Genomic DNA, 72,089 nt, shown 5'->3' with positions numbered 1-72,089 from the left:
TTGGAGAATGAACAGAAGCATTCTTTTGTATGTACTCAGAAGAGGGTCCAGGGCGGAGGGTTTTGAAGTAGGTTCCTCATTTTCTCCTCTCTTAGAGAGGCATAAACAACAGTAGGAAAACATACTTGCTTTCTTGCCAAAGAAACAAGAAAACTGAAGCCAGAGACATGTAGCTGCTGAGTGGAGCAGGGGAATGCCAGAAAGGAAAGAGTCAAAGAAGGGATTAAAAAATCCTGTCTACCCACATATCTGACTGATCCCTAGAGCATGAATGTTTTGAACAGACTCAGCAGTTCATCTAACAACAACAACAACAACAACATCAGCTTGAAAAGGGACTAGAACTTCTATCCCTAAATCAGAATTTCATTTTAAGCCTAGCCAAAATAATTCTCTGCTAAAGTAAAAGAAGCAACATACATTGGGAAAAAAATAACAGTGTTTAGAATCTCCACAATTTAACGTTCATAATATCCAGAATAAAATTAAAATTACTGGACACACACACACACACACACACACACACACACACCCCAATCCAAAACAAATGAACAAAAAAAAAACACAACAAGAAAGAGGAACACAGTTGCTAGAGGAAAGAAAATAAAATGAGTTCAACTCTGAGGTGAACCATACTTTGGAATCAGCAGAGAAGAATTTTTAAGCACTTATTAGAAGTATCCTTAATGAGATAAAACTAAAATATGCTCACAATGAATTGTAAGACATGAAATCTCAGCATAAAAATAAAAATGTTTAAAAAGACCAAACAGAAATTATAGAACTGAAAATTGCAAAGGCACAATAAATCTCACCCATTTGTCATGAAGATTAAATGCATATTTGGTAATTCATCCAGCATAGTGCCTATTATAAATTTTTTGTGCTTTTCCTCTTCCCACAAACATTCAGTCACGATTATATTATGACTGTCATCATTCCAGGTCCAACTCAGCCTTTAGGGTAAATTCTAATTGATGCACAAGCTCCTAGCTAGTGAGGATAGGATTATGATGATGATGATGATGATGATTATAGTGGCTTAAACAATATAAACGTATTGTCTTACAGTTCTGTAGGTCAGAAATTTGATGCTGGGCTGCAATCAAGATGCGAGCAGGGTTGCATATACGGTTCTAGAGATGATGGAGGTGGAAGGGATCTATTTTCTTGCCTTTCCCAGCTTGCAGAGACCAGCTGCCTTCCTTGGCTCATGACTTACTTCCATTATCTATAAAGCTACCAGTAATGAATCCAGTCTTGTTCATGCTGCTGTCTTATTCTCTGTAGCTTGAAAAGGTTCTCTCCTTTTAAAGACTCATTTGATCAGATTGGGCTTAGTTGGATGATCTGGATAATCTTTTTATCTCAATGTCATTTAACCTTAATCATATCTGAAGTCTTTTTTTTTTTTTTTTTTTTGTTCCTTACAGGAACAAATCACAGGTTCTGGGTATTGGAATATGAACATCTTTGGAGGGGATGTTATTATTTTTCCTCCATTTTTTCTTCTTAAAGTCTTAATGATGGATAGTGGTCTTCTATATCCTTTAACTTTCCTTAATGTTATCCTTCTCTTTGTTCCCTTTTCTTCTTGTTTCCTGTCATTTTTAAAATAAAACTTTTTATTTTAGAACAGTTTTGATTTATACCCCAAATTGTGAAGATGGTATAGGAATTCTCATATACTCTGCATCCAGTTTCTCTTATCATTAACATCTTACATTAGTATGGTACATTTGTTATAATTAATGAAGTAGCAATACATGATCACTAATTAAAGTCCATATTTTATTAGATTTTTTTGTTTTTTATCTAATATCCTGTTTGTTTCAGGATCCCAGCTAAGATACTAAATTACATTTAGTCATTATGTCTCTTTAAGCTTTTCTTGGCCATGACAGTTTATCGCTTTCCTTGTTTCTGATGACCTTGAGAGTTTTGATTACTAGGTAGATACTTTGTAGGATACCCCTTAACTGGAATGTACCAGCTGTCTTTCTTGTGATTAAATGGGGGTTATGGGTTTTTGGGAGGAAGCCCACAGGAGTAAAGTGCCATTCTCATATTGTATCAACAGTATATGCTATCAACATGACTTATCACTGATGTTAACCTTACTCACCTGGATTAGGTGGCTTTTGTCAGGTCTCCCTACTGTAGAGTTACTTTTCTTCCCTTGTTTTGTAATGTACTTTTGGAAGGAAGTCCTCTAGTGCAGCCCACACTTAAAGAGTGAAGAGTGTTGATACTCCACCTTCTTGAGCAGGGTATATCCACAAAAAGTACTTGCAGTTCTTCTGTATGAAAGATTGGTCCTTTCTGCTTTATTTATTCACTCAATTATTCATATCAATATTTCTATTAACACATACACATTTTGTGTTATAATTTAATACTACCTTATTTTGTTGCCCAACTTTTTGCCCTTTTGGCCATTGGGAGCTCTTTCAGTTGGTGCTTGGCTCCACCATTTTGGAGTTTTCCATTTGCTTTTTTAGAGCATTTGCTTACTTGCTGGCACTATATGATGCAACAGATCCATCTTGTATACTTCTTGTCCTAGCTTTCAAAGCATCCATTTCTCTACGAAGCCCTGGTTCCTTTTATCAGAGAATGATATGAGGAACCAAGATTGGCACGAAGTGTGCTTGTTATCATTTGTTGTGTTGTTGTTTCTTCTCGTCCCGTTATCTGAAAGGACAAGGAAATATATGATGAATGCTAAGCACGTGTATGTACAGACATCCATAAATCTTTTTATAAATAACCATCTGTGTTTATCGTAATCAACCATGAGTTCATCCTGATCTCTCCAACTCTATTTAGTCACCAAATGGATCATTCTATCGTACTCTCTTTTCTCCTTTGTAACCTCACACTCCAACAGTTAGTAAACTGACTCCACTGGCACCCTCATTTTTGACTATCCAGTGTCTTTAATTGATTGCATTTCCTCTGTAAACCACCCTTCTTTCATTCCCAGTTCATATGGTGTTGTGGAATTGATGCTACTTGTTGGAATAATGGTTGTGGTTATTTACCTGGACCTGGCTAATTAGCACAAGCATTTTCATTGGCTATGAGTACTGGTTCTGTGAGAGACAGATAGCCCAGATTCTCCTCAATTCCAGGACTTCTGTTGGCATAGTGAAGTTCTCAAAGAAAGAGAAATTTTCTTTCTGCTGACCTCAGAGCTGTAATAATGCAAGTCTAATTTTCCAGGGGAATGTCCTGAGGGGAAAATCTACCTGTGAAAAATGTAACACAGAAAAGGTGGACTAAAAGATCTGTAGAGATATCTTCCTGATGATCACATCTGAGCACCTGGATGCAGTCACACCTCTCCATGAATGTTTCAGTTGTGAACCAGTGACTTCCTTACTTAACCTGTTTGGTTTGGATTTATGCCATTTGAAACCAGAATCTCTATGTCCTTTACCCACCTAGGCTTAACTAGATTTTATTAAATTTATGATTCTAAGGCACTGGAATGCAACACACACATTAGAATAATATTCTTTAATCCCACAGATTTCACTAAAACCCAAAGTTTATCCATAATCTCTTTAGAGTCATACCCTAACTGCAGCATTTCTTTTTTTTGTTTTTAATTTTTTATTGCATTTTAGGTTTTGGGGTACATGAGCAGAACATGCAAGAGAGTTGCGTAGGTACACACATGGCAGTGTGTTTTGCTTCCTTTCTCCCCTTCACCCACATTTGGCATTTCTCCCCAGGCTACCCCTCCCCACCTCCCCCTCCCACTGGCCCTCCCCTTTTCCCCCAATAGACCCCAGTGTTTAGTACTCCCCTCCCTGTGTCTATGTGTTCTCATTTTTCATCACCCGCCTATGAGTGAGAATATGCGGTGTTTCATTTTCTGTTCTTGTGTCAGTTTGCTGAGGATGATGTTCTCCAGATTCATCTTTTGTGTGAAAACTAGAAATTTTAGGCTGACAATTGGGAAAATTTTAATTTGAACCACTGAAAAATAAAATGCCACATCTGTCTTTAATAATAAGTTGAAACAGAATGAGAGTCATTGAACTTTTGCTTCCCTCTTTATGCATGCTTTTTTACCATTTGTTTGAAAATATATAAGCTCTAAAATGAATAGAACCTTAATTGAAAGAGGTTATCAGCTGTCTCAGTTGCTTAAGGTATTAAGGGAGGTTTCATAATTTCAGTCTGGATTTGAATATTTCTGGCAATTTTTAAAAAACTGATTCAAATAAATTAATAGAATACCCCCCAATATCATAAACTTGTTAAAATAGTTTCTCATCTGTTTGTTTTTCAAAGGTTTATTAAATGTCTACTAATGTATATGATAGATTACTGATTATATTCAGTACAAGGTTTGAACCATCTTTCAAATGAGGATGCTGAACTAAATATTTTGCAAATTATAGTCTTTATTTATCAAGAGGGCTGTGACCTTCACCCTCTTTACCCCAGTGCACTTATATTTATTTATTTAATAATGATTACATTTTTTGAGACAGAGTCTCACTCTGTTGCCCAGGCTGGAGTGCAGTGGCATGATCTCGGCTCATTGCAACCTCCCCCTCCTGGGTTCAAATGATTCTCATGCCACAGCCTCCCATGTAGCTAAGATTACAGGTGTGTGCTACCATGTCTGGTTATTTTAGTTTTTTTTTTTTTTTTTTTTTTTTTTTTTTTTTTTAGTAAAGACGAGGAGATGAGGTTTTTACCATGTTGGCCAGGCTGGTCCTGAACTCCTGGTCTCAAGGGATCTGCCCGCCCCGGCCTTCCAAAATGCTGAGATTACAGGCATGAATCACTGCGTCCAGTCACTTATCTTTAAATTAGAACAGAGCGCTAAATGATCTCCATGTCTTGAAAAGTCATAAAGCCTTTTTTTTTTTTAGTGAAATGCCACTTTTTCCTAGATTATCTGTGTACCTTGACTAATGTGGCCTTAATAGGATTAAATTTTTATATACTTATGTCTTTGATTCCTGATTGCAAATACTTGCTTGAGTATGGGCAAAAGTTAGTACTAGGTTCTTCAGTATAAATGCAAAACTGTCTTGCTAACTTTTGCTGATCTACCTACATCACTTCCTTCTCATACTCTTTTTTAACTTGATGTTGTTAAATTCTATGCTTGCAAAAGAATGACTGTCTTGAGTTCTTAGTATTGTTTATATCTCTGTTTAGCTGCAAGTTAACATTGAAACATTTGTTTTTGGGTTTTGTTTTAAAAAAAAAAAAAACCTTTAGGGCAATTACAGCTTCTATTATATTGCCCTTGTACCATGTGAGAAATTTTTACCATCATTAAAAAAATTTGTTTGCCTGCTTTTAAAAATGTTTGAGCTAGTTCTCAACTAGAAGCAATGTTTGAAGTAATTCTCCAACTTCAGGACGCTTACCATAGGTGAGCATCAGTTATTTAGCTCTTTACCCAACAGTTTGGAAACTTTGTGTTAGGGGGATGCCCTTATTCACGTTCCTGATGTTTCCCTTCTGGGGGTGAGATATCCATTCTTGTAAGGCCCCTGGCCTCCCTTCACTCCCTGACTCTCTCCAGGCCCTACAACTCACCTAATCACTGTGAGTTGGGAAGTAGAAGCAATCACGTATTGCTCTTCCCTTTCCTCTGCTCTTTCTCCCAGGTGAACTTCTTCACGAGGCATGCGCCCTTTATTATCTCAACCACACCATATGCTAGTAGTGAAGTTCCTGCTCTTTAATGAGCACAATCTTGCCTTAACTATGCCTGTAAATGTTGGCACAGTTTGTAAGCCTTAGATGGCTATTTTATCCTCCAAACTATTTAACACTGTTTTTCAATCTCACCAAGAGTGACCTTTTAACTTGTTAGGTCTTTTAAGGAAAATACTCAACTTTTTCTGACACTCTAATAAAGCAAATGTGTATTTTTTAACTTACGACACTAGGTAATCCCTAGAATAACAACAATGAAAATAACCAACATTTTTTACCCACTGAATTGCAGTAAAGTTTAGTGAAACCATATTTTCTAACTTCTTTTAGATCATTCATTCTCTGTTCAAAGACATGTCTGAGAATTCACAGGGGCAACGGTTGTGTTAGGGTGCGCTATCTCCTGCCATGAGGACCTCCTGTAGCTCTGCTCACCCTTTTAATCTAAGGGATAGGAGTTGGTGATACTGACTGGACATGAGTTGAGACATGTGAGACAAGAGTAGAAAAAAGCCATTTTGTGAGCAGAGTCAGCTGGACCCTGCAAAGAAGGTGGTAGGGAAGCTTGGCAATGATGAAAGACGAAGCAGAAAGAATGGGCACTGTTAGACGAACTCATGAGTCATGAGTGCCTGAAGTTGTTTAGACTTGATAGAAAAAGAAATGTAACATACATTTGTTGCTTATATATTGCATCTTTGGTGCTACAGACTTTTGTTTTTGTTTTTACTTTGTTTTGTTTTGAGACAAAGCATTCTCTTTTGCCCAGGCTGGAGTGCAATGGCAAGATCTCACCTCATTGGAACCTCTACTTCCCAGTTCAAGCGATTCTCCTGCCCCAGCCTCGGAAGTAGCTGGGATTACAGGTGCCCACCACCACACCCAGCCAATTTTTTTGTATTTTTAGTAGGGAGATGGGTTTTCACCATATTGGCCAGGCTGATCTCAAACTCCTGGCCTCAAATGATCTACCCACCTCAACCTCCCAAAGTGCAGGAATTACAGGCATGAGCTACTGCAACCAGCAGGTGCTATAGACTTTGCTATATTATTTAAGGTGAAGGGGCTCACTCTCAAACTATGGCTTTTACCCTTAGCAACTAAATTAAAATTAAAACATAGAGTTGACACTGGTTTTTTTCCCCTCTTTTAAAATCCTATTGTCTTTTCAGTGTCAGTTTTTTTTTTTCTTTTTAAATCCTATTATCTTTGCAGTGTCATTATATAAGGTACTTTGGGCCCAGAATAGAATCACATGTATAAAATGGTCAAATGACTCAAGCTGATATCACAGCATTTTCAAATCTAGCAGTGAACCTTAGAAAGGGTAATTATGTATTTCTATAATAATCGCTTTCTTTTAAAACAGAGATTGAAAAAGGAGAGTAGAAAATGTGAAAACACTAGAAAAGCAAGTCCAGGCATGGTGTAAAGTGTGGAAAAAATGCATGATTATTATGCCTACCCTGTGCTGCTGCAGCTTTCCTGCTGGCATTGCCTAAAAATTTTTGGCAAAGAGAAAATTGTTGAATCTCAGGGAAGCTCTTACCCTCAGGTGTAACGGATATGCCAAGGCTCAGAATACCAAACCCATTGCCCATTCATGATGAAACTCTCCTGCTTATCCCTTGATGGATGAACAGTACTGTGACTGATGATTCTTTGCCTTTTCCCACTTCTCCATTCTAATAGGACAAAACTGATTAGACTCAGGGAGAGTAACTGACCCACAGGCAGTCCGTCTAAGACTGGCCAGGATGGTGTTATCTGTGTGGTCTGTTTTAAAACAGCAGTTTCCAATCTTTTGGCACCAGGGACTGGTTTCGTGGAAGACAGTTTTTCCATGGACTGGGGCAGGGAGGTGGTTTTGGGTTGATTCAAGCACATTACATTTATTGTGTACTTTATTTCTATTATTATCACATTGTAATATATAATGAAATAATTATACAATGAACCATAATGTTGAATCAGTGGGAACCGTAAGCTTGTTTTCTTGCAACTAGACAGTCCCATCTTGGGGTGATGAGAAACTGTGACAGATTATCAGATATTAGATTCACTAGAGCCCTCACATGCACACTTCACAATAGGGTTCACATGTCTATGAAAATCTAATGCTGCTGCTGATCTGCCAGGAGGTGCAGTTGAGGTGATAATGCTAGCAATAGGGAGTGGCTGTAAATAGAGATGAAGCTTCACCATAAATACAGATGGCTGGTTTACTGCCTACCTCCTGCTGTTACCCCAGTCCCTAACAGGTTACTATTGGAAGCGGTCCATGGCCCAGGGTCTGGGGACCCCTGCTTTAAGGGAAAAAAAGACCCAATCTTGTCCTCGATTTCGGAAATGTGATCTAAGTTTTAGCACTGTTGTTCGAGGTTGAAAAGTAGATGCAGAGTTGTGACCGTGAGAGATAGGTGCTGTAAATACTAAAAAGAAGCACGTTGACAAAGACACAATGGAGATGCAAAAAGAAGAGAAAGGCACCCACCTTAACACCTTGAGAAAGACATCGTGAGAGAGAGAAGACTGAGGGGTCCAGTCCCCAGAGTCACCTCAGTCTCTGATGATGTTCTAGTAATGTGCCCATTCCTGTCTATGGATCAGATCTTTTTTCAGTAAATCCTCTTTTCTTTAATGTTAGTTGGGTAGATCTTCATTCCTGAAATCCAAACCACCAAGTTATTTTCAATGCAAAATGAAATAATATATGCTTATTGTCATATGTTCCCTCAGACTTCTCCAGTTCTGTTTTAGTGGCAAAACCCAGGCTTCCTTGTGTGTATGAATGAGTGAGGACACATTTTTATTTGACATTTTCCCAAGTATTTTAAAATGGGAGTATCTTAGCTATCTCAGCCTCTAGGGAAGGTTTTGTTGGAATGTTCTGTTAGGTAACATTAGAGCAAGACATATATTTTCTCTGTAAAACCCAGAGTTATAAGAGCATGATTATTTAAGTTTTTAACATAATTGAATTTAATCTAAATCCCAACAATGCCTAGTGACATCTGCTCAATTCTATAAACTCATTCACTTTCGAATTTTCTCAGTTTCAGGCTCCCCATCCTAGGTAGTATTTATGGCTTAGAAGGGCACTGAGCTACTGCTGCTGAATGTATTCTCTGCCATGAAATATATCCTGTCTAGACTTTTGCCATTGATATTTATTCTCACGTCCATTAAGATCTCCCTGGATCTGTTTTAGTCTTTTTATGAATTAAATAGGCTAGTGCTTTTCAAAAATCTGAGGTGAAGAATGAGCTTCCTCTTCCTGACTTTTTCTTAATCGATCCTAGTGTGCAACTCAGCACATGAATGTGAAACCACAAATTGGTCTATACTTTATTCCAAAAGAGAATCCATCGATTATGCATTTGGATATTGTGACAAAGCCAATTGTTATAAAAGTTTCTAAATGGTTCCTCTCGGTTTCATATTTATTTTATAACTAAGACTTAAAAAAATTTTTTTTTGAGACAGAGTCTTGCTCCGTCTGCCAGGCTGTAGTGCAGTGGTGCCATCTTGCCTCTTTGTAACCTCTACCTCCTGGGTTCAAGCGATTGTCCTGCCTCAGCCTCCTGAGTAGCTGGGACTACAGGAACACACCACCACACCTGGCTAATTTTTGCAATTTTTAGTAGAGACGGGGTTTCACCATGTTGGTCAGGCTGGTCTCAAACTCTTGACCTTGTGATCCTCCTGCTTTGGCCTCCCAAAGTGCTGGGATTATAGGCATGAGCCACTGCGCATGGCCTAACTGAGTCTTAACAACCAGTTTGTATGCTACTATTCCGCTGTGGCTCATGCTCTGAGTTCAGAGATAGGTCACTCTTTTCTGTGGTTCACTGTTAGAACATGGAGACACCTTTTAGGCATTAGCTCACTCAGCTACCTTGTGTACCTTTCCTGAGGGCAAGGAAAATTTTGGAATATTCTCATATATCATTCCTGTGCTTGTGACCTCCATAGACTTCATCAGGAAGGAAGACACATGTCCCTTCCCGCTCTGCTCTTGGAGATCGAATGGCTCCTTGGGGCTTATCATGGTTATTACTCATCTGGTTTGAGTCCTGGAGTGGGAGAGGATACCAGGCCCTTCTCAAGAACTCATTGGCGCCTAAGATTTCTTCATCTTTTCTTTTCTTAAGTTCCCTCCTATCCCACATTAGGCAACATTTATCTAGTATTAGGAGCAAATGTAGAGTATAAACTGGCTCTCATTCTCTTTTATTTTTAATCTTTAATTAAAAAATATACTTTATTCTCTTCTTGTTGGCTTAGTTTTGAGAGATTAAAAGATGAACAAAAAATTACTGTATTTCATTTTACTCTCCAAAGTTTCTCTTTTACAAAGTATTTTCCCTAATTTCAATTCAAATGTTTATTTTTTAAGTCCCAGAGTCAAAACTTTCCTTTTGTTTTTCTGCATTCAACTATATTGGCCCTTGGCCAAAGCAGTGGGGTCACTTGAATCGGAAATGGTGAGAAACTTCAGATAATTTCACAGAAATAAGTCTACTATATGAGTACCTTCAAAAATTTTACTCACTTTTGAGAAACAATTCAGGTTTCTTTTTGTGCATGAATTTTACTCATTTTTTTTACTCAAAAATGAGTAAAATTTTTGAGGAGGCATATATGCTTACTCATAGTTTTGTAGCAATCTGCTCACAACAGTATTTCCCATTTCTCACTTTTCAAATATTCAGAATTTTCAGGATGGTGTGGCATCTGTGGAAGAACCAATCTCAGATCTCTCTCTAAATTACCTGCTGCATGGAGCATCGCTGATAGTTCCAGTTGCCACATTTTTGGAGTTACAACAGAGATGGAATGGATATGCAAAGAGAAACAAAATCAGAGATAGGCATCCACTTTTGAAACCTTGAGAAAGAAACCATTAAAGGCACAGGGGACTGAGGGAGTATCCAGTCTCCTGAGGCTGCTCTCAGCTAATGACTAATGTGAAGGTACTAGCTCCAGAAATTCCTGCAGTAGCAGGATTCTTCAAATGATCAACTTCGGCTTGGAGATTCCCCATTAAACTGCCTGAGACTATCTTAGAACTGTGCTACACTTTTAGACCCTGCCTACCCAAACTTCCTTTCCTCTCTCCCTCTCAGGGGTGACTCTTGCATTGATGTCTGAATATTCCCCTGTCTACTTCTGATGTCTCTTCCTGTATCCTCCACATATGTTTCCCTAAACAATCTTGTTATCTATAATCCTGTCTTCATGTACATTTCTTAGAGGACACAAACTGACACAGGTTGGTAGACTGAAGCCACTGATTTAAACCATAGAAGCCTGGTCTTCAAATAAACAGTCATGGAAAAGGTCATGATATTAACTAAGATGTAGGCTATGCTTTCCTGATTAAAGTCTTAAAGTGAGTTTCTCAGAGCTGGGTGAGTTCTGAGAGGGTCCTATGGGGCTTCTAGGCGCTGTAGTAGAAGAATTGGAAATTATGGTACCCACTATAGTTAGCGCAGGTAAAACTGCAGATGAAGAAATTGTAAAGAAAACTCATGGACACTTTCTTATCCTTGTTAGACTATAACAAGGATACACAGTTAAGCAGTGAGTCTTGATTACTCTAATATGCCTATTATTGGCAATCAAGCAGTGGTGGTCCTTGGACAGAAACGTATTCCTTGGAGTGAGCCTGAAATACTGCTTCCCCTTTCACATAATGGGCAGGGGAAGGGTTTTGTGAAATGCAACCCACATTATTGATATAAGCGAGTTTGCTTTTGCACTTCCAGGACCTTTTGGAAATGTTAGAAAATAATTGGGATAGTTGCTAATCTGTACACAAAGGTATATTATCTTGTGCATAATGTCATCCCATTCTTGAGGTGATAGAAAGTGATTCTATGAGACATAGGTCACTAACTTGATTTGATTGGGCTTAAGTTTCATTATTGGTAGAATGTATATTTCTCCCTGTGGTGAATTACTGAAGCTACGCATCTAATCCTCCCCCATTTTTTTGAATATCAGAGTTTGTTATACCCAGGCAGAATGACTTCAAGAGGCAAAGCCAATTATTCTGGCCACTTAATGCTGAGGGCAGGGACTCTACTGCCAGGATAATCACTAGCTGGAAGTAGAAATATCTCAAATTGTTCTTTTATGCCAACAAACAAACAGTTTTGCAGAGCTGGGGATATGAAAATGCAGCTCTGAAACAAGGAAAGCAGGCTTATCTAAAGCAATAATGAGAAAGGTTAAGATTGTAGACATGGGCTCTTAGAAAAGGGTTTATTCCAATAGAAGGTGTAGACAATAACAGCTCGACTCAGGAGTATGAAGTAGCACCTGTGAGAACTGAACGTGTCCAACACAATTTGTTTTCTTCTCTTCACTTCTCACTCTCTCTTTTTCTTTCAGAAAGAACTAATCAGACAGACCATAGTTGGATTACTGTCTCTACCGTTTGTGACTGATTGTGAACTTGGACACATGACGTAATCTGTATGCCTCAGTCCCTTCTCCTTAGTGCAGGTAATAAAATTAGCATGAGGAATGCTTAAGGAAAGGTCGCTTTTGGGACACTGTGAATGTGGTATGCTGTAATTTGTGTCCGTGGGGGCTGAGTTTTTAAAAATAAGCTTTCTTTTGGTACACTGTGGTTGGCGTTGTTCAAGCAGGGGGCTGGTGTCAGTCTACTGGGCAACTCTGGGGAATTGGTCCTTTGCAATTCCCTTAGTCAGGGGAAATTGGTTTTATATTAGGAGGGTATCTGACAATTTTGTTGCTTTGCTGGAATATTAATGAAGCCTTAAAGAGTTCATAACTTTCTAGATATCTAAAATGGTAGAATAAAGAGACTTAAAGATTTGAGCTTTTTAACTGCAGCATCCCTTCCCTTTTCAAGACCTGCCTCTTACGACCCAGGCACTTCTGTTTTAATCTTTTCATGCCAGTGTTCTCAATTTTTCCCCATGCCTGCAGGACTTCATGCAATATAGAACACTGGCCTCTATATTGTAAGAAACATGTAAAATGATGGGGTCTAAGGCACAAAACTAGTTACCTTAATTCTAATCTCTCACTTTTTCCTATGAGTTTGTTTCCTTTTGACCGTCTGTTTCTTGTCTCTTGGAAGAAGGTTAAAAACAAACCACTTTACCATTTTTTTCTGAACGGACTGTGTGATCAGATCATTGTGTGAATGGTTTACACGTTATTTTGTGTCATTCCACAACATTTCCAACATAGGAGAGACTATTAGCTGATGAGGAATCTGAAGTCTGACCAAAGGTCTTACCACTTATAAATGGAGGTGTCTAATTTACAGTCAGGCCTATTGACTTAAACTTTGGTGATCTTTCCAGAGCATCATGTGTGGATTGTCAATTTGCCGCTGACACTTGGTCTTCCAGGCTTGTTTCTGTCAATTTCTATACAGACCTTCTATTGTGATCTTCATTCTCATTGTCTGTGCATACTACAATTGGATTGCATACCACATTTTGTCCTCTAATATCTGTCTACCCTTGAAGACTGGCTTTAGTTTCCTGCTAAAGTTCGTCACACTGCCATCAAAATCTGCTGTGCACTGGCAGCCTTCCATCCTGCAGCTGCCCACGTTGTGAGGCATACTGCATTTGCAAATTGTGCAGCATTTGGAAACATTTTCCCTCAGATCCAACTTTGAATGTCTTTTTGGCAACATACCTGTCTATATAATTTTAATTATTGTGAACTTTTAAAAGCTACCTCAAGCTAATCATACATCACAGTTTTGAAATTAGAATTAATGTCAAGTTTAAATAAAAGCAAAAGAGACTAAAACACATTTAAAAAATTAAATTTAACTTTCTAATAGAACATGGGTCAGTTGCCATACACATTTTTGTTACAGGGAATTTTTTTTGGTATTTTTGACCATATAGATTTATATGAACTTTATGCTTTAGTCTTGCAAAATGGTCAGAAGCAGGAATACAGAGAGGTAGGAGGAGAATAGATGGCACTGAAAAACTGGGCTTTATCCTTGAAAATATTGAAGCTATAAACATTTCTTGGAAGCTGCCTGGAAATCTGAACAGGAAAGACTTATGTTGCATTTTAAAAGTTCTATTCCTTTCCTAAAGTCAACTGTTAATTTTCAAATACATATAGAAAGCAGATTATCCTGTGACACTTTACACTGAAGAAAAACAAAATATTTTCAAAGATGCCAGTAATTTAAAATAAGATATTAAATAAAATTTAAACAATATTAAAATTTAGAAAAAATATGTTTTAAACAGAAAAGGGCAGAAGAGGTCCACTTATAAAGCCAACTATTGATTTAAAATTATTAGAACTAAGTATTTGTTGCTTTACAGATTGCAACTGGAGATTAAAGAGATTTTTTTCTAATGGAAATACTTTTTCAACTTTGAGAGATTGCAACAGTTGCTTTGTGGCTATGAACTGTCAAACAGACCCCGTAAATGGAATTCAGTTAGTTCAGAGGAAGTTCAAAAGAATCTCTAGAAATCACAAAGACCAAGAGAATAATATAGATTTGTCTTTTTATACAATTGACAGAAAGCAACAAGAATGGTGCTCACATGTTAGCGTTTTGACGTGCATCCAGCTATTATTTAGGCTCACTGCACTTCTTCAATACTGCCGAACTTCCAAATGTCATCACCTCTGGCAGAGTGGCAGTTGCTTCTTATTGAAAACTTTCTCAGCATGGATGCAATACATTGTTGGTCCAGAATGATATTGGCTGTCAAAGCTGCATCACTGGCTTGCTTTTTTTTTTTTTTTATGCTGGAAATAAAGTGGTTACTTCTGAGACAAGTTTTCAAAACTCAATTTTCTACCAGTTCCGTTGCAATCTCAAGATGTTATAATGAAGAAATTAAAAGTGCTTAATCACTGAATATTGAGAAATTATTGGTTTGCTTCCTCTTCTACCTAGATCATCTAAAACATGCATTCAGACTACAGATTTTCAGAGAAGCATAGCTCATGAAAATCACTGCAACTTGGGAAAAATGGATGTGATCATCTAAATTAGTCAAAATAACTAAAATGAAAACTCAAATGCATTAATGATTTTTATCTTCACATGAATGAGAAAAGTTTTTTTAAGCCCATGTTGATAGAAAATTGTATTTTTAGTAGAGATGGGGTTTCACCATGTTGACCAGGCTTGTCTCAAACTTCTAACCTCAGGCAATCCACCCGCCTCAGCCCCTCAAAGTGCTGGGATTACAGGTATAAGCACCACATCCGGTTGATGACCAGAAATTTATAAAAACATCGGGTAGGCCAAAGGAGATGAAGAATGTAAAGTTAGAGACTTTTCTAAATGTTCAGTATTTTCTTCCTGAATTAATGCTCAAAGTATCCATTACCTAAGTCTTCAATTATAATGCATCTACATTTAAGTACACAGCAAAGAGCTCACTTGGCTCAAACTGGACATCTCTGCTGTCAAACTATGACTTCCTTGATTTGTATGGTAGGCCTAAACCCTGCTTCTCAACCAAGAGAGTGTGCTACTCTAGGGGACTTTTGGCCAAAATAGCTAGAGTCACTTTTAGATATCACAAATGAGGTAGGAGGGGATGAGCTTGTGGCATCTAGTGGGTAGAAAAGGTGCTGCTAAATATCCTACAATACACCAGATCGCGCTCAACAATGAATTATCCAGTTTGGAGAGGGATAGCCTGGGGAGAAATGCCAAATGTGGGTGAGGGGCAGGAAGGCAACAAAACACACTGCCATGTGCGTACCTATGCAACTATTTTGCACGTTCTGCACATGTACCCCAAAACCTAAAATACAATAAAAAAGAAAAAAAAAGAAATGTAAATTGTGCTGAGGCTGAGAAACCCTGCCCCAGACCCAATCTTAATAGGGAAACAAATAAGGATGGTATAAAATTAAAAAAAAAAAAATTACAGAGGACGTTTTTCAAGAATGGGATGAAACTACCACTAGAGTAGAAACTGTAAAGTCCATTGAGAAGACAGCCTCCATTAATACCACATAAATGCATATGTATTTACTCTGTAGTTTAATTCACAGTGCTTTAGCACATATCAGTGCTTCTGCAGCAATGTTAGAAGTAGCTCAGACCTCCAGTTTTCAAGTAAAAGGTTAATTTCTTGCTTGGAAAATAACATATTACATTCTGTGTGAGTGTTGTATTGTTCTATGTGAAGCATAAGAATGTGAGTAAAATGGAAATTCCCATCTCTCTATCTGTCAGTTGATTTTGGCTTGGTCTGATAGCAGAATTTTTGTATTCTTGATATGTTCAGGAGCCAAAAAAAGGATATATATGATTTAGACACTATTTGAATGAAGGTAGTACTATTGGCATCACTCTAAAAACTTGCAGAAGAAAACTTGTTTAGACCTTGGGGAAAAAAAAAAAGCTCAATAAAATGAATTTCAACAAGAAACATATTATTTGCATGATTTAATAAATAATTTTTATCCTGAAACTGTTTCTGTTTCCTTAACATTTATTTATTTCTTGAGGATATGAGAGGCCACATTTCTAGCTAATATTGCCAAGAATTTACCATGGAGGGAAGGATTATTGACATTCTTCATGTGGTGGGAAAAAGTATACAATTGTAGTTGTCTTCCTTGAATTATTAAAAAAAAAAAATGTCTCTGAACTAAAAGTCTGTTGGCAGCAGAATTGTTCTTCTTTGGCCTTTGTGTAATGTGATCAGCCTATTTTTTTTGTATTGAAAATTTGTTAAGTCCTCTGTTAGCATTTTAATATTCACCTGCATTTTTTGCTGAAACCCTTAAGGATTAAATATTATGTGCAAAATTATTTTATTTTAGAGGTAAGCAGTCTGATTAAGAGGTGACTAACTTATTTGACAGTATTATTGGCTCAGTTTAGCATTTGTGTACTATCATTAAAATAACAAATGATCTATATAGTGTTCGGAATATTTAGAACATGTTCTAGGAGTCCACTCTTCTTCAGTGTACCTGTTGGTCTTACCTACTTTGGATGATTGATCTGTGACTTTTGGCACAGTAATAACTGTTTACCCTGATCTTTTTGTTCTTTGCCTAGTTGTATCATTGATGCTGTGCTTCTTTCTGAGGACCATCAACTATGTTTCAGTTCATCCCCCATATCTAATGGAAGACCTTCAACATGAAAGATGGCACCCCTGTAATATGGCAGGGAGACCTCTGAGCTTTTGAGATAATGATGAGCTTCTATGAAATGGCACAATGATAGAAGCAAATTCTCTTTCTAGAGATACCCTTCATCTCTGTATGAGGTTTACATATCTATTTCTTTTAACATACTATGATTCAAATAAAAAATATTTATTTTTAAATAAATTGAGGCTCAGGGAGTGCGTCTTTGCATCTGAGACTGAATGTTTAACTTGTATTTGATGGAAGTAAGAAAGCCCATTTGAACAGTATGAGAGTGTGCATGGAACATGAAAGGAATTAAGTGTCTTTAATTTACATTTTGGTGGCCCCTTCAGGTCAATATTCAGGATCCCAAACCTAAGCTCAAAATACAAATCATCAAGATTTCCAACATGAACCTTTTCCTTTATTTTTTTTTCCTGCAAAGAAAGAGTAGTGGGAAATGTTTACCCTACTGAGTACTGGATTTCTGAGAATGGATTCCCCTTTTAAAATAATTTTTCACTTTAGTTGTGATGTCCAATATGACAGACCCTAGTCATAAGTGGATATTTAAATTTAAATTAATTCCAATTAAATACAGTTAAAAAGTTACTTTTTAAAATGCTCTAGTGACATTTCAAGGTTTCAACAGCCATATTTAACTAGTGGCTATTATATGGAACAGGATGATAATAGGACATTTCTCTCGTTGCAGACATTTCTATTGGACAGTGTTGTTGATTTAGAATAAGCCATTGTAGGAAAAAGTCACTGAAATGTAGACAATAAGAAAATCTCTTTTTTCATTATTTGTGTGCTTTTCTAAAGATGTTTAGTAAAATCCTATCAAATATGCTGTTACATATTTTTGTGAGGAAGAAGTCAGTGTGATGGTTAACTTTATATGTCAACCTGACTGGCCAGGGAGTACGTAGATGCTTGGCTAAACATGATCCTGGATGTGTCTGTGAGGCTGTTTCTGATGAGACTAAAGTGTAAAGCAATAGACTGTGTAAAGCAGATTGCCCTCCCTAATGTGGGAGGGTCTCATCCAGTCAAGTGCAGGCCTGAATAGGAGAAAAGTGCTGAGTAAGAGAGAAATCCTTCTGCCTGACTGATTGAGCTAGCACATTGGTATCTTCTGGTCTTCAGACAGACTGAAACATTAACTATTCTTGGCTTTAAAACTTGCTGGCTTTGGGACTAGAACTTACACCATTGGCTCTCCTGGATCTCCAACCAGCCAACTGCAGATCTTGGAACTTCCAACCCTCTGTAATCATGTGAACCACCTCCTTATAATAAATCAATCTCTCTCCCTCCCTCTTCTCTGTGTGTCTGTGTGTATATATGTGTGCGGCCTTTGTGTGTGTGTGTATACATACATCTATATCTACTATATCTATATCCAAAAATACACATTATATTGGTTCCATCATTCTAAAGAAACCTAATACACCAAGAAAGGAAGGGAAATAAAGTTTTTGGTAAATAGCTGAAAGACAAAGTTAGTCCCTTGGATTTTCTTTCTTTCATGTCTATCAAGTTCCAGATGGAAAATGATCCAATAAAAGAGACATGTACTCATTTGTGAGGCAAGCAAAGGTGAACTGGGCAAAAAAAAAAAAAAAAAAAAAAAACCTGGAAACAACCACATAGAGTAAATATATGCAAGGGAGGAAAATATGAGAGTCATAAAATAAATTGCAAAATACTTGGAAAAAATCTGGATTCTCAATAGCAAGATAAAATTATGAGACTGAAGATTATTATCCGTGTTGAAGCTTAGGTATTTAAAAATATGACTGATTATTCTTCAGATGTCCACCTGGTGGCTTAGGATTTTAGGAATCCCATTACACTGCTTAGAATACAAATGGATGTACCTGGGCCCTTGTAAGCCATGGTTTCTGTGCTCTTAGTGCTGAACAATAGTTCAATGATGGAAGATTTGAAGCTCCCATGGAGCTAGTACCTTATTTTATACTGCAATTTAGCAGCATACAGAAGACCCTTGAATCATCACCATGTGCAAACAAATAAGCAAACACTCATTCTTTTTCATGATTGAAGAAATAAACAAGAGTGGTATTAATTATCTGGCTAAAATAAATTATAATGAATGCAAACTCATTACTGTTGAAATCGATGCATGCATAGCAGAAGGTACATTTACTGAAGTCAACATAGTTAATTACATTTGGAGTAATAAAGAGAGTAGGCATGAAGTCCAACGTCTCTTGAGCCTAAACATTAATTTTGATCTAATTTTCTTTGCCTCAATGTTGAGAAAATGAAAAGGCAAACAAAATTAAGAGACCAATGTTAACTTTATTAGCTTTGTTAACAGGGGATTGTAAGCTGTTTGTGCCATGTGTATTCCACATTGTGATCCAAGAAAGGTCACTTGATTTTAATGCCAATAATATTATTATATGTATAAAGGTAGCCATATGGCCCTTCTCATTCTACGAGTATACAAGTGACATATATAATGCTTCAAGAGCCACAATGAAAAAAAACAAAGGATACACAGAATTCTGACACTGGGGAAGGAGAGTCTCTATGACACTTTAGTTTTTGTTCAAAGCTTTTTTTCTTTCTTTAATCTGTTTCTTTCCTAACAATGTAGAGATTTTTTATAATTTAATAATGTTTCAGTTTTACATATTTTCTGTTAGCATGGGGTTTTGTGATCTTGCTTAAACTTTCAGGTGACTTTCTGTGTTTTCCCAAATAAAATGTGAAAACTCCTATTCAGACTTCTTCATAGCACTTATCAGAAAGTTGGGCAAAAAGGTGTATTGCTGGGTAAATAATTGTTAGATGAGTAAATGAAGAATGAAACCCCGGGTATTTATTAAAACAGATAACAGCGTAGAAGGCATTCTGTTCAGATAAATGGCCTGATAATTATTCTCATTAAACTGCTTGGCTGTTAGAGATAGAGGTTCTAATTTAGAAGAGAGAATTTTGATTTAGAAGGACCTGCCTACCACTTATAGGTTATAGTGCTGTAGATGTCTTTGATTCTCTGTGTCTGATAAGCATTTCCCATACAGCCTCATCCTTAGATACATGTGTTTATCTTCAGAGAGAAAGTCATTTCTGTTGTCTTTCTTCAGAAGAAATATTCAGCTTTTAAAAACTGCGTTGTTTACACTAGATTTCTCATAGAGTAATAATTGGACTATGGACAGTGAGATATTAGTAATTATTTCAGCATGCCATTCAATTTTAACATTTCCAGTTGGTGAAATAGAAGTTTTAAAAATTGAATGACATAGTGAAATGCTGCAAAGTTGGCAAGTTCCTGGGTAGTGTTCTAGCAAAGACCTGAAGATACCTGAATGGAGCCCTGGTAATATCTGTTCTGAGTGAACAACTGGAGACAATTTTTCCCCTGGTCTCCAACTCCTGAAAACTTTTGGCAACGTCTATAGAAATTTCTGAAACCATGTGAGTAAGCTGATGCCCCATCAATCTTGAGCATTTGAATAAACATTTCCTAAAAACAAGGACTTTATCCTACATAGCCACACGATAATCAAAATTACAATGTTAAAATCAATACATTACCGCTCTAATTCTCAGACCGCATGCAAGTTTTGACAACTGACCAGTACCATCCTTTATGTCGAAAGGGTTCAACATCACGTTGTGGTTGTCATGTGTTTTTAGTCTCCTTCAGTTTAAGACAGCTCCCTGTCTTAAATCCAGCTTTCTGGATTACATAATTTTGCCCACTTTACTCTTTAGAATGACTCTCCCTCTGGGTTTTTTAATTTTGCCTTTTGGTTATACTTCAGTTGTGCATCTTTGGCACAAATGTCACAGAAATGATGCTATGTGCACTTTCTTGGAATCTTTTCAGGTAGGGCATAATTTTGATTTGTATCATCACTTGATATAAAGGTGATGTTTCCACAGTGAAGTTACTCACTGTAACATTTTTTGGGGAAGTATAAAACTGTGAACAGCCCATTATCTGTCAAACTTTCAGGTTATTCATTTAAATACATATGGACTTTTTGTTTCTTATTTTCTTAAATAACTTAGAATCAATTATTTATCATCCTGTATTTTGATAACCAACTTGTCCTTGACTGGCCAGTGGGAGCCCAGTACAGCTGCCTTTTGTATTCTATCAATATGTTCTTACTCTTCTTTGATTAATTTCTTGCTTTTTGACATAAGATATTCCAGGGTCATCTTGTATGTTTCCCAGTCCCAGCCCTGGAATCAGGAATTTCTCCAAGAAGTCCCGATTCCTTCTAGTGTAGAATAATACTTAGAAGTCGCGATCTGGAAGCCAGATATGTTCATTACTAAGGGGATGTTTCTTCTGCTCTCTGGCCCTCTCAGCTGAGGAGTTAGGTGGTTAGGGGGTTAGAGAGTTAGGTAGTTAGGGAAACAGGGACTTGGGAGATTAGGGAGCTCTCTCTCCACAAATTCACACCAACATCTCCAATTCCTTTCTTACATCACAGGGTTCATTAGAGTTTTCTCATTTTCCACATTCATAACACCATTCTCCAACATTAAGAAACATGGCTCCCATTATCTCTAATCTATTTACCTGATAGTCTATCTCTGTGAATGTAACCCATCTCCACTCTCTACAAGGAAGTTGCCGTCTCCCTGCAGAGACCTGCCTCCTTGTGTTGGCTGTCCCTGTGCTCTTTTCATCACATGCCCTATCCAGGTCTACCCAGGTAGACACACTCTTTGTATTGCTTAGACCACCCCTTCATTTGGATTTCTCCCTCACCTAATTGAGTCAGGTGGTCCTGCATGGATACCTTACCTATCCTAGTTTGATACTTCACAACAGATTTTTCCCTTGCCAAGGGCCTTTGTCTCCTTACACATTCTCTGAACTTTGAGTTCAAAACTGAGATGATTATATATTGGCATTCAGTGCCACTTTTTATGGCAGTCTTGCTCTTGCTCTTCTTCCAGCCTGGTGAACTCATTTTCTAAAAGTGACAGCAACTAGTAATTGCAGAAGCCACTGCAGGCAGGACTATGCCAGCTCTATCCCATTGGGATCTTAGAACTCTTCATGGGAATAGGCTCCATTGTCTTCAGGTTGTCAATCTTAAATACTTCTTGTAATAACATCTCTTGAGACACCAGAAAATACATCAACTATAGAAAGTTATAGAGCTATGCTTCTTCTATGATAATCAAGATTATGCAGCGAATGAAATTATTCATCACTTCCATTCACCTCCTGCCCACTCTTCGCGTGATCACCTTCCTAGAACAGATGACTGTCTTCTCAGCTGTTCATGCTTTGGGGTCTTTGCTTCGGAATTTTTACTGCAAACTTGAAAATTTCTCTCATTGCTGCAGAATTTTGCATAGAATATGCATAGAAATTTGTGCAAACTTATTTAAGTTCTTGTCATACTTTAACAATGAGCTTAGTTTTTCACGTGAATTTTCACCTTCACAGAATCTCTACTGATGCTCCGTCTTTTAACCATAGGTTTTGACTTGAGCTCTAGATAAGCAGGCTGGCTGGTATGAGAGTCTTAGAACAGACTACTACCTTTGCCTCCTGCTGCCCTGTAAAGCTGTGCAGCTTAGCTGGGTGCGGGGCTGGACTTGGGTTTTATGACAAAGGGAAGGATTATGCCAACTGAATTTTAAAAAGCGTCTGGGTCCAGTTTTTCCTTTTCTCAATGTTGTTTTTAATTAGATATATTATGTGGACTCCAGTGTGGGAGTCCCTTGAGAGAGGAGGAGAAGTTGGATGTCATTCTCTGCTTTGGTACTCTTCCACAGAGTTTTTCTCTTGAATTTCCTTTTGGTCAATCTTGCTGTGATACTTGTCTGTGTTAAATATAACAGAAGTACTTTTAGACAGGAAAGGAGGTGTCAAAAGCTATAACTTCAGCAATTAAGGATTGATGGCTATTCATAATATATATGTATATTTCTTCTATTTATTTAAATAAATGTTTTTTGATATATGCTAAGAAATGAGAAAAACACAGGACAATTATCTTAGCCTTTAAATTTCTAACAAAAGCAATTACTAAAAACAATCTCTAGATTCACTGGATAATTCCTGTGTAAATATATTTGTTAGAGTCAAGTGAAAGTCACACAAAAAATATGTATTTTTTTCTGGTGGATTTTTTGTGGGTTTTTTTGTAGCGCAACCCTTTTTTCACATGGATGTTCTTGTTGATTTAAATCTCAGAACTCAGAGTGACAGAGGGAGTGTCAAAATGACCCTGTAACAAAATATGAGACACCTGAAGATAGGGGGCCCACGCCCTCTATATGAGCCTGGCTGAGGCCTCCAGCAGCCCAACCTGAAAATCTAAATTGCTGAAAACACTTAAAAGACACAAATGTGTTACTAAGGAGAGGGACTGCAGTTACCTGTTTTACTAGCAGGTATTGCAGTAGCTGAGTTTGCCTGCTTCCGAGTGGCGAACTAGAAATTGGTGATAGGGGTGGGGATGAGTGTGCTGGTGGAGGGGGGCAGAGCAGAACATTTGTCCCACAGGGTGATAACTCGCTTAGGTGAAGGTAACTTTGCCAGGTGCTTGAGCGGGGCCTCTGAGTAGCATAAAGTCATGGGGCACCTGTGGAGAAAGGAGGAGAAGGGAATAGATTGGGGTATAGAACCAAAGATATAACAGCCTTGACTAAAGATCACTTGGACGTGGCCACCAAAGAAAATGTGATATTCTTTCCAAGAGCCAAAGATGTTAGGAGTTTCCAGTTAGCATGGCATAGACCTTGGAGTTATATTGGCTACAAAAGGATCTTACAATATTTATTATCACTCCCCTGCTGCTCAATTTTGTTATTTTTCTATGATGATATAGCTATAGTTTAATTACTTGCTATGTACCAGATGCCATACAAACAGATGATATTGATGATCTCATTTTATTTGGCTTAACGTTTCTATGAGGTAGGTGTTATTATCCACACATCCTCATTTTGTAAATGTAGAATCTGATCTTAGCAGTTGAAATAAAGTAATTAGCTCCAATTGACATGGCAGAGCCTGGATTTGACCCAGGTTGTGATTTCAAGGCTCTATTTTATTTCATAGAGAAAGTACCCAAGAGGGCATTAAGTTCTGCATGCAGGGAGAGAAATAATTTTTAATCATTTTAAAGAATGTACCTTGCTTGACTGACTCTGCCCAGTTCTTTTATTAATGTGTGGTGCTTCCAGAAGAGGAGAACCAGACAAAAATTAGGGTTATATCATAAAAACCATTTTCAATGAACATAGACACACAAATCTGCAGTCCTGTCTTGTTGACCAAATAGTAAAAATGCTCATTGGCCTTAAGCAAATGCAAAATTCAGACTGCTAAGGTCATTCTTCATACTTCTTTAGAAATTTCCTTTGTTAATTGGAAGGGTGATTCTAAAAATGTTTATAAGATATGTATAAATTTTCACAAATCACTGTTGGGAAGGCATCCAAAAAATAAAATACTTTTTGTTTGAACATGCTCTAAAATCCAAGGAAGCCTGTTAGTTTGTGCTTTGAATTTTCCCCATGAGGATTCCAAAGTGGGTGATTATACTATTTAGAAAAGCTCAGATTTTTAAGGGAAATAACAATGAAATGTCCCTTCAGAAAGAAAAAAGTTACCATTAAATGCCATGGGGAAAACAAATTGCTATGACAAAAAGAGAGATATCCTTTAGCACATGGAAGTAAAAGAGACTTCCCTCAAGATTTTTACTTTAAAATTTGTTTTGTGGTTATGTGGCAGAAATATTTTTAGTGCAATGTTTCATTTTCTTCCCAGTATTTTTTGTTGCTATTGGGTCTGATTCTCCACCCCTGAAAGCATTAACCTGTTTTATGTTGACTACGGAACAGAGTTCCTGTTCACATCATGGTCAAAAAGCTTTCAAGAGAAGTTTTGCAGCCTTTCTACAGGAGAAAACTGTTATTTTAGGCCAGAATCCATTCCCTTGAGTGTAATAAACACCATCATAATCACCCCTTGTCAACAAGAGACACTTCATTATATGAAATAAAAATAAAATCTACACTAGAGGTGAAGAAAGTTTGAGATATAAGTATGTTCAACCCAAATGCCCATTGATGATAGACTGGATTGGGAAAATGTGGCACATATACACCATGGAATATTATGCAGCAATCAGAAATGGTGAGTTCGTGTCGTTTGTAGGGACATGGATGAATCTGGAGAACATCATTCTCAGCAAACAGACACAGAACAGAAAATGAAACACCGCATATTCTCACTCATAGGCGGGTGATGAAAAATGAGAACACATGGACACAGGGAGGGGAGTACCAAACACTGGGGTCTATTGGGGGGAAAAGGAGAGGGCCAGTGGTGGCGGGGAGCTAGGGAGGGATAGCCTGGGGAGAAATGCCAAATGTGGGTGAAGGGGAGAAAGGAAGCAAAACACACTGCCATGTGTGTACCTATGCAACTGTCTTGCATGTTCTGCACATGTACCCCAAAACCTAAAATGCAATAAAAAATTAAAAAAAAATAAGTATGTTCATGTGTATGTGTCTATAGAAAGCCATAAAAGAGTCCCCAGTGAAACAGAACTTTTTTTGACATCAAAAAAGATATATTCCACATATAATTTAGAAAAAATAAATGTATTATCACAGATTCAAATTTGACTTTTCTAATTTTTTGTGGCAAAGGATTATGGGAATAGTTTTAGGTTAAGTTCTGGGAATTGTTCATTCAGTAAACCCTGGCTTTCAGGTGTAACCCTCCTAAGTCAAATTAATTTCATAATTCTGGCCTTTAGATGATTAATAACACATTTGATATTCTTTTGTGATATTTGTGAGTCACATATTATTGGCTGCAGTTTCATTGGCTCAGTGCTGCTTTGCCAAATGCAGGTTTCCAGAAGCTAATTCTCCAGACTCCATTTTCCAAATGGCATACTTGCAATCTGACCAATTTCTGATCTGAGTGGAAGTACATGTGGCTGAGCCCAGGCATGACTTTCACTGCTGCTGCTATAGCTTACATCAGGGGTGTTCAAACTTTTGGTTTTCCTGGGCCACATTGGAAGAAGAATTATCTTGGACCACACATAAAATACACTAATACTAACTATAGCTAATGAGCTTAAACTAATGACAAAAAACTCATGTTGTTTTAAGAAAGATTTACCAGTTTGTGTTGGGCGGCATTCAAAGCCATCCCAGGCCACATGCGGTCTGCTGGCTGTAGGTTGCACAAACTTGATTTATACCCACGCAAGAATCATGTTGAAATTAGATCCCTGATTTAATTTGTTTTTGATCTAAATGTTAATGGTGGAGGTGGGGCCTAATGGAAGGTATTTGGGTCTTGAGAGTAGACAACTCGAGAATGCTTGGAACCACCCTGCTGGTATTAAATGATGTCTGGCTCTATTAGTTCCCATGAGGTCTAGTGGTTAAAAAGAGCCTGGCAACTTCCTCTCTCTCCCTGTGTGATCTCTGCATACTCCAGCTACCCTTTGGCTTTTGCCATTAATGGAAGCAGTGAGGCTTTCATCAGATGCTTGAACTTCCAGCCAGCAGAATCATGAGTCAAATAAACCTCTGTTCTTTATAAATCACCCAGCCTTAGGTATTATAGCAATGCTAACTGTTCTAAGACATTTGCTGTCATAGCTGCTTTGTTCATAAGCCTACCAGACAATGGCAGAGGGGTCCGAGGAAGGAAATGAACTGATGTCTGCAGAAAGTGGTCATCCAATCCACCTCGTTATTGAAATATGCCTCTGCCAAGAGAATTCTTTGGTGAGCATCATGTGACATACAAATACCTCCACATTCTGTGCCTGTGAATACAGATTTGTCCACATATATCTTACCCAAATCTTCTTTTCAATTTTTGTTTTATTTTTTAAATGTTGTGGGTACATAGGAGGTATATATGTTTAAGTTGTGCACGTGATGTTTTGATACAGGAATGCAATATGGCATGAGCACATTATAGAGAATGGGCATACATTCTCTCAAGCATTTCTCTAATGTGTTGCAAACAATCCAATTATGCTCTTTAAGTTATCTTAAAATGTGCAATTATTATTGACTATAGTTACCCTGATTTGCTATCAAATAGTAGGTCTTATTTATTCTTTCTAACTAATTTTTTCTACCCATTAACCATCCCTACCTCCCCCAGAAGCTCCCCATTATCCTTCCCAGTCTCTGGCAACCATCCTTCCACTCTCTCTGTTTCATGAGTTCAATGTTTTGATTTTCAGATCCCACAAATAAATGAGAACATGCAATGTTTGTCTTCCTGTGTATGGCTTATTTCAGTTAAGATAATTATCTCCAGTTCCATTCACGTCCTTGCAAATGACAGGATGTCATTCTTTTGTATGGCTGAATAATTGTGTATATGTACCACATTTTCTTTACCCATTCATCCACTGATGGACACTTAGGTTGCTTCCAAATCTCAGCTGTTGTAAATAGTGCTGCAACAAACATAGGAGTGCAGATATCTCTTAAACATATTATTTCTTTTATTTAGGGTATTCACCAAGCCATGGAATCGCTGGATCATATGGTAGCTAAATTTTTAATTTACTGAGGAAACTCCAAACTGTTCTAAACTGTTCTCTGTAGTGGTTATACTAATTTACATTCCCTCCAACAGTGTACAAGGATTCCCCTTTCTCAACATCCTCACCAACATTTGTCTTTTGGATATATGCCATGTACCTGGGGTGAGATGATATCTTATTGTAGTTTTGATTTGCATTTCTCTGATGATTAGTGATGTTGAACACCTTTTAATATACCTGCTTTTAATTTGTATGTTTTCTTTTGAGAAATGTATTCAGATCTTTTGCCCATTTTTGATTGGATTATTAGTTTTCTTTCTATGCAGTTGTTTGCATTACTTGTGTCTTCTAGCTATTAATCTCCTGCCATATGGGTAGTTTGCAAATATTTTCTCCCATTCTGTGGGTTATCTCTTTACTTTGTAGATTGTATCCTTTGCTATGTAGAAGCTTTTTAACTTGATGTTATCCCATTCGTTCATTTTTGCTTTGGTTGCCTGTGCTTGTGGGGTATTACTCAAGAATTTTTTGCCCAAACCATTGTCCTGAAGATTTTCCACAATGTTTTTTTTTTTGTTTGTTTGTTTGTTTGTTTGTTTTTGTAGTGGCTTCATAGTTTGAGGACTTATATTTAAGTCTTTAATCCATTTTCATTTTATTTTTGTGTATGGTGAGACGGGTTGAGTTTTATTCTTCTGCATATGCATTTCCAGTTTTCCCAGCTCCATTTACTGAAGAGACTGTCCTTTCCCCATTGTATGTTCTTGTCACCTTTGTCAAAAACAGGTTTACTGTAGTTGTGTGGAATTGTTTCTGGTTTCTCTATTCTGTTCCATTGATCTATGTGTCTGTTTTTATGCCAGCACCATACTGCTTTGGTGACTATCACTTTGTAGTATAAAGTCAGGTAATGTAATTCTTCCAGTTTTGTTTCCTTTGCTTAGGATAGCTTTGGCTATTATGAATCTTTTGTGGTTCCAGATAAATTTCAGGTTATTTTTTTCTATTTCGATGAAGAATGTTATTGGTATTTTGATAGGCATTGCATTGAATCTGTAAATTGCTTTGGGTAGTATGAACATTTTAACAATATTGAGTCTTCCAGTTCATAAACGTGAAATATCATAACATTTGTTGGTATCCTCTTCAATTTCTTTTATTGGTGTTTTATAGTTTTTATTATAGAGATTTTTCACTCTGGTAAGTTAATTCTTGCATATTTAATTTTATGTGTGCATTGTAAATGGGATTACTTTTTAATTGCCTTTTCAGATTGTTCACTTTTGGCATATAGAAACTCTACTGGTTTTTGTATGTTGATTTTGTACCCTGCAACTTTACAGAACTTATTTATCAGTTTTAATAGTTTTCTTGTGCAGTCTTTAGGTTTTTAAAAACAGATGACTATATTATTTGCAAACAAAGATAATTTGACTTATTTTTTCCAATTTGGATGCTTTTTATATCTTTTTCTTATCCAATTGCTTTAGCTAAGCCCTCTAGTACTAAGTTGAATAACAGTGATGACAGTGGGTATCCTTGTCATGTTCCAAATATTAGAGGAGAGGCTTTTATTTTTTCCCCGATTCAGTATAATACTAGCCATGGGTGTGTTTTATATGGCTTTTATGTTTCTTGTATATTCAGTATTTTTGAGGGTTTTTTTTAATCATGAAGAGGTGCTGAATTTTATCACATGCTTTTCCAACAATAATTGAAATGATAATATGGTTTTTTATTCTTCATTCTGTTATATGATGCATCACATTGATTGATTTGTGTATACTGAAACATCCTTGTACCCCAGGCATAAATCCTACTTGGTCATGATGAATGATCTTTCTAATGTATTGTTGAATTTGATTTTCTAATATTTTGTTGAGGAATTTTGTATCTGTATTCATCACAGATATTGACCTGCTGTTTTCTTTTTCTGTTGTGTATTTGTCTGGTTTTGGTATCAGGGTAATACTACCTCATAGAATGAGTTTGAAAGTATTCCCTCCTCCCTATTTTTTGGCATAGTTTGAGTAGAATTAGTATTAGTTCTTCTTTAAATGTTTGGTAGAATTCAGCAGTGAAGCCATCAGATTTTGGGCTTTTCTTTAGTGGGAGACTTTTTATTATGCTTTGATTTGTTTCTTGTAATCTGCTCAGGTTGTGGATTTCTTCTTGGTTCAATCTTGGTAAGTTGTATGTCTCTAGAAATTTATTTATTTCTTCTAGATTTTAAAAAGTTATTAGCATATAATTGCTTATAGTAACCACTAATAATCCTTTGAATTTCTTCAGTATCAGTTGAAATGTCTCTTTTCCCATTTCTAATTTAATTAAATTCAATCTTCTCTCTTTTTGTTCTAAGTTAGTTTGGCTAAAGTTTTGTCAGTTTTGTTTAACATCTCAAAAAACTAATATTTTGTTTCATTGATCTTTTGTATTGTTTTATTTCAGTTTTCATTTATTTATGCTTTGATTTTTATTAGTTTCTTTCTTCTGCTATTTCTTTTCTTCTTCTTTTCTTTTTCTTGTGTGTTTTTTTCATTGATTCAGCCAGTCTGTGTATTTTGATTGGATAATTTGTTTCATTTACATTTAATGTTATTATTGATAAAGATTTATCTCTGCCATCTTGTTATTTGTTTTCTGGTCTTCTCTTTCTTTGTTCTTTTCTTACTGTCGTCTTCTAGTGGAAATAATTTCCTCTGGTGATATAATTTAGTTTCTTGCTTTTTATTTTTTGGGTGTCCATTGTACTTTTTGTTCATTTGTTCAAGGCTACACTGAGGATTGCAAATATTATCTCATAATCCATTATTCTAACCTGCTAAAATCTTAACCCTGTTGGCATAAACAGCTAAACAAGCAAAAAGAAAACTAATAAAAAACTTGACACCTTAACTTTATCACCCTACCTACATTTTAACTTTTTGTTGTTTTTGTTTATATTTTATTGTACTATGTCTTGAAAGTTATTATAGTTATCATTTTTGATTGGTTCATTGTGTAGTCTTTCTATTTAGGATAAGAATAATTTACACACCACAATTACAGTATAATAGTCTGTGCTTTTCTGTGTGCTATTATCAATGAGCTTTGTACTTTTGAGTGATTATTTATTACTCATTAATGTCCTTTTCTTTCTGTTTGAAGCACTCCCTTTAGCATTTCTTGTAGGACAGGCCCAGTGTTGAAATCCCTCCGCATTTGATGTCTAGGAAAGTCAAATTATTTCTCCTTCATGTCTGAAGGATATTTTCACTGGATATACTATTCTAGGATAAATGTTTATTTTCTTCAGTACTTTAAATATGTCATGCCACTATCTCCTGGACTGCAAGGTTTCCACTGAAAAGACTGCTGCCAGACATATTGGAGCTCTATTGAATGTTATTTGTTTCTTTTGTCTTGCTGCTTTTAGGATCTTTTTCTTTATCCTTGACCTTTGGGAGTTTGCTTATCCAATGCCTAGAGGTAGTCTTCTGTGGGCTAAATCTGCTAGGTGTTCTATAACTTTCTTGTGCATTGATATTGATCCTTCTCTAGGTTTGGGAAGTGCTGTGTTATTACTTCTTTGAAAAAACTTTCTGCTTTTATCTCTTTCTCTACCTCCTCTTTAAGGCCACTAGCTCTTAGATTTGTCTTTTTGAGGCTACTTTCTAGATCCTATAGGTGTGCTTCTTTCTTTTGTCTCCTCTGACTGTATTTTCAAGTAGGCTGTCTTCAAACTCAGTAATCCTTTCTTCTGCTTGATCAATTCTGCTAATAAAGAACTCTGAATTATTCTTCAATATGCCAATTGTATTTTTAGCTCCAGAATTTCTGCTTAATTCTTGTTAATTATTTTAATCTACTCATTAAATTTATTTGATAGAATTCTGAATTCCATATCAGCATTATCTTGAATTTTTTTAAATTTCCTCAACACAGCAGCTATTTTGAATTCCCTGTCTGAAGGTCACATATCTCTGTTTCTCCAGGATTGGTCCCTGGTGACCTGTGTGCCCTATTAAGTTTTTTTTTTTTTTTTTTTTTTTTTTACAGGGGTTGGGGGAAGAGTCTCATTCTGTTGCCCAAGCTGGAATGCAGTGGTACAATCTAAGCTCACTGAAATCTCCACCTTCCAGGTTCAGGTGATTTTCCTGCCTCAGTCTTCAGAGTAGCTGGGACTACAGGCACAAGCCACCACATCTGGCTAATTTTTTGTATTTTTTTATTACACTTTAAGTTCTGGGGTACATGTACAGATCATGCAGGGTTGCTAAAGAGGTATACACATGCCTTGGTGGTTTGCTGCCTCCATACTCCCATCATCTACATTAGGTATTTATCCCAATGTTATTCCTCCCCAATCTCCCCATGCCCCACTATCTCTCCCTAGCTCCCAACCCCCCAAAACCCCAGTTTGTGGTGTTCCCCTCCCTGTGTCCATGTTTTCTCATTATTCAACACCCACTTATGAGTGAGAGCATGTGGTTTTTGATTTTCTGTTCGTGTGTAAGTTTGCTGAGAATGATGGTTTCCAGCTTCATCCATGTACCTGCAAAGAACAGGAACTCATCCTTTTTTATGGCTGCGTAGTATTCCATGGTGTATATGTGCCACATTTTCTTTATCCAGTCTGTCACTCTTGGGCATTTGGGTTGGTTCCAGGTCTTTGCTATTGTAGACAGTGCTGCAATGAACATACATGTGCATGTGCCTTTATAATAAAATGATTTATAATCCTTTGGGTATATATCCAGGAATGGGATTGCTGGGTCAAATGATATTTCTATTTCTAGATCCTTGAGGAATCGCCACACTATCTTTCACAATGGTTGAACTAATCTATACTCCCACAATAGTGTAAAAGTGTTCCTATTTCTCCACATCCTCTCCAGCATCTGTTGTCTCCAGATTTTTTAATGACCGCCATTCTAATTGGCATGAGATGGGAGTAGACATTGGGTTTCACCATGTTAACCAGGATGGTCTCAGTCTCCTGACTTTGTGATTCACCTGCCTCAGCCTTGCAAAGTACTGGGATTACAGGCTTGAGCCACCACACTCAGCCTACATGGTTCATTTTTGTGAGGTCATGTTTTCCTGGATGGTGCCGATGCTAGTAGATGTTCTTCAGTGTTTGGGCATTGGAGTGTTAGATATTTACTATAGTCTTCATTGTCTAGTCTTATTTGTACCTGTCCTTCTTGGGATAGCTTTCTAGATATTTGAAAGAACTTGGGTGTTGTGATCTAAGCTGTATTTGCTCTACAAGGCACCTCCATTTCAGTAACCCTGTGGTTCTTGCAGACTCATAGAGGAACCATCTTGATGTTCTTGGACAAAATCCAGAAAAAAATCTCTGGATTACTAGGCAGAGGCTCTTGTTCTCTTCTCTTACTTTCTCTCAAACAAGCAGAGTCTCTCTCTGTGTTCTGAGTCACCTGAAGCTGGGGATGAAGTGACACAAGGCCCTCTGGCCACTGCCACTGTGACTGTTCTGGGTCAGAGTTGAAGCCAGCACAGCACTGGTCTCACTCAAGATCTGCTGTAACCACATCTGGCTACTATCTATGTTTGTTCAAGGCCCTGAGTTTCTGCAGTCAGCAGGTGGCAAAATCAGCCAGACCTGTGTCCTTCTCTTCAGGGTGGTGAGGTCCCTCAGGCCCCAGGTGAGTCAGGAGTTACCATCTGGGAGTTAGGGACTAGAATAAAAAAACCTTAGAAATCTGTCTGGTGTTCTATTATATTACAGCTGAGCTGGCACTCAAACTGTAAGAGACAGTCCTTTCCACTCTTCCTTCCAATTCCTAAGGCAGAGGAGTCTCACCTTGAAGCCACTGCCATGTCAGGTCAGGAGATATATGGCCAGACTACTGCCAATGTTCCCTTAAGGCATAGGGCTCTTAAGTCAGCTTGTGATGAATGCAGTCTGGCCTGGGCCTCACCTTTCAGGGCTTCTCGCTGGCCCAGGAATGGTCCAGAAATTTTCTCCTAGGGTCAAGTCCTGGGATCAGGGATTCTAATAGCCACCTTGGTGCTCTGCTTGCTTCTGGGCACAGTGGTCCCTAAGATGCATGACAAGGTCCTCTTTACTTTCCCCTGATCTTTGACAAACCTGTCAAAAACAAGCATTGGGAAAGGATTCCCTATTTAATAAATGGTGTTGGGAAAACTGGCCAGCCATATGCAGAAAGCTGAAACTGGATCCCTTCTTTACACCTTACACAAAAATGAACTCCTTCTCCAGATGGATTAAAGATTTAAACATAAAACATAATACCATGAAAATCCTAGAAGAAAACCTAGGCAATACTATTAAGGACATAGGCACGGGCAAGGACTTCATGATTAAAACACCAAAAGCAATAGCAACAAAAGCCAAAATAGACAAATGGGATCTAATTTAACTTAAGGGCTTATGCACAGCAAAAGAAATGATCATTTGACAAACCAGCAACCAACAGAATGGGAAAAAATTTTTGCAACCTACCCATCTGAAAAAGGACTAATATTGAGGATCTACAAAGAACTTAAACAAATTTACAAGGAAAAACGATACAACCCCATCAAAAAGTGAGCAAAGGATATGAACAGACCCTTCTCAAAAGAAGACCTTTATGCAGCCAACAAACATATGAAAAAAAGCTCATCATCAGTGGTCATTAGAGAAATGCAAATCAAAACCACATTGAGATACCATCTCACACCAGTTAAAATGGTGATCATTAAAAAATCTGGAAACAACAGATGGGAGAAGATATGGAAAAACAGGAACACTTTTACACTGTTGGTTGGAGTGTAAATTAGTTCAACCATTGTGGAAAACAGTGTGGCGATTCCTCAAGGATCTAGACATAAAAATATCACTGGACCCAGCAATCCCATTAATGGGTGTATACCCAAAGGATTATAAAACATCCTATTAAAAAGACACATGCATATGTGTGTTTATTGTGGCACTGTTTACAATAGCAAAGACCTGGAACCAAGCCAAATGCCCAAGAGTGATAGACTGGATAAAGAAAATGTGGCACATATACACCATGGAATACTATGCAGCCATAGAAAAGGATGAGTTCATGTCCTTTGCAGGGACATGGATGAAGCTGGAAACCATCATTCTCAGCAAACTGACACAAGAACAGAAAACCAGACACCACATGTTCTCACTTATAAGTGGGTGTTGAAAACATGGACACAGGGAGGGGAACATCACACAATGGGGCCTGTTGGGGGGTGGGAAGGCTAGGGAGGGATAGCAGGGGGTGGGGGATTGGAGAGGGATAACATTAGGAGAAATATTTAAGGTAGATTACGGGGGGATGGATGTGGCAAACCACCATGGCACGTGTATACCTCTTTAACAAACCTGCATGATCTGCACATGTACCCCAGAACATAAAGTTTAATAAAAAAGAAAGAAAGAAAAAGAAGGATTGTTACCTGCAAAATAAATGGCATGACTTTGCTTTAATTCCTTAGGGTCTGTGCTGTGATTTACTTAAGAGCCTGCTAAAGGCTGCATACACACTAGTACTTATTTTTTAGCAGTTGTCTTTAAAACCAATAGCACTTTAACCCTTTTCCCATTTGGCACAAGAATACTCACTTGTGCTTGTGGCTGTAGTGTTTACCTTGAGATAACTTTGCCATGAAATATCTGGCTTTTATTTTTATTTTTGCATCACTCCTATACAACTTGGTAAACAAAAGACATCATTCTATGTATAACACTCTGGTTTTAGTAATGATATTTCCATTTAGAAAATGTAGTAATTCTTTTTTTTAATAAGGCAAAAGTTATTGACAACTGTACCATATTGTATACTGGAATGATTTCTTTTTTATTATTATACTTTAAGTTGTGGGATACATGTGAAGAACATGCTGGTTTATTACATAGGTATACAACTGCCATGGTGGTCTGTTCCACCCATCAACCCTTCATATACATTAGGTATTGCTTCTAATGTTATTCCTCCCCAACCCCCTACCTCCTGACAGGGTCTGGTGTGTGATGTTTCACTCCCTGTGTCCTTGTGTTCTCAATGTTCAACACCCACTTATGAGTAAGAACTTGCAATGTTCGCTCTTCTGTTCCTGTATTAGTTTGCTGAGAATGTTGGTTTCCAGTTTCATCTGTCCTTGCAAAGGATATGATTTCATTCCTTTTTTTGGCTGCATAATATTTCATGGTGTATATGTGCCACATTTTCTTTATCCAGTCTATCCTTGATGGGCATTTGGGTTGGTTCCAAGTCTTTGCTATTGTGAATGGTGATGCAATAAGCACACATGTGCATGCATCTTTATAATAGAATGATTTATATTCCTTTGGAATATACCCAGTAATGGGATTGCTAGGACAAATGGCATTTCTGGTTCTTCTTGACCACTGGAAATACCAAATTATAGAAGACACAGCATTTCTGTGCATGGTGTTAACATCATTGAATAGTTGTTGGCCATAGATTCATTTGGTGAATCTATTTTGATAGAATTGTCAAAATAGACAATTCTGATGATTCAGATGATTCTCACGTTAGAAATAACTCCAACAACAGTTTTTATATTTCATTTTCACATTGAAAATCAGTCAGATTTGCTTCAGCCTCAGAGTGTGTTTATGTAAAATTAAATGAGCGCTGGCAGCAAGTTGCAGTTTTTGTTTGTTTGGTTTTTTGTTTGTTTGTTTGTTTTTTTCTAAACGGGATTAAGTATCATTGAATTTGTTGGATCATACAACCGAGTGATAGAAAAGCTTTTATGGCAGCGTGGACCTGTTGCAGACCTTTCTCTTTCTGGGTCCCATTCACCACTAGGAACTTTCAGATCCCTCGGTAAATAGCTTGTAGTAGCTTAGATGAGATATCTGTAACCTCTAAAATCCAAATAGGCCCATTGAATATTATGCCACTTTCTTAGTGTTAGAAGAGGGCAGATGCAGCAACTTGTTATTCAACCTAGAAGGATTTCACTGAGGTGGCAGACTCCTGAGATTTTGGAGATTTGTTTCCCACCTTCTGGCATGCAAGTGTCTTAATAATGTGTGTAGAGTGATCACACTCTCCCACTTATCACGTCTGGTTAGCATAATTTCATCAGTGTGATGGGCCAGCATAATTCCATTGGAATGGAGAGGCAATCAAAGTCCCTACAGGGTAGATTATGACATAATGCTGAGAGTTGAGATAGCCTTGAGATAGAATAGTAAAAGTGTATTGTTGGTCATGCCAGCTGAAAACTAATTACTTCTGCTGTTCTTTATTAATAGGTAGAGAAAAAATACCATTCGCCAAATCAATAGCTGTATAACAGGTACCTGAGAATGTACCGAAATGCTCCAGTAATGAAACCACATTCGGAACAGCAGCTGCAATTGCTCGATAATGTTTATGATAATCTACTATCATTGTCTAAGACCCATCTGTCTTCTGCACAGGCCAAGTAAGTGATATGGAATCTTCGTGTAGTGAACTAACATTAGTCAATTCAGCCTCTTCTATCTTTATATTTCTTTCACTGTGATTCCACACTCTTAAGATGTATTACCATACAAATTCCTCAGGCTTTTATCAGCACAAATTGGCGAAATGGTGCAAGTCGTTTGATATGTATTACACTTCTATATGAGTCATGCTTTGGATTTAATTCTTTGGAACCTGCTGAGATGTGATTCTAGTTATAGGTCTAGATGTCAAGAGATGTGATGGGAATAGATTATAAAGAGGATCAGTAGTCTTGAGAAAGACAGCTACCTCAGGGGAGGCTATTACTTCTTCAGACAAAATAATTTTTATTTTTTGCAATAAATGTAACCCTTACATCCTTGCCTAAGATAGGAAAGACTATCTTAGGAGAGATTATCTTAGGCAGGGATGTAAGGGCTACTTTTTCTTGCATAAAAGGCTTAGAACTAAACTTTCAAGGTTCAAACCATGCAATACATTGTGATTTGCCCATTTGTTCCCATCTCAATTATTAATGTCCCATTTCTTTCCAGTTAATGCCCTAACTTTAATAAATAGACTACATGACATCAAACATTTGATTTTTGTTGGAATTGAGCCATGCAAAAACTACACATTGGGTTCAGTTTTTAGAATGCTTGGCCCTAGGCTAAGATTTCTATAGGGGTTATCTGGTACAATATAGGCTACTGGATATAGGATGTTAGGGCAGACTTAGATGCTTTTAGGTCTTTTACAGGTTCTAGGAGCTAAAAGCCCTGAGCTCATTTTCTTTCCTCATGTTATTTAGCTCATTTTGAATCAGCTAATCAACTCCATGTTTCTTCTTATTTTCAACATGTTCTATGGCAGTAAATAATTGGTCATATAGAGTTTACCCTTCTATAAGCATTTGACTACAGGTATCTGAAGGCTAGAATTTTAGCAAATATTTTGCTTTTGCATACCACGGACTGCTGGTGTCCTCTTCCACATTGGAAAAAGTGTCATTAACACTTTAAATACAACCATATTTGAGAACCAATTCCAGAAAGCCCAGAAAAAAAATGAACCAATTGAAATAACTCATCTTTAGCAGTCTGATTTTCTGGAACCACCACTCCTGGCACCAAATTTTGTGTTGGTCAGGGTTATGTCAATGAAACAGTATCAAAGAAACAGATGCTCTCTCTCTCTCTCTCTCTCTCTCTCTCTCTCTCTCTCTCTCTCTCTCTCTCTCTCTCTCTCTCATATATATATACCTACCTATCTACCTACCTATCTGGTATAGATGTAGATATATCTTCCCATACATATTTGGCTTTACATAATTGTAGGGCTAGGAGCTAGTTAAGCAGTTTCCATACAACTTTGCTTTTTGTCTGATACTAGAATTTAAAATTTGCATGCCAGACAACAAGAAAATGTCAGAAAGAGGAAATGTCTGTAGAGCAGAGCAAAGTGAAAATAAGCTAGAACCCAGAAGAAGCTGGAGCTCAAGAGAATAATCTGGAAGCCTTATCAATTCTTGCTGTCTTCAGCTAATGATGTGGGTGTTCTGCAGAAGAAGCTCGCATCTTTGAACATGGGGCTTAATACACACCTGGGCCATCAGTTAGAGAAGCTTAAGGAGAATCCAGGTGAAAATACAAGCAGTTACAGGGCTGACTGCTGTCCTATGCCAATGAAGGGAGCCCTTCATAGATAAGCAAAGTGTTTAATGAAAAAAACACCCACTCTAACTTTCTGTGATGGTTAAATTCATGTACCAACTTGAATGGGCTAAGCAATGCTCAGATAGCTAGAAAAAAATCTTTCTGGGTGTTTCTGTAAAGAAGTTTGCATTTTAATTAATAGACCAAACAAAGAAGATTCACACTCACCAGTGCCAGTGGGCATCATCAAATCCATTGAGGACCTGCCTGAATAGAACAAAAAGACAAAGGAAGGCCAAATTCATTCTCTCCACTTGAGCCAGTACATTCATCTTCTCCTATCCTTGGACATCAATGGTCCTGGTTCTTGGACCTTCAGACTTACACCAGCAATCACCACAACCAACCTTGTTCAGTCAGGACTCCTAACTCCTCCTCCACAGGTTCTTAGGTCTTTGGACCTGAACTAAATTACACCACTGGATTTTCCAATTCTCCAGCTTTCAGATGGCAGACTGTGGGAGTTTGGGGCCTTCATAATTGCATGAGCCAATTCCCATAATAAATTGCCTCATATGTCTTTGTATGGACATATATAATCATGCACCATTTAACAATGTGTTGGACATTGATGAACTTCATATATGACAGTGGACTCCTAAGATTATAATATTACATTTACATGTACCTTTGTTATGTTTACATATGTTTAGCTGCATAGAAACTTACTATTGTGTTACAATTGCCTATAATACTCAGTACAGAAACATGTGGTACATGTTTTTAGCCTAGGAGCAATAGGCTATACCATATAACCTAGTTGTGTCGTAGGCTATCCGATCTAGGTTTGTGTAAGTACAACCTATGATATTGGCACAATGATGAAAATCACCTAACAACGAATGTCTCAGAATGTGTCCTTGTTGTAAAGTGTGATTGTACAGACAGCTTCTCAGAAGAACTATAACTTGCAAATGAAGAAATAATATGGCTGCTGCCGCCTTACTTCTGTCTTCCAGAGGTCAGGCAAATATGTGTTCCATGTTTCACCTTAACTGGAAACACAGGGAATATATTCTGAGTAACATAGTTTGGCCTGGCCAAGTTAACACTTTATAAAGTCACCACAGAGTCATAAGGAAAAACACTCATGTGATCATCTCAATACATATCAAAGAAGTGTTTGACAAAATTCAACATTCATGCATGATAAAAACCTTCAGTAAACTACGAACAAGGGAAATGGCCTTTACCTGATACAGGGCATTCTAAAGAACAAGACAAGGATATGTACTGTCACCACTCCTATTCAAGCCCATACTGGAGATACTAGGTAATATAATCAAGAAAAAAATATGAATAGCATACATACAGATTATCAAAGAAAAAAACAGTTTGTATTCACAGGAGACATGACTTTATGTGTCTGCATAGAATATTATAAGTTGATATGGAATGATTCTCGACCTGTATACGTAGGCATTAACATTGTATTAGGGTCTGTGAGGCTCCCTCTTAGGTGAAGGATTATCTTTTATCTGCTAGATTATGAAGAAGTGAAGAGGAGCCTCTGGGAATAGAATTGAGCACTCCAGGTCGCAGGGAGTTAGCCAGTTTTGGAATAATCAAACAACAGTAATAATCAACCTGGTATGAACCAGCTGCCCACAGCCTTGAGTCTATGATAGCTGTGCTTCTGGCGATTCATTTATGCTTTCTTCCTTCCATGTTCACAGAACCAAACTAGTACACAGATAATTAAATAGGTGACCAAAGTTTGTCAAACAAGTAGAAGATAAATGAAAGTTTCTGACCTTAGCTGTGAGATAAGACCTACATGGAAGAATCCAGTGGAGTATCCATGTCAGAAGGGTCATGCAATACGAGCTTTATTGTTTGTTTGTTTATTTACTTAGTTATATACTGTAATACAGACTGCATCTCCCTGTATTGCTCAGGCTAATCTTGAACTCCTAGTATCAAGTGGTCCTCCTGCCTTGGCCTCCCAAGGTACTGGTATTGCAGGTGTGAGCTGTTGTGCCTGGCCTAATATGAGATTTACATGAAAATGTGAAGAGAAGCTAAACAATGAGGTACTTGGATTTAGTAAGTTTGGTTGTGGGCAGCTTGAAAAAGTGTTTTCGAGCTGGGCCTTGAAATAACAATGCTTTAATGAGGAAAGAGATGTGTTCAAAATCATATATATCAAGGAATCACTGACAACAGTGTTAAATGAAATAGAGTGGAATAAGGCCAGTGTTAAAGCAATGGCTTGCAACAAATTAGGATGGAAATGGTTCTAACAGTAGAAAACTGTGCCAGGATCTGGAATTTACCTAGTCCCGATTCTGGGAAGGGTACACTAGAGCACTTTCTCTATTCAACCTCTGTAGGCACGTACAGTTTATAATCTCTTTCACCTGGTAACCCCAGGTGTAGTTTTGAAGCATCTCTAGAGGTGGAAAAGTGCTAGAGATGTCAGCACAACCTTGGAAAAACCACGAAAGAGGAGCAACAACTCAGCTCCCTTGTGTTTCCATATGAGAATTCTGGCCTTTCTTTGGGGCTGTTGTTCTGTCCTCTTACAATTGCCTGTAGTATTCAATACAGTAACATGCTGTTAAGAATATGTGATCAAGAATATATAATATTATCTAATTCAGTAAACTATGATATATAATATAAAATTATATATTCTTGATCTAATATGTGATATGAGATCAAAGAAATATTCTTTGATATCTAAGATATCAACTGATATATGGCAGGTCCTCAAATGAGGTTGTTTCATTAAACATTCCATTATAACATTGATGAGAAAAAAAATTAATTCCTGGCTGAGTCCATCATATGGATGGAGTGGGCAGATTCTCCCTGTCTGCAAAGGTTTTCTTTGAGTACTCCTATTTCCTCCTGTATCCCAAAGATGTGCACTTTAGGTGAACTGGCCTAAATGGTCCCATCTGAGTGAGTGAGTGTGTGCACGTGTGTGTGTGTGTGTGTGTGTGTGTAAGTGTGCCCCTTGATGGAATGGTGTCCTTTTCAGCGTTCCTGCCTTGTGCCCAGAGCTGCTGACATGGACTTCAGTCACCTGTGACACTGAACTAAAATAATTGACTAAATATTTATCTTATTTGTTTCTGTTAATCTTTCCTAAATGTATGTATAGCTCACATTTAAATTAATGTTTAATATTAGAAGTATTTTATTCCTTATTTAGAAGAATGTTGATGTTTTTGTGACTGTAAATATGCCATAGAAACTTAACTCTTGCTTATGTTTAGTTATAACTCTTACTTATACCTATGGTAAAGTTGGTTTCATTATGTGTGGTTTCACTTAAAGTCACAGTTGATGTCTCCTTAAAATTTTCTCCTTGGCTTTCAGAATTCCATGTCTCCTAGGTATTACTAAGTCAGCCTCATGAGGTCTTCTTTCCTACCCATTTTTTATATGTTGCTCTGTTTTCCATGGTTTGTCTTTTTAGTCACCTTCTCTCATTCTGCAATTTCTTCTTCCTACCAACTTAGATTGCTACAACGAATATAAGTTATTGTATTAATACTATAATATTATTATATTAATGATATATTTCACTCATACTAAATTATAGCTTATATACTATTTCAAAATATATTAGCATTAATATATTAAAATATAACTTATATTTCTTTTCTAGTTTTCTCTCTTATGCTTTCTTACGTCCAAATACATGCTTCTGTATATCCAGATACCTCTTGGATACTTCCATTTGAGTGCTGCACAGGAATACAAACTCAATACATACAAAATTGAACTCATTATGTTTTCCACCAAATCCATATATTAACTCTGTAAATAGAACCACCATCGACCAAGTATTCAATCCAGAAATCTAAAAATCATCCCTGAATCATTCCTCAAGCTTTCTTTCTACCTCATCTTCAGTCGTATGCAACCAAGTGCTGAGTCTTGTTAGCTATACACCTTAAATAAGTTCAGTATCTATTCATCTCCATTCTCACTGCCATTGTTTTCGCTTAGGCTTTAATAATTTCTCACTTGAAACACTGCAGAACTTTTCAATAGTGTCTAGGCTGCCAGGCTTACCCTTTCTGTCCACTGCCACCTGAGAGATCTTCCTGTAATATAAATCTGATTAGGTCACCCTTCTGTTTATGGTTTTGCAGTGCCTCCTATGACTCTCAGGAAAAAATTCAAGTATTTTTCATACCTCGATCTTGCGTTTGCCTATCTATCCTACTCCATTCCTTATTGTTCCCCAATTCATATGATGCTCTACCTTTACTATAAACTATGTTTTCCTGAAGTCCTGGCTTCTTAAACTTCAGTGTCTTTTGCATGCATTTCTCTATCAACTCTGAATGCCGTGCTCCAGCTTCTTCACCTGGCTAAATCTTTTTCATCTTATAAAAACTCAAATAAATAGATCTTCTGAGAAGGCTTCCTTGAGCCACCTCCTCTGGGATAAAAGTTATTTTCACATCCTTTCCAGTACCCTCAACCCTACACATAGCACAGCATTCGCCATACTTTATTAAGTATTGACTTACCTTTTTCATTATACTGACATTTTCTTTATTACTGATAGTAGAAACAGCGACTTATATTGCAGTTACTGAGGATGTTTTTGTGCATGAATGAATATATAAATAAATGCTATACAATGTTGTAAAAAGAAATTTTAAAGCTGGGTTGAAATATAATAATAAATATACAGTTTTTAATCATGTCTTAAAAACAACTTTGTTATGAGATGCTTTTGCTGTGTAATAAAGTGGAATTCTCAACTGTGCAGATTAAAACTCAGGAATATAATTATTTAAGGAAACTGGAATATTTTTCTTTAACATGGTTTCTCCTAATAAGCACAGATTTTTAAAATCTGATAAATTCTTATCCCTCAAGATGGCTTATTTATGTGTCATGAGGCCAAGGTGAGTCATCTTGAGGAGTTAAGTTTCAGAAAGTCCTTAAAGCACAAATACCACAAGAGTAAAATATCATAATGAAATCTCTATTTCTCTTATCTTTCTGGCCCTGGATAAAGGAAGTTTTATTGCTTATTGTTTTTTAAGTTTGGATTGTGGAACATAGTCAAGTATAGGAGAGTTACTTTATTAATTATAACATTCTGCTCTTAATAGTTGAAGACTTAGCAAGACACTCATATTTTTAGACACAGAGGCACCCACTTTTGTGAATTGATTACCTTGAAAACTTCCTACCCCAGTAGAATGGGTTTTTTCTGTTTCAAAGTAATCTTTGCTATCTTTCACAATGAACTCATGCCATTTTCTGCTTATGTGTTTTTTTAAATATGTATTTTATTGCGTTTTAGGTTTTGGGGTACATGTGCAGAACATGCAGGATTGCTGCATAGGTACACACATGGCAATGTGGTTTGCTGCTTTCCTCCCCATCACCTGTCTGGCATTTCTCCCCATGTTATCCCTCCCCAACTCTGAGCCCTGCCACCTGCTGACCCTCCCCTAGTTCCACGCCCTGCCACAGACCTCAGTGTGTGATGCTTCCCTCTCTGTGTCCAAGTGTTCTTATTGTTCAACACCTCCCTATGAGTGAGAACATTCAGTGTTTGATTTTTCTGTTCTTGTGTCAGTTTGCTGAGAATGATGGTTTCCAGGTTCATCCATGTCCCTACAAAGGACACAAACTCATCGTTTTTGATGGCTGCATAGTATTCCTTGGTGTATATGTGCCACATTTTCCCTGTCCAGTCTATCATTGATGGGCATTCTGGTTGGTTCCAAGTCTTTGCTATTGTAAACAGTGGGGCAATGAACATTTGTGTGCATGTGTCCTTATAATAGATCGATTTATAATCCTTTGGATGTATACCCAGTAATGGGATTGCTGGGTCAAATGGAATTTCTATTTCTAGGTCCTTGAGGAATTGCCACACTGTCTTCCACAATGGTTCAACAAATTTACACTCCCACAGTCTAAAAGCGTTTCTATTTCTCCACATCCTCTCCAGCATCTGTTGTCTCCAGATTTTTTAATGATTGCCATTCTAACTGGCACAAGATGGTATCTCAATGTGGTTTTGATTTGCATTTCTCTAATGACCAGTGGTGATGAGCATTTTTTCATATGTTTGTTGGCCTCATATATGTTCTTCTTTTGAAAAGTGTGTGCTCATATCCTTTGCCCACTTTTGAATGTGTTTGTTTGTTTTCTTCTTGTAAACCTGTTTTCGTTCTTTGTAGATTCTGGATATTAACCCTTTGTCACATGGGTAGATTGCAAAATTTTATTCCCATTCTGTTGGTTGCCTGTTCACTCTAATGATTGTTTCTTTTGCTGTGCTGAATCTCTGGAGTTTAATTAGGTCCCATTTGTCTATTTTGCCTTTTGTTGCCAATGCTTTTGGTGTTTTAGTCATGAAGTCCTTGCCTAAGACTGTGTCCTGAATGGTTTTGCCTAGGATTTCTTCCAGGGATTTTATGGTGTTAGATCTTGTGTTTAAGTCTTTAATCCATCTGGAGTTAATTTTAGTGTAAGGTGTCAGGAAGGGGTCCAGTTTCTGCTTTCTGCACATGGCTAGCCAGTTTTCCCAACACCATTTATTAAACAGGGAATCCTTTCCCCATTGCTTACATGTTAATAATGAATACAGAATGGTTCCAATAAGTTCCAGAAATGAGGGATAAACATGAGTAACACAGGAAGAATCTTCTTGCAACAAGGAGGGTAAACACTGTCCTTACTTCTGCTTATTTCGTTTTTATTTTCTGGTTTTTCCATTTTGGGTGTGAACCTAGATTGTTTGACATCTGTAATCTTTTCTAATGTAAACAATCAATGCTCTAAATTTTTCTCCAAGCACTGTTTCAGCTATATTTCACAAAATTTGATATATTTTGTTTCTATTTTAGTTCACTTAAAAATATTTTCTAATTTTGTTGAGACTTCTGCTTTTATCTATGGAACGTTCAGGTATGTTTTTAAAAATTTCCAAACATATGGGGAATTTTCTAAATATCTTTGTATATTTGATATTTATTTTAATACTTTTTTGTTCAGAAAATATTTCATATCACCTCAATTTTTTTAAATGTGTAAAGTTTTTTGGGGGTTTTCATTTTTATTTATTTATTTATTTTGCCTTTTTATAGAGCCAGAATGTGGTCAATGTTTTTAAATATTCAATTGCAAGTAAAAGTGTGTATTCTGTTCTTATTGGGCAGAATGTTCTATAAATGTCAAATAGGTTAAGCTGATTGATAATGTTCTGGCTTTTATATACACTTGCTGAATTTTTGTCTACTTGTTCTAATAATTAGGGAGAAATAATGTTTATGTCTCCAATTATAATTATGGATTTTTTTCTTTTTAAATTTCCATTGGTTTTTACTTCATGTATTTTAAAGTTCCATTGTTAGGTGCCTACACATTTAGGATTGTATGTGTTTATTATGAATGGACCCTTTTATCATTATGTAATATCTCTCTTTATTCCTGCAATCCTGGTAACTTTCTTTGCTTTGAAATGAACTTTGATATTAGCACTTGAGTTGGTGTTTGTGTGGTGCATATTTTCCTTGTATTTAAAGCTATCTATATCATAGCAGTTATGTAAGCTTTTTATAGACAATATATGTTGGGGCTTAAATTTTATTAATATCTAATCTGACAATCTCTGTCTTTTAATTGGTATGTTTATACCTTTTACATATTAGGTAATTATTGATAAAATCTGATTTAGGTTTAAATGTTTTCAAAAGATTATCTGTTTTCTGTTTTCTTTCTTTTTTTACTTTTGTTATTGATTTTTTAATCTTAATTTTTAGAAGCATCTTTTCATTCTCCTTTATTTTTTTTTTGTTTTTAAAAAAAAGGAGAGAGAAAGAAAGAAGAAAGAAAAAAATAACAGTAAGGAAGGAAGGAAGGGAGAAAAGAGAATCATTCCTCTCCACTTCTTCCCAGAGACTTAAGTAGGGGGAGGGAGGAGACCCAGAGAGCATTTTTTTTTTTTTTTTTTTTTTGGAAAGTAAGAAAGAGAAAGAGAAAGGGGGAGAGAGAACAAGTGTCTTACTCTATTGCCCAGGCTGGAATGCAATCTAGAAATAGGTATTAAAAACGTCTTTTATGCCTATAATTGTGCTTAACAGCAGAGACAGGAAGGAATAAGGGAAGAAAATAACAAACAAACAGCCAACCTATATTTCATTTAAGTCTGTGAAATGCTATGAAAATGCTGAAGAGTGATGTACTTCCGATTATGTAGTCACTTTCAAAATAGGTGTAATGTGATACTGAGAAAAATGTATGTTCTGTGGACCTGGGGTGAAGAATTCTATAAATATTCACTGAGTTTACTTGTTCTAGGTCTGAGTTCAAATCGTAGATGTCCCTGTTAATTTTCTATCTCATTGATCTGTCGAATGTTAACAATGTGGTGTCAAAGTCTCCCGCTATTATTGTGCGGGAGTCCAAGTCTCTTTATAAGTCATTAAGAACTTGTCTTATGTATCTGGGTGCTCCTATATTGGGTGCATATATATTTATGATCATTGACTCCTGTTGTTGCATTGATGCCTTTACCATTATGTAATGTCCTTCTTTGTTTCTTTTGGTCTTTCTTTGTTACTGTTAAAGTCTATTTTGTCAGAGACAAAAGTTAAAACTCCTTTTTTTTTTCTTTGCTCTACATTTGATTGGTGAGTCTTCCACCAACACTTTGTTTTGAGTCTTTGTGTGTCCTTGCTTATGAGATGAATCTGGATACAGAGTACCATTGGGTTTTGACTTTTTATTCAATTTGCCTGTCTGTGTCTTTGATTGGGGCATTTAATCCATTTAAATTTAGGATTAATATTGATATTTGTGAGTTTAATATTGTTGTTTAATACTAGCTGGCTATTTTGCCCATTAGTTGATATAGATTCTTCATTATGGAGATACTCTTTACCTTTTGGTAACTTTGGATGACTGATACTGGTTGTTCCTTTCTGTATAGTGCTTCTTTCAGAAGCTCTTATAAAGCCGGCCTGGTGGTGATGAAATCTCTGAGTGCTTGCTTGTTCACGAAAAATTTTATTTTTCCTTCATTTATGAAGCTTAATTTGGCTGGATATGAGATTCTGAGCTGAAAATTCTTTTCTTTGAGCATATTGAATATTGACCCCCACTCTCTTCTAGTTTGTAGGGTTTCAGCTGAGGGATCTGCTGTGAGCCTGTTAGGCTTCCCTTTATGGGTAACCTGACCTTTCTCTCTAGCTGCCCTTAAAATTTTCTCCTTTATTTCAACCCTGGTGAATCTAACGATTATATGTCTTGGAGTCGCTCTACTTGAGGAATATCTTTGTGGTGTTCTCTGGATTACCTGGAGTTGAGTATTGTCCCGCCTTACTAGATTTGGAAAGTTTTCCTGAATAATATCCTGAAGAATATTTAACAGCTTGTATTCATTCTCTTCATGACATTCAGGTACACCTATCAAATGTAAATTAGGTCTTTTCACATAGTCTCATATTTCTTGGAAACTTTGCTCATTCCTTTTTACTCTTTCGCTCTAATCTTGTCTTCTCGTTTCATTTCATTAAGTTGGTCTTTGATCTCTGATATTCTTTCTTCTGCTTGATCAATTCGACTGTTAAAACCTGTGCATAGTTTGTGGAGTTCTCATATTGTATTCTTCAGTTCCATTAATTCACTTATATTCCTCTCTAAATTGTCTATTCTCATTAGGATTTCATCAAACCTTTTTTCAAGGTTCTTAGTTTCTTTACATTGGGCTAGAACATGTTTTTTTAACTCACAGAAGTTTCTTATTATCCACCTTCTGAAGCCTGATTCTGTTAATGGAACACACTCATTCTCCATCAAGCCTTGTTCCCTTGTTGATGAGGAACTGTGATCCCCCGTAGAAGGAGAGGCATTCTGATTTTGGGTATTCTCAGCCTTTTTACGCTGGTTTCTTCCCATCCTTGTAAATTTATCCACCTGTAGTCTTTGTAATTACCAACTTTCAAGTTAGGTCTCTGCATGGACATCCAGCTTGTTGATTCCCAGGGCCGGAATCTGAGCAACCCACTGCACCAGCTAAAACAGTGGCATTAAGATTTGTGGTAATTTTCTGCCCAGGAATCTCCAGTCTGGCTTCCTTCTTGAGTCCCTTTTTCAATCAGCTGAATGGGTGACTCTGCCTTCCCAGAGCTCCAAACGTTGACCAAAAGGGGACCCAGTCTCGTTTACTCTGCATCAAGAACCACTGCGCCAAGGCACCGGCAAAACTGCCGTGCCGACCACAAGAGACGTGCTGGCGACCCATAGGGCTCCTCCGCTGGGAATCTCCTGGTCCGTGAGCATGAAAAATTCGTCTGAAAGTGTGGCATCCTCTCGTTCTCTGTGCTTTCACTGGGAGCTACAATCCTGAGCTGCTAGTAATCAGCCATCTTGGATCTCTCTCCTGTTTTCTGTTTTCTTGTGTTTTTGATTATCTGTTCCCCCTTTCTTGTATTCCTTTTGATTTGATATTTATATTATTCTATTTTAATTAATCTCTTGGATTTTTAATTAAGTCTCCCGTATTTTTTTAGTATCTGCTATAGACTTTACATTAATCATACCTAGCTTTTCACAGATTAATAAGAGCTAATATTTTACCACCTCTAATAAAATATAAATACCTTTTAATAATTTAGTTCCCTTTTCTCTTTCTACTTATGGAGTTGTAATCGTATTTTATATTAGAACATTAGAAACCCAACCAGACAGTGTTATAAATCTTGCTTTCAACACTCATACATATTTAAAGACTTTAGGAGGAGAAAATCAGTCTATTCAGTTATTTCTGTTGCTGTTCTGTCATTCTTAAAGTTCTATATTTTTCTCTGGTATCATTTTCCTTCAGCCTGAAGAACTCCCTTTAACCTTTCTTTTCAGAGCAGTTCTAGTGGCTATGAATTCTCTTTGTTTCCTTTATTTTCAATCTTGTTTTCTTTTGGTCCTTCAGATTGGACAATTTTCTAATGATCTATGTTGATGTTCACCTATTTTTTCATCTGTCATCTTCATTTGGTCCTTGAGCCAATACAACATAATTTTTCTTTTAGACATTTTGGTTTCTAGCTTTCAAAGTTTTCATTTGGTACTTTTTATAGCTTCATTTCTCCAAGAAAGACTTCTTTCATTGTTTTCAATAGTATTTAGCATTCCATCAATGTGCATAGTTTAATAGTTGCTTTGAAGTGTTTGCCTGATAATTCCAACACGTTGTATCATCCTGGTATTGACATCTGTTAATTTTCTTTTCCTCTAAAATTGATCACATTTTAATGCATTTTTGTATGTTAGTTAAATTTGTATCATATCATGGACACTTTGTTCCATTGTGAGATGTTGGTACAGTTAACATGATCAGGATATTGTTGTTTTACATGAGCAGGTGACATGGTTTGGGTCTATTTATCTGCCCAAATCTCATGTCAAATGATAACCTCAAGGTTGGAGGTGGGGTCTGGTGGGAGCTGATTGTATCATGGGGGCGGTTTCTCATGACCAGCTTAGCACCATCTGGTACTGTCCTCATGATGGTGAGTGAGGTCTCATAAGATATGAGTGTTTTAAAGTGTGTGCACCTCCCCTCTTGGTCTCTCTTGCTCCTGCTCCTGCATGTGAGATGCCTTGTTCCCTCTTTGGCTTCTGCCATGATTGGAAGCTTCCTGGCACCTCCTCAGAAGCAGAAGCCACTGTGCTTCCTGTGTAGCCTGCAGAACTGTGGGCCAATTAAACCTGTTCCCTTTATAAATCATCCATCCTCGGGTATTTCTTTATAGCACTGTGAGAATGGACAAACACAGCAGGCAGTAATCCCATTTAGGTATTGATCTCAAGTTTGATCTATTTTTGTGGATGATGGTCCAGTGTATGTTCAGATTACTCTTTGGGTCCGCCTGAGCTACTGAAGGGCTGATTTGGGACTTGGGAGGTGGTTCATAAGTAGTTCAGCCTTCAAAGTCTTTGTTATGTTGTTTTGGGTGAATTCTGCACATGCATCTTTCAGAGGTTAGTGTGAGACTTGGAAGGTGGCTTATCTTGTAGTTTAGTTCTCAGCACCTTTGCTACAGTCTCTTGTATCTGTACTATGCATGTGCAGATCATTGGTGAGCCCTGGACTTATGTCACCTCATGCACAGAGTTATCTCCACTCTAATATTTTCCCTCACATTCTCTAGCTTCCAGGGACTCCTTTTCTTGATTCTTCTGGCTAAATACATGGGTTTTCTCTGAAAGTTTTTGGTGCCTATCTGATGTTGCTGCTACAGCTGCAGCAGTACAGCTTCATAACTGGGGTTGACCTCAGGGTAGTTTCAGAAATAGAAACAAATATTTAAAAAAGAAAGAGAGAGAGGAAAAAATGAGTGTCATATCATTTAAGTTATTGCAATTTCTATACAGTTATAATTTTAGAGAATGGAAGTTTCTACAGGCTATGTTTTCATTATCTGCACCAACATAAATGCCTAGCAATTATGTGAAACCTTTCTGGTAGCTGACTCTGCAAATCTTTTATCCTGAATTTGTAATATCCTCAGATGGGCTACTCATGTGATTGCTAGCTTCTGTATTAAAGAAGAGGGCATGTCGGGACTGCTACTCCACCAGAGTTTCCTCTGTCTTCACCCTGCCTGGAGAATAGTTTACCATCTTTCAGGTCCTAACACCTGTGCTCATGCTCCACCTCCTGGGTGCAGCAGGTGAAATGGGCCAGTAGTGTGCCCTCTCTGCAGACTGGAGAGACCTCAGGATCCCACCTCAGCAGGTGAGTGCTCCAAACTTCACCTTAATTGCATCACGGCAGCTTTCCTGCGAGCCCCTGACTCATGCACTTGTTAGACTCCTTAACAAACAACCTCATCAAAAAGTGGGCAAAGGATATGAACAGACACTTCTCAAAAGAAGACATTTATGCAGCCAACAAACATATGAAATAAAGCTCATCATCACTGGTCATTAGGGAAATGCAAATCAAAACCACACTAAGATACCATCTCACGCCAGTTAGAATGGTGATCATTAAAAAAATCAGGAGACAACAGATGCTGGAGAGGATGTGGAAAAATAGGAATGCTTTTACATTGTTGGTAGGAGTGTAAATTAGTTCAACCACTGTGGAAGACAGTGTGGTGATTCCTCAAGGATCTAGAAATAGAAAAACCATTTGACCCAGGAATCCCATTACTGAGTATATACCCAAAGGATTATAAACTATTCAATTGTAAACACACATGCACACATGTTTATTGTGGCACTGTTCACAATAAGAAAGACTTGGAGCCAACTCAAATGCCCATCAATGATAGACTGGATAAAGAAAATGTGGCACACATATACCATGGAATACTATGCAGCCATAAAAAAGATGAGTTCATGTCCATTGCAGGGACATGGATGAATCTAGAAACCATCATTCTCAGTAAACTGACACAAAAACAAAAAACCAAACACCACATGTTCTCACTCATAAGTGGGTGTTGAACAATGACAACACCTGAACACAGGGAGGGGAACATCACACACTGGGGCCTGTTGGGGAGTGAGGGGATAGGAGAGGGATAGCAGGGGGTGGGGGGATTGGGGAGGGATAACATTAGGAGAAATACCTAATGTAGATGATGGGGGATGGATGCAGCAAATCACCTTGGCACCTGTATACCTTTCTTTCTTTTTTTTTCTTTTTTTTTTTTTTTTTTTTTTTTAATTTTTTATTGGATTATAGGTTTTGGGGTACATGAGCAGAGCATGCAAGACAGTTGCGTAGGTACACACATGGCAGTGTGCTTTGCTTTTCTTCTCCCCTTCACCCACATTTGGCATTTCTCCCCAGGCTATCCCTCCCCACCTCCCCCTCCCACTGGCCCTCCCCTTTTCCCCCCAATAGACCCCAGTGTTTAGTACTCCCCTCCCTGTGTCCATGTGTTCTCATTTTTCATCACCCACCTATGAGTGAGAATATGCGGTGTTTCATTTTCTGTTCTTGTGTCAGTTTGCTGAGGATGATGTTTTCCAGATTCATCCATGTCCCTACAAACGACACGAACTCATCATTTCTGATTGCTGCATAATATTCCATGGTGTATATGTGCCACATTTTTACAATCCAGTCTATTATCAATGGGCATTTGGGTTGATTCCAGGTCTTTGCTATTGTAAACAGTGCTGCAATGAACATTCGTGTACATGTGTCCTTATAGTAGAACCACTCTGTCACCAAGGACCAGGCTGGAGTGCAGTGGCGCGAACTGGGCTCACTGCAACCTCTGCCTCCCAAGTTCAAGCATTCTCCTGCCTCAGCCTCCCGAGTAGCTGGGACCACAGGCACATGCCACCACGCCCAGCTAATGTTTTTGTATTTTTAGTAGAGATGGAGTTTCACCATGTTGGCCAGGATGGTCTCGATCTCTTGACCTCGTGATCCACCTGCCCCAGCCTCCCAAAGTACTGGGATTACAGGCGTGAGCCACCGCACCCAGCCACGTGTATACCTTTCTAACAAATCTGCACGTTCTGCACATGTACCCCAGAACCTAAAGCATAATAATAAAAAAAGAAGACATAGATATTTTCTTTATTTAAAATCTTCCTTATCATTATTTTGTGACCTAATGCTTTACTTATGCAAAATACTTTGGAATCATTTTTTCTTTGAGCAGATTAGGTTAGGCAATACTTTGCAGAGTAAGTAAAAGCTTCTAGGTTTAGAGTATTGGAAAATGGCAGATAAATGTTGAGATAAACTTGTAGGAGTATTATGTGGTTATCTGCTTTTGTGGTACCTCAGTGATAGTAAAGGATTCAATATATTCTGGTCTCTTGATGATCACAGGTGTAACTTAGAAGGTCTGCATATAAAATATCACATTTTTATTTTATAAGTTGATTGATCCTAAAAATTTGTACAATAGTTTAGTTATGAATATTAGACCATGACTTTTTAAACTCTTTGTAATTTATGCAGAAATATTAAACTGACCACAGAATGTTTGGGGAGAAATTTGATAATCTAGGTCTTACAAATTAAAAATACACTTTTTGAATTACTTCCTATTTTACTACTTCCAGAATTTAAATACTGTGTAATACAGCACAAATTTTATAATGCAAAAAATGATTAAAGTTAAAAATCTGAAACCTTATTTTATAATCAAATTTCAAAGAATGCTTTTGTTCTGTATTTTAAAATAAGTCTCAACTCCAATTCTGATTTTAATTTGATTCAGGCAAGCAAATTTAAAGGAAAAAGAATTCAGAACTAATTTATTTTTTCCTGCATTGGGGAGACAAATCCGGCAAAGGCAGATGATTTGAGTTTTAATGGGTAAGAGGTCAGAAGGAAGATACATTTCCTGCCAATTCTTATTTTGCAGTCTACTCCTTTTATCTTTCTCATCTCCAACAACAGTTTAAAAAAATCCATACTCAGATGCTTCTTCCTTCCATTTGAGATCAGAACAAGAAACTCATAGCTTTTCCTATCCCAAATTCTTTCTGCATATCCTGTCATCAGGTGTCCTCCCAACATGAAAAACTCCTAGTCACTCCTTTTTGCCCATAACATAGAATCAAATCTGATCTGACCATTTCTATTTAATTTTACCTCTCACAATCTCAGTCATTAAATTATTTCTTCAACCAGGCCTATACTTCTCTCCCCTTTGAGTACACTATGATATTTATTTCAGAACTCCCAGCCTTTGTTCAGCTGAATTATTTGTCTCCTTTCTCCCCATGTAACCAAATCTGTCCAATCTTGATCTTCCTTTTCTCTGAGCAATTTTAAAATGTAACTATAGATTACCTTACCCTGGAATTAATTTGTTGTTGTTTCTATCATTATTTTTTGTGTTTTAATTCTTCCACTTGGGGAAAGGTTTTTTTTTTTTTTTTGAGACAGAGTTCAGATTCTGCCTCCGTCACCCAGGATGGAATGCAGTGGTGCAGATCCTGGCTCACCACAGCCTCTGCCTTCTGGGTTCAAACAATTCTTGTGCCTCAGCCTCCAGAGTAGCTGGGACTACAGGTGCACACCACCACGCTCGACTAATTTTTGTATTTTTAGCAGAGATGGAATTTCACCATGTTGGCCTGGCTGGTCTCAAGCTCCTGACCTCAAATGATTCACTGACTCAGCCTCCCAAAATGCTGGGATTATAAGTGTTAGCCACCGTGCTTGGCTGTATTTTACATTTCTTAGTTTCCTTAAAGTTCTATGAAGCCTGGGGAAAGTGATAGACAGAGATTTTAAGACACACTGTTTCAGTCTTCACTGGGTCTAGGTCAGTGCTGCCTTAAATATTTTTTAGAAGTCAATAAAAACAAAGAATAATATAATAGGGAAACGAAGGAAGGAGAGCACAAGAAGACAAGAAGAAAGAAAGAAAAAAAATCCTACTTTTATTTTGGAGATTGGCTAAGCATGTCTCAAGAGTTCTGTGGGAGTTGTCTCTTTTTACTAGGATTCCTATGGACAGACCAGTGATCTGTAATGAATTCAATCTTGTATCTAGCAAGGGTGTCTAGTCAAGTAGGTGTCATCTCTGCTTACATTGAAAATTCCATTAAAAAGATCATCTGGAAACTCCTGTAAGCCCTCATGAGGGCTTACTGACAAGACAAATTAATTATGGTATTAATTTATACCCTGCCCTCCTGGGTGTGATGACTCATGCCTGTAATTCGAGCACTGTGGGAGGCCAAGGCAGGCAGATCATCTGATGTTGGGAGTTCGAGACCAGCCTGACCAACATGATAAAACCATGTCTCTACTAAAAATACAAAATTAGCTGGGCGTGGTGGTGCATGCCTGTAATCCCACCTACTCGGGAAGCTGAGGCAGGAGAATTGCATGAACTCGGGAGGCAGAGGTTGAGGTGAGCTGAGATTGCTCCATTGCATTCCAGCCTGGGCAACAAGATAGAAACTCCATTGCAAAAAAAAAAAAAAAAAGCCCTAATGTACATAAGGTATCTTTAAAAGATGTATTAAATGTAAAAAATCAACAAATTGCAATCAATTAAGAAAATATTATAAGAAGCAAAATGGAAATAGGAACCTCTCTGTGAATGTAAGCTACAGCATAATCCTCTGTTTTTTGTGTTACTCTTGAGTTGTTTCTGTATAGCCATTGCTTCTCATTATCCCTCTGTAGGCCATCATTAAGACATAGCAGTCCCCAGCAATAAATGCACAGTTCTTGTAAGCATTGCTCTTCATTACTTTTCAAATGATGAAAAATGTCACACCTGCATGGCCACTTTCTTTCCTTCTATGACATGTTTTATCTGAGTAACAACCAGTTGTGCTGCCATCTTGTATCAGGAGATACCCATAGATTAAATACTTCTCAGGACAGGGTCTTTCTTACCATGCCAGTCCTCGAAACCCGTTTTACCATCTGCTTTCTCAGTCTACTCCCAATGCCAACTAGATCAGTATCCATACATGAGAAGCAAGCATCTGAGACAGGACTCGACACCCAAGAGGTTTCCTAGAGAGGTGCCTGCAGATGAAAGGGAGGAAGCAGGGCTGGGCCGGAAAGCCTCAAGCCTATAATGCAGCCCTGGCACCTGTGGAAACAGAGCAAGAAGAAAGGATTGGGCAGGAAAAGTCCAGGACTGTGGCACTGTTTTAAGAAAGTTTGGTCAGGCTGAAGAAGAGGCTAACCTCTTCAGTCAAAGCTGCCCATTAGAGGAGTCCCTCATCTCACAGAAATTGACTTGAATCTGCAATTAATTCCTATCCCCTCAACAATGTAGTCTGGGAAAGGCATGGCCTCAGCAGCAGTGCTGTAGGGGGATTCAAAAGAGTTGCAGGTGGAATGTCACTCCATTGTGCTCCCCACAGCAGTGCATTTCAAAGACCCCCACAGGTGGTAAGGCCTGCCTCATGGGGTACATCATCTCTGGACTAAAGATTCTTTATGTATTTAAATCTAAAGTTTGTATGTTGTTTTTTTTTTCTACAAATAGGTTAATATTATCTTTTGTAGCCTGGTTAATATATGTCATTGAATACTAATGTCAAGTATGTCAATTTTTGTGTGTGTGTGTCTGACAGATTCTCTGTTGCCCAAGCTAGAGTGCAGTGGCTGAATCTCAGCTTACTGCAACCCCCACCTCCCCAGGTAAAGCAATTCTTCTGTCTCAACCTCCAGAGTAGCTGGGACTACAGGTGTGCATGCATCACAACACCTGGCTAATTTTTGTATTTTTAGTAGAGATGGAGTTTTGCCATGTTGCCCAAGCTTGTCTCAAACTCCTAGCCTCAATAGATCCTCCTGCTTGGGCCTCCCAAAATGCTGGAGTTACAGGCATGAGCCACTCTGCCTGGCCCTATGTTTACTTATTGCCAACAGATTATCTTAGACAAGATCTGAGCCATTTTAAGGTTCAACATTCACCTGCTTACCTATCAATCTGTTTATCTAAAATTTGTACTTATACATAATGTATACATACACATTTAATGAAAGAAAAAATAATGCAACATGCATTTTATTAGATACTATAACAATTATAAAACAATTTGTTTTTGTTTGATAACATCAGGTATCATAATCAGGTTTCTGTGATATTAATCAGTAGCCTGATATTTCTTTGATGTTTCATAGCTTTGTTATAATTGCATTGACTACTTTTCTAAATAAATTAACTGATTAGTTAAAAGTATATGAGAAAAATATTCCTGACATAACTTTCCCAAATATTTACACGCTATTTCCGTGTTCTGCTTTTAGAATCAGTATTTTTTTTAGAAGTGAAAAACTGCTGTGACTTAAGATTTCTGTACCACAAAATGATAGTTAAGATCAGCAAAGAGGATCTCATGTTTCAATGTTGACTTTATTCTTGTGTCTGTATGATATTGAAGGGCATTTAGAAGATTTTAAAGACAGAATTAATAAAAGTCAAATAATAGTAAGTTTTCTAAAGCTGTGATAGACAGTACATTATGTAATAGAAATATAACAGGTCATATTAATTTTAAAGCACAATCTTGGAGAAGTTAAAGAGTGGAAAAGGAAAAAAATAGCTTCCCCCTTTCATTATTTTCTGTGTGATATGGTAAGAAATAAATGCTAGAGAATTAAAAAGAAAAGCAGGATGATCATAAACTATAGAAATAAGGAGGATGAAATTAAACTGCAGCCATATGTCGCAACTGAGTAATACAAATAGGACAGCAGAGCTTTGCCTGAAAGTCAGGATTGTTTCCCACTCAACTGAGAGTAAAGACTTAGAAACAGAATTAGAAAATAGCATAAACAAAATTTAAGATGTCCCCTGGGGAAGCTGGTCCAATATGAGAATAAAGCATTTTAAAGATGATTATTCAAACTGTGGTCAAGGTCATCTGAAGCAATAATTAGATGTCAGAAGCATGAGCTCTGTTTGCAAAGAAACCAAATCAGTGAATTAGTGGGATAAGAAGACTGGTATTTCATTTTCTGTTCTTGTGTCAGTTTGCTGAGAATGATGTTCTCACTCATAGGCGGGTGATGAACAATGAGAACACATGGACACAGGGAGGGGAGCACTACACACTGGGGTCTATTGGGGGGAATAGGGGAGGGACAGTGTGGGGGAGAGCTGGGGAGGGATAGCATGGGGAGAAATGCCAGATGTGGCTGAAGGGGAGGAAGGCAGCAAATCACACTACCATGTGTGTACCTATGCAACTATCTTGCATGTTCTGCACATGTACCCCAAAACCTAAAAATGCAAAAAAAAAAAAAAAAAGGCTGGTTAGCTAGAACAATGAGGCTGTGTGACAGAACTTTATTCTTGAGATCAGGACCAACTCAGAGATGGAGTCTACCTTCTCTGATGATATACCTACCAGATTATATAAATCCATTAGGGCAAGGACCAGTACTGTGTACAGAGTAAATAATAGTGAAATATCTCTTTAAATAAATGCAAAAAACTTTGGAAGAATCAAAGAGAAGGATCTAATCTATCCTTTTGTTTGGCAAATGAAGAACCTGAGTGGTTTGTCTCTGAGTAACATTCTTGTGGTCACGTGATAAGTCTCAGAAGTATGAGTGAAGAATGTATTTCACTTATTTTTACTTTTATTTTTATTTTTATTTTACTTTAGGATCTGAGGTACATGTGCAGGTCATGCAGAGATGTTGCACAGGTGCATACATAACGAGGTGGTTTGCTGCCTCTATTCCCCCTTTGACTATATCCGGCATTTCTCCCCATGTTATCCCTCCCCACCCCCTGCTGTCCCTCCCCTAGCCCTTCCTCAACTGCCTCCATTGTGTGATACTCCTCTACCTGAGTCCACGTGTTCTCGTTGTTCAACACCCGCCTATGAGTGAGAACATGCAGTGTTTGGTTTTCTGTTCTTTTGTTTTTCAGTTTGCTGAGAATGATGGTTTCCAGATTCACCCAAGTCCCTACAAAGGACACAAACGCATCGTTGTTTTTTTGTTTTGTTTTGTTTTAAGACGGAGTTTCGCTGTTGTTACCCAGACTGGAGTGCAATGGCACGATCTCGGCTCACCGGAACCTCCGCCTTCTGGGTTGAAGCAATTCTCCTGCCTCAGCCTCCCGAGTAGCTGGGACTACAGGTGCCCAGCTAATTTTTGTATTTTTAGTAAGATGAAGTTTCACCTTGTTGACCAGGATGGTCTCGATCTCTTGACCTCGTGATCCACCCACCTCGGCCTCCCAAAGTGCTGGGATTATAGGCATGAGCCACAGCACCCGGCCACGCATCTTTTTTTATGGCTGCATAGTATTCCATGGTGTATATGTGCCACATTTTTTTTTTGTCCAGTCTATCATTGATAGGCATTTGGGTTGGTTCCAGGTCTTTGCTATTGTACACAGGGCTGCAATGAACATACGTGTGCATGTGTCTTTATAGTAGAATGATTTATAGTTCTTTGGGTGTATACCCAGTAATGGGATTGCTGGGTCAAATGGAATTTCTATTTCGAGATCCTTGAGGAATTGCCACACTGTCTTCCACGATAGTTGAACTAATTTACACTCCCACCAACTGTGTAAGAGTGTTCCTATTTCTCCACATCCTCTCCAGCATCTGTTGTCTCCAGATTTTTTAATGATCGCCATTCTAACTGTCATGAGATACCAAGACCATGGTATCTCAACATGGTCTTGATTTGCATTTCTCTAATGACCAGTGGTGATGAGCATTTCTTCCTATGTTTGTTGACCTCATATATGTCTTCTTTTGAAAAGCGTCTGTTCACATCCTTCACCCACTTTTTAATGGGGAAGGTATTTCATTTCTAAAAGAAAATGAGGTGGTAATTTTGATTGAAGTAAAATTGAAATCTTTCATTGTTGTGTGGTGTACTTACTAAACATTCTTATACCTACAGGACATTTTTTAAGCAAATAAAGTAGGTATTAGCATGAAGGTGTTTATATCTGAAACAAATGAGAGCTTCCATTACATTTTAGTATTTATTAGCAATATTTTTCGAATGGTTTCTTATGAAATGGAAATATCGGTGAATGAATAATGTGAAATGCAACGAAAATATATTTTATTAAAGTTTTTTGTTGAAAATCAATTCAGGATATGAAAACTTTATCATATATATGTCTCCTTCAACTTGCCTAGAATTAGATTTCATGTCCACGTGTATTAGTTCATATTTGTTAATTACTAGAACTTAATGAAATTCTTCTGTAATAATATTAGAAGCTCTCATTTTGATATTAGCACTTTCAGGCTTACTTTATTTTTATCTCTCTTTATTAAGCAAGAAATGAACTAATCCTTCAAATTATTTCCTTCTTTCTATGGCTGTATACTCATTGCTAATAAGAGCTTTTTCCCCTGTAGTCATGTCCGAATTTAGATATTATGTTGTTGTAATTATAAAGGCATATTACATATTGGACAAATATAAATGACATGGAAAAGGAGCTATTATTTATGTACACTAAGCAGTGTATGTTTACATTTATGCATACTGGGTGCTATTCTTTGTCCTAGTTCTTTACATACGTAATTTCATTTATTCTTGACAACAACTTTTAGAGATCTGTGTGATTATCTCCGTTTTATAGATGAAGAAACTGGGGCTGAGATAAGGTAAAAAGTTGCTAAGGATCACATGTCTTGGCAGTGACAAAGACTGTGTTAAAAGGTCTTTCTGATTCCATAGCCTATATTTCTTTCACTAGGAAAAATAATGTAGATGACAATTGAAAAGAAATGCATAAAGAAATAAAGTTATAAGCACTCTAAAAGGCAGGTCTTGATAAGCAGAAATAAACTCCCCTAAAACTTCTGACTTTTAACTTCTGACTTTCCGCATTAGCTTTTTCTTTTCTTCCTATTTACTTTCCTCATCTCTTAGTAATCTTAATTATCTTTTTTTCCTGTCACTATGGGCTTATTAGAGCAGCTGAAATAGACAAGAGAATAACAAGGTCTAAGGATAATTAGTTCCTCATCTATGAAAGACAATTCAGAATAAAATAGACCTGAATAAAAAGAACATCACATTTTATAGGAAAAGCTTAGCAGCTATCAAAATGGTAAAATGATAGTTGTGGAGGGGTGGGGAGTTGGAAAATCTTATCTATGTATATATTCACACACAGTAAGTGATTTAGACTTTTGTTTTTATTAGATAGGCCATTGGAAAAAATGAGATTGGTTGTGTTCTATGAATTTCATTGCTAGATCAGATTAGATGGTATCACAAGTGGAAGATAAAAAAAAACCCTTCAAAGTCTATAACCTCTTGTCAGTAGCATGCTGATTTTTAATACGCTCTCTTACATGTAAATTACCATGATTCAAAAATGAGAGACATCCTGCTAAAGGTGGAAGGACCCTTATCAGTGAGTCTGAAAGCTGAATGTTAAGTTGTTGTCAAAAGAATAAAATATAAAGTTGAAATGTAGCAGACCATTGAGGATAATTTGCTACAGTTTGCAAGAATATTGATTACTAAGTTTTAAATGTAGATGAAAGGGAGTATGGCATAAAGCATGAGGGGTCTCTGGAGTCACACTACTGATTACCAGTTGTGCGACCTTGAGAATATTTCTTAACTTTTTTGGTTGCAATTTCCTCACCGAAAATGTGGTTAATAGTTATGAGGATCAAATGAGCTAGTTTATGTTGTCTTAGGACACTACCAGACTTATAATAAATGCTTGATAAGTATTAGCCATTTTTTATTAAGATCAGAAGGAAGTAAACTAGGAGAAAACAGACCCTGAGAAGTTAACAGGCAGGAAGAAGCTTTTCACCGGAGCTGCTGAATTTGCATATTATTTTTCTCTCTAGAGTAACTGTGTAGATTTAAATAGTTGATGGCTAAGTATATGAAGTCTATCAATTCTTCAGAATATGTCCGCTGGTTTAATTGAAAGAAAAAAAGAAAGTACTATAATTAAATGAAGTTAAATTGCTTTTCAAAATAAAGTCTTCTTGCTATAATAGTATAAACAAAGCATATCACTTTGGGAATATTTTTAGTATTTAGGGGTGGCTTAAATATACACATGCAAACACACACACACCCACACCACAACCACCAACATAGTTATATTTTTTACAGTGTTCTGTAGGGAAGTAATTGGATTCAACTGTAAATGTAAATTCTTCTCAGGGGAGATGTTGATAGTTCATAAAACTTTCTAATAAAATTAAAAATTTATCTATGTTCCCATGGTCATTATTTATGGAACTTTTGGCACTATAAAATTCATAAATCCCTATCCTAAGACCTACTTTGTCATTAGCAGCTTCTATTAATAAACATTGCTCTTGGCTATGTGCTGAGAAGGTGGAAAATCTTCTAGTAAGACTGACAAGAAAATAAGAGGAACATCACTTGGTCTTTCATGAACCCAGGAAGTTGATATGATTGATCTTGGAGGTCTCCTGTTGCCCGATTTTGCATTTGTCTACACCAAGCAAACAACAAAAGGATACTCTACAGAAAGTTTAGTTTCACTTGTTCGTTTTTCACTGGATATTGCAGATGGCACAGATTTAGATGTGCATCTTTTGTGTGTATGAAAATTTTCTGTGCATTTACAGTGAAGCATTTATGTATATGAAGAATCATATTTGGCTCTTTATGATGGCTTGGGTAAAACCAGACCCTGACAGGAAGAAAGGTAATTTTATTAGAATTAAGATCCTGACAAGCTGGGCATGGTGGCTCACATGTGTAATCCCAGCACTTTCAGAGGCCAAGGCAGGTGGATCACTTGAAGCCAGGAGTTCCAGACGAGTTTGGCTAACATGGTGAAACCTCATCTCTGTTAAAAATACAAAAAAAAGGAAGGAAGGAAGGAAGGAAGGAAGGAAGGAAGGAAGGAAGGAAGGAAGGAAGGAAGGAGGGAGGGAGGGAGGGAGGGAGGGAGGGAGGGAGGGAGGGAGGGAGGGAAGGAAGGAAGGAAGGAAGGAAGGAAGGAAGGAAGGAAGAAGGGAGGGAGGGAGGGAGGGAGGGAAGGAAGGAAGGAGGGAAAGGGAGGGAGGGAGGGAGAGGGGGAAGGAAGGGAGGGAGGGAGGGAGGAATGGAGGGAAGAGAAGTCAGAGAAGAAAGAGAAAAAAAGGAAAGAAAGAAAGAAAGAAAGAAAGAAAGAAAGAAAGAAAGAAAAGAGAGAAAGAAAGAAAGAAAAGAAAGAAAGAAAGAAAGAAAGAAAAGAGTGCATGTGCTTGTGCTTCTGTTCTCAGTCACAGGAGGCTGGCGTGGGAGGATCACCTGAACCTGGGAGGTGGAGGTTGCAGTGAGCCTGACTGAGCCACTACATTCCAGCCTGGGTAACAGAGTGTGACCCTGTCTCCAAAGTAAATAAATAAATAAATAAATAAATAAATAAATAAATAAATAAATAAATAAATAAAATGAATAAAGAAAAAAATGTGTTAATTTTCACTGTTTGCTGCTACCTTGCATCCCTGCTGTTACCATTTCTGGCCAGGATTATTTGAATAGTTGAGACATGGAGCCTCTCCTTCTACCCCTCTTCTTTAGTCACTATTCTCAACACAGCTGCCTTTAAATTAGATCTAATCTTCCTGTGCTCCAGACCTCCCATATGACCCAGAGTAACACTCAAAGACCATACTGATTGAGGTCTTGCCAACCCCGACAAAGTCTAATTCTCCCCCTCTCCTATTGCCTCCCACCAGCCAGACTGGCTTTGGGGCTTTTCATGTTCTCTGTAGCACCATTCCCATGGATATCTGTATGTCTTTTTTTTTTTTTTATTGCATTTTAGGTTTTGGGGTACATGTGCAGAGCATGCAATACAGTTGCATAGGTACATACATGGCAGTGTGTTTTGTTTGCTTTCTCCCCTTCACCAACATTTGGTATTTCTCCCCTGGCAATCCCTCACCACCTCCCCCTCCCACTGGCCCTCCCCTTTCCCCCCTATAGACCCCAGTGTTTAGTACTCCCCTCTCTGTATCCATGTGTTCTCATTTTTCATCACCCGCCTATGAGTGAGAATATGTGGCGTTTCATTTTCTGTTCTTGTGTCAGTTTGCTGAGAATGATGTTTTCCAGATTCATCCATGTCCCTACAAACGACACGAACTCATCCTTTCTGATTGCTGCATAATATTCCATGGTGTATATGTGCCACATTTTCCCAATCCAGTCTATCATCTGTATGTCTTGCTTTCTCACATCCTTCAGGTCTTTATTCAAGTGCCATTTTATTTAAAAAGACTTCTCTGACAACTCCGTATGTAATACCAACACTCACAGCCTAGCAACCTCTAGCTTCTTTGTCAGGGACTACATTTCTCCATAGTCCCTGTCAGCATCTTTCATGGTCTACATTAATTATGTATTTGTTTTGACTGTTTCTTCCAATTAGAATGTAAATTCCCTGTAGGCAAGAACTATGTTTTGTTCACTACCATGTCCTCGATAATTAGAATTGTACTTGGTAAACAATAGGCACTAAAATATTTTCTCATGAATGTTTAAAGCTACTTGTCCTTAATCGTAGATGGTGGAATGAAGCCAGTTATTCTTTCTGATTTAATTACTCCTAATCAGAAGGATCTAATTTGTTACATATTACATCCTTTAAAAGGATAATAATGCCTATAAATGTGCAACAGTCATTTTTGTCCCAATAGGGATTTCTAACAGTGAAGGGAAATTTTGCAGTATTGATTAAAATTTTAAGAATTTTTTATATTCTATGACTCAATATCTCCAATTCTTATTAACTTCTGTAGAAAAAAACTGGCTTAAAAGCAAAGAGAGGTGTGCATGAAGATTTTCACTGCAGTGTTGTTTGTAGTGCAGTAACTAAGACAGTGATAGTTACCACACTATGGAATACTAGGAAGCAGCTTGAAATAAACGAGGAAGACATACGTGTGTGTGTGTGTGTGTGTGTGTACATACACATATACACAGATGTATATATACAAAAATGAATACAAATATATACGAGTAGATATATATACAAATACACATGCACAAATGTGGAGAAATAGCCCTGTTTATTTAGACTTGTAGAAATTTATCTTCCTCTAGCATCATTTTTGGTTACCCACCCAAACATATCTGTCCTCTTCTTTCTTGTTTTTTTTTCCCTTTTATTTCTTTTCATATTCTTTTTCCTTTTTGTTTTCTTCTATGTCCAAATTCAGACCCCTAAACTAGTCATTTAATGTACTGAAGCAAATATATTATTTACTGTACTTATTAATGAGTATTGAAAGTTCCTGTTCTTAATTTCCGAAGCCAGAAGGTAATATTTTATATTTCTCTCTCACTGGAACAAAGAAAAGAAAATAATAACAGTAGAATTATTTATGTTTTATTTGTGTGCAATCCCAGTTTTCTTTCTTCTTTGGGGCTTGATTGAAAGAAAACTATCGTATAATTGATTTATGACTATTTTTCTTTTTTTCTTCATGTGACTTTAATATACAAATGACAAGCAGACAAATAATCAGAAATATAAATTAAGCAGAGGAGGCATGTAAAGAGAGTTTTTATGTAAAGACCTAGAATGATTTGTTTGGATAATAACCTAAACTATTTGTTGTTATCAGAGATTTCAAGAGCATCTATAAATTTCTAATTTTCCAAGCTCTCCAGACTCTGTTCATATGAATATTCCTTTATTCAACAATTATGTTTTGAGTACCTTCTATTTATCTTGTCATTTTCTTAGTGCTGAGGAAACAAAACAGAAAGAAAACTCTCTACCCTTTCCTACTGAAGAGAGAAAATACTGAATATAATGAGTAACTAATGTATATTATGTTAGAAAAAGGAAATATATATTATGGGAAAAAATGTACAGTGCAGTGAAGGAGATGGCAGCTGGGGAGGAGTATGGTTGGCCCAGCTTCCACCATTATGTGACTTTCTAAAGGTGAAGATGTTGGAAAGAGTGAAGGAGAGGAGCCTTGCTCTGTTCATTTGAAAGATGGGATCCAGGACTACAGTCATGTGCACTCACATTCTATTGGCAGAAACCCAGTTGCATGGCCACATCTGGAAGTGAGGAAGGCTGGAAACGATCTTTGGCTGTGATGATGCACCTAGCTGAAACTTCACTACAAAAGAAAGGGAGAGTAGATATCAAGGAGATAAATAGCAGTTTTTGCTGTTGTCAATCACAGAGAAAAAAAGAAGAATATGGAAAGAAAAGGAAGGGAAAGGAAACACGTTTGTTGGAAATATATATTAACTTGATATTAATTAGATTATTAATTTAATCAATGTCAAGATTAATTTAAAATTGATTTTTAATATTGATTTAATTTAAAAAAGGATATTCTAAAGAGAGGGGTAAAAGTTTGTATTACTTACTTGTTGACTCCATGTCAGAGGTTGGGAAACATTGTTTATAAATAATATGCCATCTTTCCTGTCTCTCCATCATATCTTAAGGTAATTGCTTCAATCAGAAATTTTCCCTTTCCTTTACTGAGCATACCAGAGCCTTTGTATTCAGAAGAATCTTAATGGAAGGTGCAGGACTAAGTTTGTGGGGCTTTCTATTAGATGTTATTGTAGTATGTTTTATAATATAAGTTTTTAGGTACTATTATAATATAGCTACATATTCTCTCTCACTTCTGTAGTAACAGAAGTTCCAACTAGCAGTTCCTCACATCACATATGGCCATATAACAAGATTTTGGCCAACAGAATGTGAGAGGACATGATTGCAATTTTAGGTTACATCTTTCAAAAGAAAAATAATAATATTTAAACATTCAAATACTTATATGTTCCAATCCTCTTTAATTCTTTAAGTATAATTACACTTGCCACACCTCTTCTCCTACAAGAGTAAAACAGAAGAGATTTCTCTGTGTATCAGCAGCCCCCAAACATCTGGTGTTTCTTTTTTTTTCCTTCCTCCTCATCCATGTCTTTTTTTTTTAAGCTTTGTCTTTCATCTTTGTTTTGGTCATTTTCTTTCTCTCTCTCTCTTTTTCTTTTCATTTTAATGTTTTCATTTCCTCAATTTTTTTCTTAAAAATGTCAGGTTTTATTTTTATATTAAATGTTTTGTGCTCAATGAAAACCAATAAGGACTGAAAGTACATCTATATATGTACTTACACACATATACATATACATATATACCCTTTCAATGTATAGAAACCACACAATATAAATTATATTTAGAAATTTTTAAGATGAAATAAGGTTAACTTATCAGGATTTGATTATGTAAATTACACGACATGACAAATTAATATGCTATTGTATTTTGGTATATACTTAATTTTTAGCATATTTAGTCACAGCTGGATTTCAGTTTTCTTGGCTCGCAATTTAGTTACATAATAAATGGCATTGGCCATAATCATAATTAAACACATCCATAATTAGGTTTCTGTAGGGAACAAAATGTCATAGAAACAAATATGTAATAACCAAATAGTATTCTCAAAGTATAATATATTTACTTTTTGAACAGGATTTTGATCTGTCATCCAGATTGGAGTGCAGTGATGCACTTATAGTCACTGAAACCTAGAACTTCTGGGCTCAAGTGATCCTCCTGCCTCACCTCCCAAAATGCTGTGATTACAGATGTAAACCACTCTGCCCAGCTGTTTTTAAAGATTTGCCATTACTTACTTGTATAATGGTTAAATATTGATATAAATTTTATTATAAATTAATAATAGATTAATATAAATGTTAAATGTGAATGGTTGAAGTGTAACTTAGAATACAATATAACTAGAATACAATAAGCTGGGTGAATTAGAAACAGGAGAAATTTCTTTCTTTTTCTTTTTTTTTTTTGAGACGGAGTTTCACTCTTGTTACCCAGGCTGGAGTGCAATGGCGCGATCTCGGCTCACCGCAACATCTGCCTCCTGGGTTCAGACAATTCTCCTGCCTCAGCCTCCTGAGTAGCTGGGATTACAGGCACGCACCACCGTGCCCAGCTATTTTTTTGTATTTTTGGTAGAGACGGGGTTTCACTGTGTTGACCAGGATGATCTCGATCTCTTGACCTCGTGATCCTCCCGCCTCGGCCTCCCAAAGTGCTGGGATTACAGGCTTGAGTAACCGGAAATTTATTTCTTATAGTTTTTTGGAGGATGAATCAAGGCCACTGGTAGATTCAATGTGTGGTAAAGACTCACTTCCTGGTTTATAGATAGACATTTTTTTCTATGTCCTTACATGGAAGAAGGGGCAAGGGATCTTTCTGGTGCCCTTTTGTAGACGGGCACTAATGTCATTAGTAAGGGCTCTTCCCTCATCAGCTAATCAACTTCCAAATTTTTCTCCTCCAATATAATTGTACTGGGGATTTGATTTCAACATATGAATTTTAGGGGAACGCATTCAGACTGTGGTAAAGGGGGTGTTGGTAAAGGTTTTTCTTTGTAAATATTACAGCTTTTTATTTTCTCAGATATCCAGAAACAGTCTTTTCACTCTGTTAACTTGCTGAAATCAACTGCATCTATTCTACAACCACCAAAGTGGAGTTTTAAATGTTAGTTCCTACTCCTATTGCTATGTTGCTATTAATTTATTATTATTGCAATATTAACACAATCTTTCTAGCACTCTAATTCCTCCTTATTTTTTTCTTCCTAAAATTAGAAGTTTGTATTTGACACAAAGACTGGAATTCCTGGCACTCTTGGTGATTTTGCACGTAAGGGAAAAACTAGATTTAAAATTGTATTTAAAAAAATTAACCATTTTGTAACTCTACTATCTAGTCTCTTTAATGATAGTCATTTTATCTTTCATGGAAAGATTACAAATCATTATTCCAAACATATGACGCCTTCACTGGAAACAATACCCATCTCCTCATGTCTTTTATTTTTATGGTTTTTTTTTTTCCTTTGGTAAGAACACTTATCATACAATCTACTCTCTTAACGTATTTTTAAGTGTAAAATTATAAGTATTGTTACCTACGGGCATTGTTTTACATCAGACCTCTGGAACTTATCTTGCACGATAAAATTTTGTATATATTCGTTAGTAACTCTCCATTTCCCTTTCACCAGCACCGGGTAACTTCATACTGTTTGTTTCTATGGTTTGATTATTTTAGATACTGCATATAAGTGTGATCCTGCAATATTTGTTCTGTGACTGGCTTATTTTACTTAGCATGATATACTCCACACCTGTCAGTGTCACATATTGCAGAATTTACTTCTTCCTAACTGAATTATAGTCCATTGTACGTATATACCATGTTACATTTATCCGTTTATCCATCGATGAACATTAGGTTGTTTCCGCATCTTGGCTATTGCGAATAATGCTGCAATAAACATGGAAGTTGTAATATGTCTTTAAGATCCTGAGTTCAGTTTGTTATGTTCCTGAATTATATATTAGTTTTTTTTGTTAATTTTTTGAGAAACCACCATACTGTTTTCCATAACACCACCATTTTACATTACCATCATTTTCTATTACCACCAATAGCACACAAGAGTCCGAAATTTTCCACATTCTCACCAACACTTGTCTTTTGTGCATTTCATAACAACCATCCTGACAGGTGTAAGGTAATATTTCATTTTCCTGATGATTAGAGATGTTGAGAATTATCATATTTCTGTCTATTTATTTTTGTTCATTTATATGTCTTCTTTGTAGAAAAGTCTATTCCGATCCTTAGCCCACTTTCTAATTGACCTGTTAGCTTTTTCGCTATTGAGTTGTGGGAGTTCCTTATATATCTTGGAGACTAACCCATGATCAGATACATGGTTTGCAAATATTTCTCCCATTCCTTCGGTTGCCTTTCACTCTATTGATTGTTTACTTTGCTGTAGAGGAGCTTTTTACTTTTATATATTCCTACTGTTTAATGTTGCTTTTGACGGATGTACCGTTGGTGTCATATCCATGAAATGATTGTAAGACCAATGTCACGAATTATTTATTCTATGTTTTCTTCCAGGAGTTTTATAGTTTTAAGTTCTTTGTTTAAATCTTTGATCCATTTTAAATTTCTTTTTGTGCATGGTATAAGAAAAGGGTCCAATTTTACTCTTCCACTTGATATCCAGTTCTCCCAGCACCATTGTTGAAGAGACTGTCATTTTCCCATTGTGTACTCTTGGCACCCTTGTTGAAGATCAACTGACCATATATACATAGATTTCTTTCTAGGTTCTTTATTTTGTTCTGTTAGCCAATATATCTGTCTTTCTGTTAGTGTTGAATTAGTCCAATAAGATCATGCTGTTTTTGCCCTGTTTTGCTTTGTCTTACTCCTATCTCCCTCCCTCCCTTTTGCCATGTTTCCCTACTGCCCTCCCTCTCTTCCTCCCTTTCTTCCTCCCTTCCTTCTTTTCTCTTTTTATTCATCTGTATTGTTCTAATTCTCACTAATTTTGTTCTAAAGATTAGAACTACCATACTCTCAGTGAATAAACACAAACCGAAACAACTCTAGGAATAGGCATATTAAAATATGTTTGATGTTCTTATGCTACCTTGTAAAACTCCTTGAAGATACTATGACTTTATTTTACAAATTTAATTGTGTATATATACATTTGAATAACAGCATATGCATGCAACAGGTTATTTATTCCAGAGAAAATGCTTCATTTGTGGATTCTTGTAATAACCCTATTCTCAAACCTCCTCTGTCCCACACACCCCACATTGAGTTTATTAGTCACAAATTGCTAAACAATGATCCAGGCCAGTGGCTGGGTAACTAAGTCCAGGGGGCACAAAACAGCATGTTTTTGTACAGAGTATGAGATAAGAATATTTTCACATGTGTAAATAGTTGAAAAAAATAAATTTGGGAATATGTAAACATTATGTAAAATTCTTTTTTTTTTTTTTTTGAGATGGAGTCTCACTGCTGGAGTGCAGTGGTGTGATCTCGGCTCACTGCAACCTCTGACTTCTGGGTTCAAGCAATTCTCCTGCCTCAGCCTCCCAAGTTGCTGAGACTACAGGTGTGTGCCACCACGCCTGGGTAATTTTTGTATTTTTTAGTAGAGATGCGGTTTCACCATATTGGACAGGGTAGTCTCAAACTGCTGACCTTGTGATCCACCCACCTTGGCTTCCCAAAGTGCTGGGATTACAGGTGTGAACCACCACACTGGGGCCAACATTATATAAAATGCTAACATCAGTGTCCAGACATAAAATTTTATTGTAATACAGCTATGTTCATTTTTTATGTGTTGTTTATGATTGCTTTCCCCTACAACAACAAAGATGTATAGTTGCCATAGAAACCATAAGACCTGCAAAGCCTAAATACTTACTATCTGACCCATTACAGGGAAAGTTTGCCATCCCCTGATATAGACTGTTGTAGGCATAAGAAACTCACAACATCTGAATAATTGAGAGTGAGTATTTTCTATTGGCTATAGAAAATTCACTTATTGGAAGTTGGAGTTAATTGCAGAACGTGATGTGTATTTTTTGTTTTTGTTGCTGTTTTAAGATATAAAAGATTCATGTTAAAATAAGCAAAGAAACAAAAGCACTTCTGCCCTTGGGTAGTATAGGTCATGAACCTCAGCAGCATTCACAGGGAGAGAACAGAGGGGTCAGCCAGGCGACCACAGCTAGAAGCTATTTCTGAGTTCCATTTTGAAGGGTCATTGTCATATACCTGATGGGATGAGTGATATCCCAGAAAGCTACATCTAGAGGTCTCTTCCTTGCCACTGAAGGCTTTGGTACTCAGATCCTTGTTGCAGTATACATTTTCTCATTTTCTTTTCCTAATTTCTCCATTTTTTCTTACTACAGTGTTGTCAATAATTTTATCTTACTTGCAACAGAAGAATCTTTACATTACTCATTATGAACATTTGGAATTTTTAAATTTTGGTTATCACCGACTTTTAATTTTTTAATGTAAAGATACCATTAGGGTTAGAAAAATGACTCAAAATTCATTCAGTGAAAGTGTTTGAACTTGTGTCTGAATGAGCAAATGTGAAGGTAGAAGCCTAATGATTATAAATCAAACAATATTTTCCTCTTTTTCATATCAGATGCGATTCTGAGATACACACACGTACAGTGCAGAATATTCATAGTCATGTCAATCATCATGGAAAGTAAGCTT

Source organism: Callithrix jacchus, chromosome 3 (assembly GCF_049354715.1).
Source record: "Callithrix jacchus isolate 240 chromosome 3, calJac240_pri, whole genome shotgun sequence".
In the NCBI taxonomy this organism is placed as follows: Eukaryota; Metazoa; Chordata; class Mammalia; order Primates; family Cebidae; genus Callithrix; species Callithrix jacchus.
The sequence above is the reverse complement of the archived record's forward strand: the minus strand, read 5'-3'. Positions refer to the sequence as shown.